Raw genomic sequence first — 60,948 nt, forward strand, 5'->3', positions numbered from 1 at the left:
TGGAATGATGGGATTTAGGTGGCTTTATTTTCTTCTTTATACAGTTCCTGTACTTTCTAACATTATTATATTGTTAATCATGAGCCTGAATTTGACAGAGCATCTTGTCTCCTGATGCCCTGTGGGACTTTATGACCCAGCTCACTCAGAGGGGTCGCCTGAGTCTGAGGACTGAGCTGGGGCCTGGTCCTTCAGCTTGGGTGGAGGCTCTGTGTCTCCCTGCCTGTTTTCTCCATCTGAGCCTAGTTCCCCACCTCACCCTGGCCCCTCACTCTGCCCCACACTCCCAGATCCTCCTTTTCTTACACAGCATCTGTATGTGGTGCTTGACTGTCCCTTCATACCATCACCACCCTTGCCTAGCATCTTCTCCAGAAAGCCAGTCTCAGGTGGCAGTGGTTTTGACCATGCCTAAGGCAACCATGGGACCTGTACCCTCACCCTTGTGAATATTCCCTGCTCTCCCATCCCTGCTGACCAGGACCAGCGTCGCCACTCAGATAGGCAGCTGAAGCTTCAGCACAGACTGGCCCTGGCTCCTCTTCTGCTCCCCTCAAACCTCTTCCCCTGCACCATAGCACCAACCAGACTGCCCTGCTTTCACTTCCTGAGACACACCATTCTCCCTCTCACCTCCAGCACTCCTTCGAGGCCCTCTATTTCCTGCCCAGGCTCCTCCTTTGCCTGGAAAGCCCTGTCCCTCTCTCCTACTTATTCATCCCTAAGGACAGTGTTTGCAGATGTAGCCTTCTTGGCCCCTCTTCTCTGGGATGACAGGTGCCTCTCCCCTGTGCTTACTCTTTCATTTCATCCTATGGCATTGCACATAGTGGGGTCTCAAGAACAAGCCGTCATCTGTGCTGGGAAACATCTTCATGGCAAACCTAGCAGAAGTGGAATGCTGTCTTTACAGCGTAACCATCCTCACCCCAGAATGGTATGGAACTATCGCAACACAAATTTTTTTTTGCTGTCTACAAAAATGGCAGTCTTCTGCCTTCCTCTCCATTCCTGGCAGGGCTACCTCACTGCTCCTGAAGACTGCTAAATGCTCCCAGCCACCAAATTTTCCCTACTGCCACTGCCACAGTTCCCACCCCACCCAAAACAACTGATGCCACAGAGCCTGTGAAATCTGTCCCCAAAGGCCCAGCTCATGGCTTGAGCTCAAATAATTTTTCCAGGGACCTCAAAAGAGTTCTTGAAACCCCAGGTCAAGGTGTATATCTCATGATTGTTAAGAACATGCTCTCCACAAGCTGACAGCTGATCTTTTCCTTGGCCTGGGCACTACGCAGCCTCAGCTCATGGGCATGTTATGGTCATACAGGGCAGGGGCGGGCAGGTGTTGGTCAGCACATGAGTACGCAGAGTTGGGTGGAGTGTCAAGGGTTGGGTGTCCCCTGCTATCTGTAAGATACATGTGAGACCCTGAGTAGGTCACCTTAGGTTTCTAAGCCTCTGTTTTCTCATCTATAACATGGAGATAATGCAAAGGTACATCCTACTGAACACGCACAGAGAGCTCACAAGTGCCACTGGGGTGGGAAGGAAGCAGAACTGTGCCGTGCCGTAACTCCTGCCAGACAGGCTGCAGCCGCACAGATCTGACGTCAGTTAAAGGAATGGATTCTGTGGCTCACTGAGTTTCTCTGTGACGGTAGAACAGTGGCCACAGAGCAGTGATACAGGAAGGAAGGCAACATGGGAGGTCAGGGATGCCTCCAGTTCCTTCTACACCCCCTCTCCAACTGTGAAACCACATCCATGAGATCTTCCCCAGAGCAGGACCAAGCAGGGTGTCTGACAAGAAGTTGCCATAGCTATAACTACCCACAGCTAAGTACTTTATCTCATTTAATCCCATCAACAACCTCACCGACTTGATGGATGAGGAAAACTGAGGCTCAGAGAGAGGTTAAGTACATTGTTCAATATCACCCTGCTCGGAGACAGTGTCTGGAAATAGGTTTGCCTGGCATAACTGCTCCAGAGGGGATTGATATGTTTTCCAAATTTGGTGGGTGTAGGACAAGAGCAGAGGTGAACTTCCAAATTAACTATCAGGATTGTAAAAAGAGGCACCACAGAGCACTGGCTATCCCCAGAAGCTCCAAGGACTGGGGTATCCAGGAAAGCTTCAAGGTAGAGAGGAGGGAATGGCTCCAGTTCCTTCTATACCCACCTCCAACTATGAAACCACAGCCATGAGACCCTCCCCACAGGGTCTGGAAGGATGCCTAGACTGTACTTACCAGGGAATTCCAAAGGGGCTTTCCAGGCAGAAGTCATAGCAATAGCAAAGGCTCAGAAGCAGAAGCAAGCTAAGCCAGGCTGGTCAAGAGGCCACGAGAAGCCTACACGGGCTGTGGAAAGGTTTCTGGGAAAAGTATCCAGTGCTCCGTGTAAAGATTCACCCATCTCAGGGAGGATGAGGGAGTTAGAAGACTGGGACTTGGTCTGTTACTCTTCGCCAAGCCATGCCACTCTCTGTGTGCCTCTTCCCCATGGCATCAGTGGAGAAAATTCCCTGCCAAAAGCCTTTCTTGTAGTGGCTTACTTACTCTACCTCTTTAGAGAAAAGAGAAGCTTGCCTCTTGGAATCTCAGGAGTGGTAAAACAGCTGTGACTGATGGTCCCTGCAAAACTACTACTTCTGAGGGAAAACTGAGAGTCAAAACACACTCAGCTCTGGTGACGGTTTCAACTGCCAGGCGTAAGCACTGCCCCTCATCTCCAAGATAGCGGAACCATCTCCTCATCTCCAAGATAGTGGACACTCCTCATCTCCAAGATAGCAGAACCAACTCAGGTCCCAGAACCATTCAGACAACTGACAAATCTCACCTTCCAGCAAAGGAGTGGATGCAGGGTTGCTGACAGCTGGATGTATGTGAGTGTTAAATTTGACAAAGGTGACAATACAGCTATTTTGACTGCTCTTTGTCTTTCTGTATCCTGGAATTTCCCACTCATTGTGATTAAAATAAAGTTTTGCTCAAAAATGGAGAAAGCCTCTGATTTGTCAGATGCTAAGACAAGGATGCAGATTTTATTTATTTACGTCAGAATACAGAGAGCCTTGCATCTTTTTTATTCAAGATACTGGCAGGATGGAGGGGCTAGTCAGTGTGTTTGGGGTGTGGAGGGCACAGCTTTGGCTGAAGCACACGTCGATTCAGTAGGGAAAAGGGAAGAGATGGGTGCGGGGATTTGGAGGCTGGGGGTTCTGTCATTTGTCCTGTTGATAGGGTGAGCAGCTGGAGGAAGGGTTTGAGCAGAAGGGATACAGCCTCTTCTTGAATGATACAAGCCACCTCAGTCTTCCCTTGTCTCTCCTTCTGCTTTTCTGATACATCCAAATGCCCTCAGCCACATCACCTTCCCCATGGTGTCTCCCTCTCAGCCCAGGAATGGATAGTGGGGAAGAGGGGAAGCAGCTGGGTCAACCCAGGTCAAGGATGGGACTAGAGTTGGCATTAATAGGAGCATCTCATCTATGCTCCCGGCAGGCCCCAGAAGCCAGGCTGTTGGACTGATGGCCATGGGTAAACCTCTGGGGAGAGGGTCTAGGTGTCAGGCAGCATCAGGAGCCAGGGTCAACAGCATCTCCCAGAGCAGCCAAGGTGACTCCAATTTCAGGAGTTTCCTCCAAAGCGTTGTTCACACTGCAGTTCTTTCCAAAGGGAACACTGGTCAGTGTCTGGAGACATTCTAAGTTGTCACAATCAGGAAGTGAATGTGATGGGCATCTAACAGGTAGAGGCCAGGGATGCTGCTAAACATCCCACCGTGCACAGGACAGTCCCACAAAAGCGAATTATCTGTTCCAAAATGTCAACAGTGCCAAGGATGAGAGACCCTGCTCCGATGCTATCTTCATACACGGCAGAGAAACAGGAGGTCTCCACACCATCTCCCCAGACCCCTGGCAGCACATTCCCAGGTCAGAGTATCCTTCTCCAGAGGCAGCTCTGGGAGGGAGCACCAGAGTTGGCAAGTTCCTAGGAGTGACATTTTCTAGCAGGAGAGCAAGGGTTGGGAGATGGGAATGCAAGTGTAAGGAAAGGGGCCTTCAGCTCCCACCACCACCAGCACTCAGACCCATCCAGCAACCAGAAGTGCTGCACATGGGCTTCTAGTTGGTTTCAGCACTTCAGACAACCTGACACTTGAAGGGGTTAGGCAACACTGACTGGCCCAGGGCAGTTGGAGGGGCTATGGGACCTGAAATCTGCCTCAGCAATCTCCAGCGCCCAAAGAGCTTTGCATAATTCATAGTTCTTACTTCCCCAGTCACATAGAGAACAGTGTTAGCCAGCCTCCCAGGTAGAAGTGTGTGTGTGTGTGCATGTGCATGTGTGTGCCTGCACACATGCAGACGGGACAAGACTCACTTTAGCAGAAAGAAACCTGCCTTGGGAGCCACCCATCTCCACTTGTCTGCCTATGGGCTCAGCTCTCTAGGGACTCCAGTTCAACATTGCTGGAAGCTAACAACCTCTCCTTTCATCAGATGCCCAGTGGGTGAGGGGGGAGTGACAAGGCAATCAGATGACAGCCTTTACATAGGACCAAATTCTGAGCCACTGTCATTGGGGGAGGACCTTCAGAATCTTAGGGTGTGGCTATGACATCTTTCCTGCTCCCCCACTCCATCAGTAACTCATCATTCCATCTGTCCCTTTCCTCACCCTTAAAATGAAGTAAGAATGACAGCTACCATTTGAAGACCACTTTGTATATACCAGGTGCCTTACATTCACGCCATTCTCACAGCAGCCATGTGATAAATTTTTATTAACCCGATGATAAGGGTGAGAAGGTGGCAGGATATGGCTGGTCAAAGTCCACACCGCCAGGACGTGGTGGAGTAGGTACTGGAATGCAGTCTGTGTGACACAGGCTGCTCCAAGGAGGATCTGGGAACTCTCAGGACCGTGCTACAAGGTGGGTGCCATACACTCCAATGCGGGGAGGGCTCCCAGAGCACAGGCTTCCACGTGTGGGGCATTTATTAACAGTAGAAACCAGAATTAAAGGAGCGCCCCCAGCAGGGTGAGCCTATAGTGCCCAGACGTACCAGGCAGAAGCCTCTGTAAACACTCCTGAGACCTGCAGCCAAACCCCTGCTGCTGTTGGCTGGGCAGGCCAGGCCAGGCTAAAAATAGAAGGCTTCTCAGGTCCAGCTCCCTCTGCCCCAGCCTTCTCCTCTCCTCCTCCCTCCTTCCCCACAGGGCAGGAGCCAGGCTTCTAGAAGGAATAGAGATTTTAAGTCTTTGTTTTCAGACCAAAGAGGATCGTTAGCTTGATACTCAGTGGGCATGTTCCAAGTTCTGGAGGGGCTGTAATTGGTGGGGAGCTCCTGACTCCAACACCCCACCCAACTGTCTCCTAGGGAGAGAGCTGTCAACCTCCAAAACCCACCCAGGGAATGAGTGAGGTCAAAGCCAAAACTTGGTCAATTTCTGCACATCTTGTAATTCAATCTGGACCCCTTTGTTGCCTTTCCTTTTCCTGAACCAACTCTCAGTGTTGACAGCACTGTACGATTTCTGTATTTGCCAGTGGCTTCTCTTGGGAGGTCGGCTCCGGGCCCTCTCAGGAACCCCCTGGAGACCGTGGGGATGAGGCAGCGCTCAGCCGGTGGGGAAGTCCTGGAGCTCAGGACCAGCGCTCCAAGAGCACCGGGCAGTAGGCAGGGGCGAGGGGAGGGAGGCCCTGGACTGGAGGGCCTCTGCCGACTGTGGCCCCGGTGCAGGTCAAGGCTCAGCACGGGGATTTCCTTTCAAAGGTGACTTAGAGCCGCTTCATTAGGGTAGCGCCCTCCCAGGCAGGCCCTAATGGCGTGTTTGGCAGAGTCAGCGAAACGCAGCGCCCGGAGGCTCCAGCGGCGGGGGAGCGCCCTCTCCCGCGCCCTCGCCCTCTCCCGAGTTGAGCAGCGGCGCACACGGGGCCATTTGCAGCGCAAGCAGCCTAGCGTGCGGCCGCGGCGCCCAGGTCGGAAGGGAGGCGGCACCATGGAGCTGAAGAAGGACATCAACACCGTGTCTATCGACATGCTGCTGATCGTGCACTCGGAAAAGCGGCGCGCCGCACAGGGCACGCACTCAGACCAGCAGGCGGACCCGAGCGCACTGCTGCAGTGCCGAGGAGGTAACGCGCGCCCGACCCACGTCCCCGCGTTCCCCGGCACCTCGGTCTCCTCGCCTCAGGGGCCCGCCCGCCGGGGGGCGCCCATTGCTCCCCCGAACGAGGTCAGCAAGCCCGATCCTCTCCCCCAAGGCTGCCATCGCTTCCCCACGGTGTCACCAGCGTTCCGTGGCAACGCGCAGCCCCGTGGCAACGCGCAGCCCCGTGACTGCCCCAGTTTGACTCCCTGTGCAGGCCTGTGGGTGCTTCCGTCACCCCAGGGAGTCTTTTTCCTCCGAGCCACTCTCTGACGGGTATAGAGCAGAATTGGAAGATACCCTGGAGGAAGGGGCCAGAGCCTCAGGCCTGACTCATGAGTAGCAAAGGCCTGCTCCCCCCACAGCACACTGCAGGGCACACCCGACGCAGGGAAGCCTTTGTGCTGAGTCAGACTTTGAGATGGGGAACGCCCTGTGTGGCCTTGCACGATTTACAGCCTCGGTTTCTCCTTTCTTGAGACTTTCTCCCAGCCTCCTATAGATGAAAGGCATGAAAGGGGTAAAAGGAATGCAGGTTTGGATAGGGTAAGATTTGAAACCTGCTGTCTCCACTTGAACTTATCCATCAAGTTTACTTGTCCTACATACTTTCTGGGTAAATTTGCAAATTGTAGATTGATAAAGTGACTGTTTATAGAGTGATTGTGGAAAGCAGGATCCAGGCCTCTCTGTTCTCCCGACGACAGAACACAATGTGAATAGAGTGCAGCAGGGGTTAAATAAACCCCTGAGAAACCAGAGAACCTCAGGGTCCTGGATCACAAGCTGTCTGGGAGGCTGGTGTGAGGATGCACCAGGAGGACTGTGAGCCAGTTCTTTAGGAGTTAGGCCTGGAAGCCATGCAGGAGAATGATTTCTGCCTCCCTCTTCTCCTCCAGCTCTGGAGCTCCTTGGAATACCTGCTGCTGCTCTGCCCCTGGTTCTTCTGTCCCCAGAGCCTCTGTGCGCACTGAGGATCCACCTTCCACCTGCCTTGCTAAAGCAGTGGTGCTATGATGGCCTTGCCACTACCAGACACATAGGCTGGAGCTGCCCCCAGAGCCCTGGGGACCTCTTGGGGAGGCAGGAAGGGGAAAGAAACAGATTCTGAAGGGCTGAGTATACTGACCAGCACTCTAGTCTCAGGACTGATTCCTGACTGAAGCAGGAGTTGTTTGGATTGGTTGACTTTTTAGTTCTCAGACTTGCTGTTGGGAGAAGGGGAAATGGCCACCCAGGGTAGTTGTAGTTAGAAAATCAGCAGAAGTCATCAACTTTTTGATAGAAATGAGACTGCTCTGAACACACATATCACTGTCCAAAAGGCCTTCTCCAGTGTGTGATGAGGCCTAGTTCCAGGTCGGCCCAGGAGTCCCCTACTCCCAGTCCTCTCTGATCACATCACTTGAAAGGCTCTGACACTAGAGAAGACAAAGAATGCAGAGAAGCCCCAGAAATACCAGGCATCAGGACTGCCCTGAGAGGTGCCCAACACCTAGCACAAATTCCCCATGACTCCAGACTAATGTATTCACGCTCACGACTATGGTAGAGAAAAAAAGATCCGTAATTGCTGGGCCCTTTCTGCTGATCTTTTTCTCCAAACATTTTTCTGATGGCGGTTTCTCACAGATGCTTTGAAGGATAGTGTAGAGAGCTGTGTCACTTATTCACAACCAGAGCAGAGAAGAGGGAAAGTGCATGGCTTTCGATGCCTGGTGGGCAGCAGTGATATTCAGGAGACCCCAGGCTAAGCCAACTTGCAGACTCATTCCTTGAAACACAGCCTAAGGGAGGAAAATGCCCAAAAAGACCAGCTTGTTCCAAGGCCTCCCTTGGGTGCAAAGAGTGGCAGCCCCTGAGTGGGGCTAGAGAATAAGACTCGAGGCTGAGCTTCTAGGAACAGTGCCATAAGCAGCACCACAGAGCTGGTCTGCTGAGGAAACCTCCTCAGCCACCAACGAGCACTGGATACTCCTTCTGCGCCAGGATCTCAATTTTATTGCAGCAGCTCCTGCTGCCAGAACGTATCCCCATGCTGTGCCAGAAACTCGACCTTGCGGCTACCACTTCCAGCCGCAGCCAGAGTGAGAGCTTTCCTTCCCTTCCCTGTTGCATCACCAGGTCCCAAGGCAGAGTGGAACACAGGTACTTCTGATTGGCTATGGCTAGACCATACGTGTCCACCCTCTAGCTGCAAGGGAGGCCAAGAGAACAGGCAACCGTCATTTTCAGTTCCCATTGGATTGACGGTCTTTGCCCACTCCCCCCACTTTATATCAAGACTCTAAAAGTGGGTGATTCAGCACATACAGAAATAGGCAGGCAACATGGATAACAAGTGACTTCTAAAATAATGCTTTCATATGTGTGCAGTGGAGAGGTGGGAGTGGAAATGGGCATCTGTACTACAGAAATTCTCCCCAAATGAACCTGATAACCAACCCCACTGCCCTTGAAAACTGTTTTGACTTTTAATGGTTTGAATTTTGAGAGTTGCATTCATTCCCTCAAGTGTATCTTATTCATAGGCGGCCTCTCTCAGATTCCAAGAGAGCCAAAATCTACCTGCTCTACCAGAATCAAGATAAGTCTGCAACTGGTACATTACTCTTGCCCTGGGTCTCCCGCCTCAGAGAAACTTGTTATTTTGCAGGATTCCAAGGCGTTGGAAATGGAGTCCGAAGATGGCAGAAATTAGAAGGAAATGAACTGCACGGTAAATTCTCTTTTTTCTGTCAACCTATAGGATTTAATACATTGAATAATAACTGGAAGGCTTGGGTTTCACTTGTTTGAAGACTAGCCCTAGACATCCAACCACTGAACAGATAGTGGCCGCTCCTGAGCCAGCCAGGCCTCTAGGGCCACTGGGACTGTGGGAAATATTCCCTGGTGTCAGGTCCCCTGCTGTCCTGGAGCCTGTAGCTGAAGAGCAGTGCCAGGAACTTGAGCACCCATCTGTTTGCTGGCTGAGCTGAAGGAAGACTTAACATCCCTTGGGATGGTGAGGTTTGAGTGCTCCCATGAGAGGCAAGACTGCTTATGTGGTGCACGCCATCCATCATTTGAAAATGCTTCCCAACAGAGAGGACAGTGGTCTGCCTTAGGTCAGTATGACTTGAAGCCTGAGAAGATGCCACTCAAGGGTTGTATATAGCTCCCTGCTGGCCTAGGACCCTAAATACAAAAAGAAGTCAGCTTCCAAAGCCTCTTTTTTCTGGTGCCAGGCATCTGCTGCCCTAGGCCCAGGATCTCTCTGGGAACACTAAGGGGCCAACTATAATGGCCTTTATTCTGTTCCCTTTAGAGTTTATTAGCCCAGCCTCCAGGGACAAACATCAGGGACATTGCACAGTGAGCATGTGAGGATTCCAATGGGGGTCAAAACTCTGCTCCCAGAGCCCCAGTAGAAAACTCCATCAGCCCCCAGCTATGTGGTCCTGGGAATCAAATGACTGGCTTATCAAATACAGTCTGAAGGAACCTCTCTCAATGATTCTAAGTATTGGAAATGAAACAATCAACAAGGCAACCAAGAACTCTGCCCTCAGGGGGCTACGTTAAAATGATCGGAATCAATGCACAGCGGGTGAGTCCTAACACCCTGGAGGTAAAGAGTCTTCCTGTGTCCCCTGCCTTTGGTAAAAGTCCTTGAGACACCCCCGCCTGCCATACCACTGTCAGGGAGGCACCCCTCTGTGTTCTAACTGATGGGCATGCATGGGTGCAATGGCTTCCCCAACCTTGCTAGATGGGCCATCAGCTGGTAGACGTGCCAGCTTTAGCTCTACTAAAGTAGACACCAAAGCTAAAGGAACTCTGCTGTGGGCTATTGAGAATTTTAACAAGAATCAGACCCTGTTAGCCACAGAAATGGCCATCCAGGGCATGCAAAGCAAGCTTGCTAGGCCATGTGTGAGTGGGTAAGCAAGCCACAGGTGGAACCAAAGAAGCACAGCGTCCTTGTTGGTTGCAGCTGTCTTATACTTTGCCTGAGTTGTCTGACACTCATCTTAGGGCTTCTCAGGCATATTATTACATCAGGAGAGGACTGAAATATACTGAATTCATTCTATTTTTACCATCTTCTGGGTTTCCGATTTGGGAGAAGGTTAGTGGAAAAATATCACAAAACACAAAGTGACACATTGACTATTACAAGACCATTACAAGACTCTGGTAAAAGACATGAAGTGGATCTTAGCACCGTGTGTCAGCTGATAGAGGATGATTAAAATAGTTCTTGCAAAACCACCATGAGAACTAGGAGTTTCAGATAAATGCAGGGCTGGAGAGAAGCTCCATAGAGGGGCTGAGCCCAGAAAAAAATGATGCTTCCACCACTCCACCAACATATGAAAACGAAATTTCATTTATTTTTCAAATGGTATGCTTGCATGCATGCAGAAATTAAAATTAGTTTCTTTCTGTGTTTTCTGATGTTGAGATGCTGGGTGCAGGTATTGAAACTGACCTTTTCTTATACCTGCCTTACTCGTGCCCAAGGCACCCAGCCCTGGGAACCAGCAGGCCGCCCAGCCCTGGTCACTGGATGGCTTCCCCCTGAGAAGGAAGCAGTTGATGGCATGTGCTGGTGAAGTGCACACAGATACTGCTGAGTGCAGGGTTGATCCAGAAGGGCACATTTTCCCCCTCTGCGCTACCCTGCGCACTGCTTGGGCTGGGGCATTGGCAGGGTGCTGGGGAGACTAGAGAGCTCCAAACTTTTCCAAGCAGCAGGTGTTTGGGCCCAGCCACCTCCTCACCCCTGCCACCCCATCCCAATAGCTTGCCCAGCAACGGGCTTCCCTGCTGTGATTGGCTGCTTTCCTTGGTCCTGGCTGAAGTCTGCCTAGCAGCACAGGGACTGACGCCCCACAGCTAAAGGGAAACCAATTGTGCAGCCCTGACTATAAATACCCCACAGCAGCTATGCCAGCCAATCACCCTCCTTGAGGATTCCCTTCTCAGATCTTGTTTCCTCCCTCAGCCAGCCGTGGCGCTGCCAGCTGTGCCTACAGGAGGTGGCCCTGGCCTCCCTGTCCTCGCCTGAGTCTGGTCTGGGGCTCCAGTCCCGCATGCCACCTCACTCTCACCCCACCCAGTCAGTGGACCTGGCCCTCAGCTGACAGTGTGGGGCTCAGGGACCTAGCTGGGCCTGTTCATAGGAGAAGGCTGAAGTAGGCAGCCTTTCCAGGGCAAGACCCTGCCAGGTGGATCACAAATCTAGCCTGGCTCAGTACCTCACCCCCTACCTTGATTGGCTTCTGTATAAGCCCAGGCATGGGAAGCACTGAGTGGCTGATCTGCACAAGAAGAATCATCTAAATGGACCTGTTCAGGTGAAGGCCCCAGAGGCATACTTATTTCCAGACAGAGGCACTGGTCCCAGTGGTCACTTCCAGTGACAAGCCCACTGCAGGCCAGCAGGAAGCTATGGAGAAAAGATGGCAGGCCAGGCTGGTAGTGGTGGGGGAAGCCCCAGTTGCCACAATCCTCCTCTTGCCCACAGCCTCTCCTCCTGCCCTTCTGAAGCAGAGGCTCAAGGGCAGCCTCAGTCAGAGCAGGCCACAGCAGCAGCTGTAAAGAAGGGAGGAAAGGTCATGCTTCCCGTAGGAGGGCAAGTAAGCCTGTCAGCTACCCCTTCCTGGCCTATGGCAGGAACCAGGCATCACTCCACAGCAGCCTGACCCCACTAGGCTCTGAGGACAACTCTGTGTCCCAGGGACAGAAATATCCCAGCGATTGGAGAGAATGTGCATAGAGTTCATACCCTGCAAATGTTTGTAAAACAGAAACAAACTACACATCATCCCAACTGCTAGGCCAGAGTAGGCGGCAGGCTGGCCTCCCTGTTCTTCTCATCAAGAAGCAGGAGGTGGGGCACGGTGGCTCACGCCTGTGATCTCAGCACTTTGGGAGGCTGAGGTGGGTGGATCACCTGAGGTCAGGAGTTCGAGGCCAGCCTGGCCAACATGGTAAAACCCAGTCTCTACTAAAAATACAAACATTAGCCAAGCATGGTGGCATGTACCTGTAATCACAGCTACTTGGGAGGCTGAGGCAGGAGAATCGCTTGAACCCTAAAGGTGGAGGTTGCAGTGAGCAGAGATCATGCCATTGCACTCCGGCCTGGCGGGTGGGGGTGGGACTTAAATTTTTAAAAAAAAAAAAAAAAAAAAAAAGGAGGAGGAGGCTCAACTGGGAATCAGAAGACCTGTGGACCAAGTCCCAGGTCAGAACCTCCAAGCCTGCTCCATAGAAAGGTGTGAAGATCAACGAGCCATCTGTGTATGGGACAGGACTTTGAAACTGTGCCTGGTGACACCAGAGTTGGGAGCTATGGCTACAAAGACCATGGAAGACTGGTAGCCTGTTCCAGAAGAAACCAGTCTGTGCTAGCACCAGCTAAGAAGCACAAGGGATGTGTGCACATGGGCTTCCAGGCATTTGCCTCCATGCACAGTGTCATTGTGCTGGTTTGCGCGTGTGCGAGGGTGTGCACACATTTAGGCCTGGGGACGTGCTTGGTACCCACCAGCCCACCTGTCTTGCAAACACATACAGCACTCTGCTCTGCCTGAGGAAAATTCCCCAGTGGTCACTGCAGGCCTCTCTGTCTTCCTTAAATAGAAAACTTGGTGGAGAAGCAGCACCCTCAGCAGCCCCAGGTCATCACTTCCTACGACAGCCAAGGTAAGTGATTTGCCACTAGCCATGAGCTCCCCTGCAGATGGGTGCCCAGACCTGATGCTCCAGCCAGCAACAGCCCAGGATGTGGAGCTCAGACTATGGGCAGCAGGGTCCTCTCTGCTCCCATGGATGTTGGAAAACCCTTTCCCTCTACCTGAGTCTCATAGGAATCGGCAAGAGGCCCCACAGACTGAGGCTTCCCCTCACCCTGAGATCAAGAAATAAAGCCTGTGGGCCTCAGAGCCCACTGCTGTCATCGTCATCACTATTACTGTCGTCAGTATCCAACATTCAACATTTGTTGAATGCTAACCATGTGCCAGACACCCTGCCAAGCTACTTACACACTTATTCTCATGAAAATTAAGCTTCACAGCAATCCTTACCATCCTCATATTACAGATGAGTAAACTGAGACTTGGAAAGGTGTCCAAGCCCACATGGCCAGCAAGAGTACCAGCCGGGCAGTCTGACCCCCAACAAGACCTCAGCTGTTAACCTTCACACGTCTCTCCTTCCTCATCTCCCCTAGAAACCAGCCTCCCCCTGCTGGCTCATGGCATACAAGCCCTACCTTGTCCCGAGCCATAGCAGTTCTTTGGCCTCTCCTGCTGAGACTGAGCCTTCCCAGGGCCTCCCACACAGTGAGTTTGCCACAGCAAGGCAGAGCGAGAGGCCCCTTCCTGGGGAGTCCTCATTTTTAGGGGACAGGCTCTGGAGACTCGGGGAAGGCAGGCAAGGCCATCACTGACTCTACAGTTGACGGATCTGAACACATGGCAAGATAGAGAAAGGAGGGCCCCACAGCCGTGGTGATGGAAGGCCATTTAGAGACTCTCGCACCATCTTGGTGAACTGCTCTGCATTAAATACTGGGCCCTGGTGTCTGAGTGCTCTCACAGGCTCAGCCTTAAGAGTTCACCATGCTTACTCTGAGAGCTGATGTCCTAACCTGTAAGGAAATTATCTGATCCAATTCAGAGGCAGTGACCTCCTCCATGCACCACATGAAACAGGAGGACTCTGGAGGCCCTGGAGGTTTGGAACCTCTCAGGCAATTGCTCTCTGAAATACAGGTGGACCAGCTCCTCTACAGAAAGGCGCTGGCAGGTAGTGATGAAAGGCCAGCCAACTGGGGTTACCAGCATGGGGGAGCTGGCTCTCCTCACAGTACAGGCCAGTGTCCTGTTAGGCCAGAATTCCTGGGAATGCAGCTCAGGACAGGCCTTAGAAACCTCTGGGGGCCCAGCAGGACCTGCCAACAGCCCTGAGCACCACAAGGACAAGCCCACACCCTGTGGCTTCTCTAAAATGAGCTCCACTGTACACAGCTCAACACTAAAAAGACTCGGAGATATCTGGCTATAACGAGAGTGGATTAGCACCACTTGGTGAAGAAGACAGATGAAGGCTCCTGTCATTGTGGAGCTGGCATCCTAGTGAGGGGACACAGACAAGCCTAACAAGTCAAGTGCCCTGAGCCAAGTAAGGCTGGAGGGGGAAGTAAAGTAGGAAGGATGATACGGGGTGTGTGAGGGTATGGGGGGCTGGGGGTGCGCAGGGTTGTGTATTCATTTCCTATAGCAGCTATAGGTAATTTCCACAAATGAGGTGGCTTAAAATGCCGCAGATTTATTCTCTTACACTTCTGGAGACTCAAAGTCCAAAATCAGTTTCACAGGGCTAAAGTCAATGTGTCAGTCGGGCCTGCTTTTTTTGGAGGCTCTAGGGATGCATTCATTCCTTACCTCTTCCTGCTGCTAGAGGCTGCAGGCCCACCTTGGCTTGTGGCTGCCTCACTCCAATCTCTGCTTCCATTGTCACATGGCCTTCTCTGCTTATAGATAGTTGAATTTCCCTGTGACTCCCTTGTATAAGGATATGTCTGATTGCACTCAGGGCCAGCCAGATAATCACGACGGTCTCTCTATCTCGAAATCCTGAATTTAATCACATCGCATAGTCCTCTTTACCGCGTAAGACAACATTCACAGGTTCCAGGGATTCTGGCATGGATATCTTTAAAGGCCATTCTTCAGCCTATCCCAGGGGACAATTTAAAGTAGAGTTGATGAGAAAGGCCTCACTGATAAAGTGACACCTAAGCCAGGAAAGGGGTGAAGGTGTAAAAGACATGGGTATGTGGGGAAGAGCTTCCAGCAGAGGGAGCAGTGAGCATGACGGACCCCAGGCAGGAGCGTGCTGGGTGTTCAGGGAGCAGGCAACTGTGCTGCAGGGGTGGGGGGACAAGGGCAAGGTTGTGGGAGCAGGAGATGAGCCAGAGAGGACACAGGGCAGAGTTGGCAGGGCCTGGGAGGCTTCTAATCTGAGTGCGGTTGAAAACCATTAGATGATTGTAGATGTGACAGCCTCCAATGGATAGAGAATAAACAGGGGGCAAGGCTGAAGCAAAACAACCCCTTGAGAGGCATCATGATAATCCAGTGAGAGGTTTCCCCAAGGTGTGTATTTGGTGTATAAAAGAAAGAGAGGAGTCAAGGCTTGGGACCTGAGCAATGGGGCGGATGAAGGTAAGGGAGATGCAGGAAGAGAAGAAAGAAACATGAATTCAAATTTGATCTTGCTGAGGTTGGTGTCAGCACCTGCCGTTTTGGAAAGCAGTGGCCAGGGAATCATTACTCCATGTGCCACTTTCCTATTCATCTCATGAGTTTTGACAACCTTTGGGCTCTGTTCTGCGAACCACACCAGTCTTCAGAGAAGCCTTCTTGGAACTTCTATCACAGTAATAGCAGTGACCAGAGGTGGGACACTTGGTGTGTGCCAGACATCCACCTAAGCCCCTCTTACAGCTCACCTCATTTAATCTCCACAACCACCTTCTGTGGAAGGTTATCATCCTCATTTTACAGATAGGGAAACTGAAGCTCAGAGAGATTTAGGTAACTTGCCTAAAGTCTCACAGTTAGCATGTAACAGACCCAGAAGTTGAATCATGTCTGTGTGCTCTCGAAACCAGTGGGCTTAACTACTCCACCATACTGTCTCCTCTATATGGGACAGGGACCAATCTGGTGGTGTAGATTTGGCTGCAGCAGCCTGCCCAATCCCCACCCTCAACGTGCAGTCTAAGATTTCAGTCCGAACTTGTTGCTAGGAATGGTTCAACTTTTTCCCTCCTTCTCAGCCTCTTTAAGTGCGTAGACTTTATGCAACAGGTGGCAAAGGAACATTGGAATCTTGGGTCATGGGAAGGGGCTTTGGAGATGATTTATAGTGGGTGTGTAGGTTGAATGGATGGAGAGTAATCACAAGGAACCCCTGCAAAGACATTCTCTTTTGTTGTTGTTGTTGTTTTAGACAAGGTCTCACTCTGTGGCCCAGGCTGGAGTCCAGAGGTGTGATCACAGCTCACTCCAGCCTCAAACTCCTGGGCTCAAGCAATCCTCCTTCCTCAGCCTCCTGAGGAGCTGGGACCCCAAGCGAGTGCCACTACACATGGCTAATTTTTTTATTTTTTGTAGAAACGGAGTCTCACTATGTTGTCCAGAATGGTCTTAAACCCCTGGGCTCAAGTAATCCTCCTGTCTCAGCTTCCCAAAATGCTGGGATTACAGGCATAAGCCACCATGCTTGGCCCCAAAGGACATTCTTGAGGAGTCAATTTTCTGTTGGGGCTTCTGTCCTTCAAAGTCATCAGCCCTTATCCTCATGCAAACACTCTGTGGAGTAGCCTTCTTTGATCATGTGTGCACTGGGGTCAAAGTGTCATGTTTCCAGACCTCAGACCTCCCTTTGGAGCTCCAGCCCATAGAAGGAATCATGAACGGTCCTGTGTTTTCAGATCCCAATGGCAGCCAGGGGCAGTCAGGGCCGCCATCGATGCCCTGCATCATGCACATCAGCCAATGCCCAAACAGTCTCAGCCCTGAGCTCTGGAACACTAGGTTGTCATCTCATAATGAGAGCTGTTGAGTGGGGTTTTCATGCTGTGTCTGGCAGTATCCCCCAAGGGTGGTGCTCCATCATGTTCTACAAAGCTAGACAGCCCCTGTCACCATCTAGCATGCTCATTCCTGGGATGTCACTGCTCTCCACTTCCTGATTACCACATCCTGGGTGGAACCACAGCATGTTTCTACTGAATACCTAACCAGGCACTATTTAAAACTACCAGTGCTTCAGCTAAGGTTTTCCTGACTCTAAGCTACTGCAGGGAAAAAAAAAACCTCCAAGGTAGAAAAAAAAAGCTGTAAATGTGCCAACCTGTTATAGAAAACGTTAACAAATACCTTAAACCAATGATAGCAAATATTTCACATGAATCCCACGTGCATGTGCACAGACATGCACGCACACACACACTTGACAGTCTTTGTTAATTGATCACTTCAGGCAGCCACTTCCAATCAGTCAGAGTTAATGAAAACATGAAACCTGTTTGCCATCCTGTGTTAGGTGTTCTGAGCCAATTGGGCCTTTAGGTAAATCCTGATTGAAACCTGAAGAGATCTGGAGAGCAGCTGTCAGGTAGGAGAAACCTGCCTGGGTGAAATGCAGGCCCAGGGCAGTAAGCATGTGGACATGCTTGTGCTTGCCTGTGTGCTGTTTCTGAGAGGGCGGGGCAGAGCAAGGAGAGTCGGCAGGGTCTAGGAAAGGGGCCAGGGAGCCACTTCTTAGGATTAACTGAAAATAATCACTAACATGCTCTTAACTCAGATGGCCAAAGCTGCAGCTTCAGAAATGTGATTTTGTTGACCACTGGTGGAGCTGGGGAGGGGTGCATGAGAGAAGCCAGCCAACCAGCCTGGAACCCCAGGGAGGGCCTCCTGTAGGTTTGGTTGTGATAGTTAATAGTCAAGATTAGAATATGTACTGTACTGTGCTGTACTTAGGTCTAGATCTGATTGTGAATTTTGCCCCAAATGATTCTACTCTCTGTTAGCGATTCGCCAAATTAATATTTTTTCTTAAATTAAGAGTTTTGTTTGATACAGGAGTGTCATAGCCAGCAAACTCTCTCCACCCCATGCCTCAAGGAAGCATAAAGCTCTACTGTGAATGCTCTTCCCCTTGAGACAGCCTGTCCAGCCCAGGCCCAGTCCCTGGAGCCAGCAAAGCCTCCCAATGGTGCCTTCACACACCTGTAAGTGAGAACAGGAATCACACTCCCACACAGACCAGGGAGGCTGAGAAAGTTGCTGTTTTCCTTGAGGGAGTGCTAAGCAGCAGCACAGCTTTGGGGAAGAACCAGAAAGTGGGATTCAGGAGAATGTTGGACATCGACCCCTGTCCAAGAGGGAAGAGGAACTGCAGAAAGGAGAGACCGGATTAGGAATAGCGATGGCTGGAGCTTCCGGGCCAGGGCCGTGCTGCGAAAGTGAGCCCACCTCAACACCCTGCCCTGGAGGGGCTTTAATAAGCAATTTGTTTTTCATTTTGATCACTCTTTCATAAAGAGACATAGCTGAACTGGGAGTACTTAGAAGTACCTGGGCATTATGAGAAGTTTGGGGAAGAGATTTGTTGTTGAACCCTAGGCCAACAAGCTGTTCACTTTTGCAGTTTCTCTAAGCTTATGGAAATTGTTCCAGTCCAGCATTTTCTAAATTGTGTTTGACAAAATAGTACTGGGTCAAATAGAGTTCTTTACTATAGAACTACTCAATTTGTTGTGTATTGTGACCTGCGAGGGGGGAGAGAGTGAGCATGTTTCTCAATTCATTTTTTACAAGGCATCTTGAAGTCAAGTACCACTTAGCACTCACTTTAAAAGACATCTCCGAGGGTTTGAGGTGGAGAAAGTGAAAAGGTGAAGGAGAACAGGCCGGTGCCTCACACATCATGGGAAGACACACAGGAAGTACTTGCTGCTGATGGTGACAGCACCTAATCCTACAACCAGAACAGAATTATGCTGTGAACGCTGAAATGCTTAATATTTTCGTTATAAACTCACAAGGCTGATTTTCTCTCAACATTGAATATGCTAGAAACTACACTTCAAAATGAATGTGAACCCCTTCAAAGGTATGCTTTGCGGAGGCCACGTTGCATCTTTTCAAATTGTTTGAGAATGACCCTCTTTGCCATGCAGAGCAAGTTTATGAGCTACACAAAAAAGACAGTATTGTTATTCTATGAAAAAATAATTGCAACGCATTTAGCAAGCAAAAGGTTAGTAAAAGGAGGTTTTACAAAACCAATAAAGAAAAAATAATACAGCAATAGGAAAATAGCCAAGTCACAAAATAAGAATTTAAAATGGCAAATAAATATGTGCCAAGAATACCACAGTAAAGCTAAAGAAATACACAAAGCAACCAGGTATTATTATTCATTTATAAAAATTTAAAGGGTTGATAAAACCAAACATCAGTGAGTGTATATGTAATCTATTTTTGCATTACAAACCACCACAAAACTTAGCAGCTTTAAACAATAAGCATTTACTAGCTCACAAATCTGTAGGTTGGCTGGAAATTCTCATTGGAGCCATACCCAGCTGACCTTGGATCTTGGCTAGACTTGCTCATGTGTTTGTGGTCAGCTGGTGGGTTGGCTGGAGACCAGCTGGTCTAGGATAGCCTCACCTGAGAGGCTCTGCTCTGCTCCATGTAGTCTGTCATCTACAGCCTGGCTCATTCACATGGCAGCTATGGCTGGGATCCCAAGAATGAGAATGGAAGACTTCAAAGTCTCTAGAAGCGTAGGATCAGAATTTGTACAACATCACTTCTGCCATGTGCTAATCGGCCAAACCAAGTCAAAAGGCCAGTCCAAATTCAAGGGGTGGAACACAAGACCTCTAACTGGGAGGAAGTGCAAAGTATTGCACTTTTTGACCAATTTTGCAATCAATCACAGCAAGAATGTGCAAAATGGGTATTCTCTTGCATTGCTGATGAGATCATAAACCAATAAAATCATTCATAGGAAACTTTTGCCAATATCTAACAAAAACCTTTAAAATCTCCATATTATTTGATTCATACTTAAGAATTTATCCAAAGGAACTGATTTGCAAAGTGTGCAAATCACTTTACATACATACAAAGATGTATGTATCAGAGTGTTCATCGCATCATTTCTAATAGCAAAACATTTGTGAAAAGCTAAATATGCAACAAAAAACGATTGCTTATATGGATTATAAACCATCTACAAAATAGAATAGTTTACATACAGCCATTTGAAATGATAACATATGGCTATGCTCACTGATATGTAAAGACTTAAATGAAGAAAGCAGGTTATGAAAAATATGTTTACTATAATTCTGCTTTGGATTTTTAAATGTAGAAATGAAGTCTCAAAGGATTTTCACTTTATATCTTTCTGTACCATCCAAGTTTTTGTTTTAATTCTGCTTGGGTTTTTTTGTGTGGTTTATATTTTTGCTCTAATTTTTATTTTAAATTAACATACTTTTGTATAGTACTGATTGTTAACACATGCATAGATTCATGTAACCACCACCATGATCAGGATATACAACAGTTATTATCCTCTTAAAATTATCTTGTGTGGACTCTAATCCTCCCATCATTCTTAAGAGTTCCTTTATATTGTTGAGAAGTTTTTTTTGTTTGTTTGTTTGTTTTCTTTTGAGTCAGAGTCTCTCTCTACTGTCCAGGCTGAAGTGCAGTGGCACAATCTCAGCTCACTGCAACCTCCACCTCCCAGGTTCAAGCAATTCTCCTGCCTCGGCCTCCTGAGTAGCTGGGGTTACAGGTGCTTGCCACCACGCCCAGCTAATCTTTGTGTTTTTAGTAGAGATGGGGTTTCACCATGTTGGCCAGGTTGGTCTCAAACTCCTGACCTCAAGTGACCCACCTACCTTGGCCTCCCAAAGTGCTGGGATTATAGGCATGAGCCGTAACACCCAGCCGAGAACTATTTCGTGATATGGATGTACCACAGGTGGTTTATTCATTCACTTGTTGAAGGAGATTTAAGTTGTTTCCAGTTTGGGGTGATTATGAATAGAGCTGCTATATAAACATTTGTGTACAGGTTTTTGTGTGAACATAAGTTTTCATTTCTCTGGGATAAATGCCCAACAGGGCAATTTTTAGGTTGTATAGTAAGTACATGTTTTGTTTTATAAGAAACTGCCAAACTATTTTCCAGAGTGACTGTTCTATTTTACAATCCCACTAGCAATATATGAGATCCAGTTTCTCTGCATCTTTGTCAGCATATGATATTATCACTATTTTTAAATTACAGTCACCCCTCAGTATACATGGGGGATTGGTTCCAGGACCACCCACGTATAACCAAATGTGGACATAATCAAGTCCCACAGTTGTCCCTGCAGAAACCCCATATAGGAAAAGTTGTCCCTCTCTATGCAAGTTTTGCATCCTGCAAACAGTACTTTCCATCTGCATTTAGTAGGGAAAAATGCAGCATATGAGTGGACTCATGCAGTTCAAACCCATGTTGTTCAAAGGTCAGTTGTATATTATTTCTCTTCTAATAGATGTGATGTCTCATTTTGGTTTTAACTTGCATTTTCCTAATGGGTGATAATGCTGAACATATTTTCATGTGTTTATTTTCCATCCATAATCTCTTTTATGGTAGAATATTTGTTCTTTTGTCCTTTTTCCAACCGAATTGCCTTTGCACTTTTGTAAAAATTCATTTTGCCATGTTGGTGTGAATCTATTTTTTATTGTCTTGTTTTATTGATCTGTTTATCTATGTTTTAGCCAATATCACACTGTTGTAATTACAGTAGCTTCATTAATACATCTTAAAATCAGAGTGGGAGTCCTCCAACCACTAATTAACCTTCAAAATTAGTTAATCCAGTTCCTGTGCCTTGACATCTAAATTTTATAATTATGTATCTGCACAATTTCCCCAAAGTGTTTGGTTGAACTTGCATTAAATCTATAGATCAACTTTGAGAGAATGGCCCACTTGACAATTTTAAGTCTTCTAATCCATAAATATGGTATGTTTCCACATCTATTTAAGTCCTCTTGTTTAATTTGTTCAATCATATTTTGGAGTTTTTAGTCTGCAATTATTGCACATGTTTGGGATTTTTGTTTCTTTTAGATTTATACCTAATATTTTAATTTTGGAACTATGGAAAATTGTTATTTTAAAATTCCACCTCCAACTGCATATGGCCAATATAGAGAAATACAACTGATGTCTGTGTGTTAACTTTGTATACTTTGACAATGCCAAACTAACTTATTAGTTCTAGGAGCTTTTTCTTGTAGATTACTTGGGACTTTCTATGTAGACAGACATATCAAGTGTGAATAAGGACAGTTTTATTTCTTCCTTGCCAATCTGTATGCCTTTTATTTCTCTTTTTTGTAGGTTTTCTTCTAGGGTTTTTATGGTGTTAGGTCTTATGTTTAAGTCTTTAATCCATCTGGAGTTAATTTTTGTATAAGGTGTAAGAAAGGGGTCCAGTTTCTGCTTTCTGCACATGGCTAGCCAGTTTTCCTAACAACATTAATTAAACAGTGAATCCTTTCCCCATTGCTTGTTTTTGTCAGGTTTATCAAAGATCAGATGGTTGTAGATGTGTGGCATTGCCTTCAAGGCATCTGTTCTGTTCCATTGGTCTGTACCTCTGTTTTGGTACCAATGCCATGCTGTTTTGATTACTGTCGCCTTGTAGTATAGTTTGAAGTCAGGTATCATGATGCTTCCAGCTTTGTTCTTTTTGCTTAGAATTGACTTGGCTATGTGGGCTCTCTTTTGGCCCCATATAAAGTTTAAGGTGGTTTTTTCCAGTTCTCTGAAGAGGGTCATAGGTAGCTTGATGGGGATAGCACTGAATCTATAAATTACTTTGGGCAGTATGGCCATTTTCACAATATTGATTCTTCCTAACCATGAGCATAGAATGTTTTTCCATCTGTTTGTGTCCTCTCTTATTTCTTGAGCAGTGGTTTGTAGTTCACCTTGAAGAGGTCCTCTACATCCTTTGTCAGTTATATTCCTAGGTATTTTATTCTCTTTGTAACAATTGTGAATGACAGTTTGTTCTTGATTTGGCTCTCTTTGGGTCTGCTATTGGTGTATAAGAATGCTTGTGATTTCTGCATATTGATTTTGTATCCTGAGACTTTGCTGAAGTTGCTTATCAGTTTAAGGAGACTTTGGGAGATTTTGGGCTGAGATGATGGGGTCTTCTAAATATACAATCATGTCATCTTCAAATAGAGACAATTTGACTTCCTCCTTTCCTAATCGAATACCCTTTATTTCTTTTTCTTGCCTGATTGCTCTGGCTACAACTTCCAATTCTATATTGAATAGGAGTGGTGAGAGAGGGCATCCTTGTCTAGTGCCAGATTTCAAAGGGAATGCTTGCAGTTTTTGCCCATTTAGTATGATACTGGCTGTGGGTTTGTCGTAAACAGCTTTTATTATTTTGAGATACGTTCCGCTGATACCTAGTTTATTGAGAGTTTTTAACATAAAGCGCTGTTGAATTTTGTCAAAGGCCTTCTCTGCATCTATTGAAATAATCATGTGGTTTTTGTCTTTGGTTCTGTTTATGTGGTGAATTACGTTTATAGACTTGCATATGTTGAACCAGCCTTGCATCCCAGGATGAAGCCTACTTGATCTTGATGGATAAGCTTTTTGATGTGCTGTTGCAATTGGTTTGCCAGTATTTTATTTAAGATTTTTGCATCTATGTTCATCGTGGTTATTGGCCTGAAGTTTTCTTTTCTTGTTGAATCTCCGACAGGTTTTGGTATCAGGATGATGTTGGTCTCATAAAATGATTTGGGTAGGATTCCCTCTTTCTGGATTGCTTGGAATAGTTTCAGAAGGAGTGGTACCAGCTCCTCTTTGTATGTCTGGTAGAATTCAGCTGTGAACCCATCTGGACCTGGGCTTTTTTTGGTTGGTAGGCTATTAATTGCTGCCTCAACTTCAGCCCTTGTTATTGGTCTATTCAGGGTTTCAGCTTCTTCCAGGTTTAGGCTTGGGAGGGTGCAAGTGTCCAGGAATTTATCCATTTCTTCCAGGTTTATTGGTTTATGTACATAGAGTTGTTTCTAGTAATCTCTGATGGTAGTTTGTATTTCTGTGGAATCGGTGGTGATAACCCCTTGATTGTTTTTTATTGCATCTATTTGATTCTTCTCTCTCTTTTTTTTAAATTAATCTGGCGAGTGGTCTGTATTGTTGATCTTTTAAAAAAAACAGCTCCTGGATTTATTAATTTTTTGAAGGGTTTTTCTATCTCTATCACCTTCAGTTCTGCTGTGATCTTAGTTATTTCTTGTCTTCTGATAGCTTTTGCATTTTTTAATCTTGCTCCTCTAGCTCTTTCAATTTTGATGATAAGGTGTCAATTTTAGATCTTTCCTTGCTTCTCATGTGGGCATTTATTGCTGTAAATTTTCCTCTAGACACTGCTTTAAATGTGTCCCAGAGATTCTGGTACATTGTGTCTTGGTTCTCGTTGGTTTTGAAGAACATCTTTATTTCTGCCTTCATTTCATTGTTTATCTAGTCAACATTCAAGCGCCAGTTGTTCAGTTTCCATGAAGGTATGCAGTTCTGAGTTAGTTTCTTAATCCTGAGTTCTAATTTGATTGCACTGTGGTCTGAGAGACTGTTTGTGGTGATTTCCATTCTTTTGCATTTGCTGAGGAGTGATTTACTTCCAATTATGTGGTCAATTTTAGAGTAGGTGTGACGTGGTGCTGAGAAGAATGTATATTCTGTGGATTTGGGGTGGAGAGTTCTGTAGATGTCTATTAGGTTTGCTTGGTCCAGATCCTTGTTCAAGTCCTGGATATCCTTGTTAATTTTCTGTCTCATTAATCTAATATTGACAGTAGAGTGTTAAAGTCTCCCACTATTATTGTGTGGGAATCTAAGTCTCTTTGTAGGTCATTAAGAACTTGCTTTATGTATCTGGGTGCTCCTGTATTGGGTGCGTACATATTTAGGATCATCAGGTCTTCTTGTTGCATTGATCCTTTTACCATTATGTAATGCCCTTCTTAGTCTCTTTTGATCTTTGTTGGTTTAAAGTCTATTTTATTGGAGACTAGGATTGCAACTCCTGCTATTTTGCTCTCCATTTGCTTTGTAAATCTTCCTCCATCCCTTTATTTTGAGCCTATGTGTATCCTTGCACATGTGTTTCCCGGATACAACACACCAAAGGGTTTTGACCTTTTATCCAATTTGCCAGTCTGTGTTTAGCCCATTTACATTTAAGGTTAATATTGTTATGTGTGATTTTGATCCTATCATTTTGATGCTAGCTGGTTGTTTTGCCCATTAATTGACACAGTTTCTTCATTGTGTCAATGCTCTTTACCGTTTGGTACATTTTTGGAGTGACTGGTACTGGTTGGTCCTTTCTATATTTAGTGCTTCTTTCAGGAGCTCTTGTAAAGCAGGCCTGATGGTGATGAAATCTCTGAGCAATTGCTTGTTCGTAAAGGAGTTTATTTCTTCTTCGCTTATGAAGCTTAGTTTGGCTGGATGTGAAATTCTAGTTTGAAAGTTCTTTTCTTTAAGGATGTTGAATATCAGCCCCCACTCTCTTCTGATTTGTAGGGTTTCTGCCAAGAGATCTACTGTGAATCTGATGGGCTTCCCTTTGTGGGTAACCTGACCTTTCTCTCTGGTTGCCCTTAGCATTTTTTCCTTCATTTCAACCCTGGTGAATCTGATAATTATGTGCCTTGGGGTTGCTCTTCTTTAGGAATATCTTTGTGGTGTTCTCTGTATTTCCTGGACTTGAATATTGGCTGCCTTGCTAGATTGGGGAAGTTCTCCTGGATAATATCCTGAAGAGTTTTCCAGCTTGGATTCATTCTCTCCATCACATTCAGGTACACCTATCAAACGTAGATTAGGTCTTTTCACATAATCCCATATTTCTTGTAGGCTTTGTTCATTTCTTTTCACTCTTTCTTCTCTAATCTTGCCTTCTCATTTTATTTCATTGAGTTGATCTTTAATCTCCAATATCCTTTCTTCTGCTTGGTCAATTAGGCTATTGAAACTTGTGTATGCTTTATGAAGTTCTCATGTTGTGTTTTTCAGCTCCATCAATTCATTTATATTCTTCCTAAGTCTGTTTCTGTCCGTTCATCAGACTCATTCTCCATCCAGCCTTATTCCCCTGCTGGTGAGAAACTATGATCCCTTGGAGGAGGAGAGGCATTCTGGTTTTGGGAGTTTTCATCCTTTTTCCACTGGTTTAGTCCCATCTTTGTGGATTTACCTACCTGTGGTCTTTGAAGTTGGTGACTTTTGGATGGGGTCTCTGAGTGGACATCCTTTTTGTTAATGATGAAGTTATTTCTTTCTGTTTTTAGTTTTCCTTCTAACAATCAGGCCCCTCTGCTATAGGACTGCTGGAGGCCCACTCCAGACCCTGCTTGCCTGGGGATCACTTGCAGCAACTGCAGAACAGTAAGGGTTGCTGCCAATTTCTTCTTCTGCTATCTTTATCCCATAAGTATACCTGCCACATGTCAGCCTGAGCTCTCCCTTATCAGGTGTCTCTTTAGATATATGGGGGTCAGGGAGCTGCTTGAGGAGACAGTCTGTCCCTTATAGGAGCTCAAGTGCTGAGCTGTAAGCCCCACTGTTCCGTTCAGAGCTGCTGGGCAGGTATGTTTAAGTCTGCTGCAGCAGAACACATAACCACCTGTTTTTCCCAGGTGCTCTGTCCTGGGAAGGTGGGGCTTTATTTATAAGTTCCTGATGTGCTGCTGCCTTTTTTCACAGATGCCTTGCTGGGCAGGTATGTTTAAGTCTGCTTCAGCAGAACACATTACCGCCTTTTTTTCCCAGGTGCTCTGTCCTGGGAAGGTAGGGCTTTATTTATAAGTTCCTGACATGCTGCTGCCTTTTTTCAGAGATGCTCTGCCCAGTGAGGAGGTAGCCTAGTCACAGTCTTCCAGCAGAGGCACTGCTGAGCTGCTGTGGGCTCTGCCCAGCTGCTGTGTGAACTTCCTTGCAGTTTTGTTTACAGAGGTATAGTCAGAACTGCCTCGGTAATGGCGGTGTGCCTCAGTAATGGTGGACTGTCTCTGTAATGGCAGACTACCTCGGTAATGGCAGGCTGCCTCAAGAGTGGTGAACTGCCTCCCTAGTGATGGATGCCCTTCCCCCCACAGAGCTGGACCATCCTGGGTCCAGCTGTGCTTGCTGTGAAACTCTCAATCCAGAGCATTTCAGATTGCTGGTCTTTGTGGGGGTGGGACCTGCCAAGCCAGATCACCTGGCTCCCTGTTTCAGCCCCCTTTTCTTCAGTTGAATGGGCGAGTCTGTCTCCCAGGCATTCCGGGCACCAGTTGAAATGGCCGCCCAGATTTGTATGAGTTTTTGTGTGGAAACTGGCTGCACCAACTGAAACAGCCACACTGGTGACTTGTGGCACTTTTCCTTCTGGGAATCTCCTGGTCTTTGGGCAGTAAAAATTCATTTGGAGATGTGATGATCACTCACCCTCTGCATTCTCACTGGGAACTGCACTCCAGAGCTGTTCCTATTTGGCCCTCTTGGATCCAACCATATTTTTATTTTCAATGAGTTCAAAATATTTTCTAATTTTCCTTGAGACTTCTTTGATCCATGTGTGATTTGAAAGTATGTTACTTAATTTTTAATATTTGGAAATTTTCCAGCTACTTTGTTTTTACTTCTAGTTTAATTCATTATGGTCAGAGAAGAGTTTTGTATAATTTCAGTTATCTTCAAGTTTTTAAAGTTTGTTTTGTGACCAAGGATGTAGTCCATCTTGGTGAATATTCAATGGGCATTTGAAATGATTGTGCATTGTGCTGTTATTAGATGGAATATTTTATAAACATCAAATAAATCTTATAGTGTAGTTCAGTTCTATATATTTGCTGATTTTCTTTCAATTAATTATCTCAATTACTGAAAGAGTAGTGCTAAAATCTTCAACTATAATTGTTGCTTTGTCTATTCCTTTCAGTTTTATCAGTTCTTGTTTCATGTATTTTAAAACTTTGCTGTTTGACATGTGTATATTGAAGGTTGTTATGTCTTCTTGCTAATATTCCTCTATCCCTGATATTTTCCTTTCTCTGAAATCTGCTTTTTCCAATATTAATAGCAACTCCAGATTTCTTTTACCTTTTCATTTAACCAACCTAATTCACAGTAGTTAAAGTTGGATCCTTGGAAACCAAATATAGTTTAATTTTATATATTTACCCTTTCTGACAACCTCTATTTTTTAATTTGTCTGTTTAGACCATTTATACTTAATGATACATTTGGATTTAGGTTTTCTACTTTATTATGTGTTGTGTTTGTGCCTCTGTTTCCCCTTTCCTGCTTTCCTTGCCTTTCAGAATTACATTTAAATTTGCCTATTAAGTTTTTTAGTATTTCTCCACATACCTATTTTTGTATGTATTATATGTACTTTTTTATGATCTAATCATAATTAACATTTCAAGTAGAATGAGGAAATCTTACCTCCATATAGGTACATTCACTCTCCTACTCTGTGCTGTAGTTGTCATATATTTTACATTTAATATATCAAAAACCTATCAGGTGTTATAATTATTGATTTCAATTATTATTTATATTGTGAAGAACTTGAGAGGGGAACAGACTATTATCTTTATCTAGATATTTACCATTTCTATCCCTCTTCCAAGTTTTCTTCTGGTATGATTTCTCTTCCATTTGAAGAACTTCCATTAGCATTTCTTTTCGAGCAAATCTGTTGGTACCAAATTCTCTTGGCTTTACTTTATTTAAGAATGTCTATATTTAACCTTCACTCTTGAATAATACTTTCATTGAAACAGAATTCTGTGTTGAAAGTTTATTTCCTTTAGTACTACGAAAATGTTGTTCCACATCCTTCAAAAATTGATGCATTACATATAAAATTCTTGCAGATTTCTCAGAAAATCTGCCTCTCAGATTTTCTGAGAAATCTGCAAGAATTTTATATGTAATGCATCACTTTTCACTAGCTACTGTCCATTTTTTGGTCTTTAATAGTTTGGTTATGTGTCTGGACTTGGATTTTCTTATATTTACCCTGCTGAGAATTCACTGAGTTTCTTGAATCAGTGTGGTTTTATGTCTTATAACAGATTTCAGAAGTTTTCATTATTTCCTCAAATATTTTTTCTGCATATTAATTCTCTTTGCCTTTTGAGACTTCAATGACATGAATGTTAGACTTTTAGGTATTGACCCACAGATCCCTGAGACACTATTCACATTTTCTGTTGTTCACACTGGACAACATCTGTTGATCTAGCTTCAAGTTCTCTGACTTTCTTCTCTGTCATCTTCATTCTGCTATTGAGTATATCCAGAGAATTTTTAACTATATTTTTTAGTCTAAAATCTTCATTTACTTTTCCTTTATATCTTCTTTTTCATCACTGATCCTTTATATCTTTCCATTTATTTCAAAACTGTTTGCCGTTTCTTGTTAGAGCATGTTATTGTGGTTGTTTTCTCATGTGGAGTTGGCATCTGTTTATTATCTTTTCCTTTTCAAATTAAGATTGTCCTGAGTCTTCCTAGCTAAGTAATTTTCAATTGTAGCTTTTGTAATGCTATACAGAAATGCCCTGCATGTGCACCACCCAGTGGCCAATCTGGAACCTGGGCATTAGTCTACCCCATAGTTTACTTCCTGAAGACTGTGGCATGATGTGTAGAATAAGATCTATGCATGCACATTTCAGAGGTAACCACAGGAATCCATTTACAACTTTATGGAATTGCCTTCTTGAGCTCCTCATCATGACCCATTTCTCATTTCTCTACCCCAAAAGCTGGAGCTTCAGTTTCCTCACTCTGACATATAGGTTCCACAACTGTGTCTGCATCTGGGGCAAATCAACAGAAAACAGAGAGGAAAAAAAAAAAAACAAGGAATATTTGCCCCCACATTCTTGGGATTATAACTTCTCTGATAGAAGAAAATAGCTATCTTTGCCCCAAAGTTGTAGGTGCCTGCCTGGCCACCAACATCACTGCAGCCATTCTACCAACAGAATTGCCTGGGGACTGAGTTGGGAAAGAACATAATAAAGTGGGGGGAAAACAATAACAAAAGATTTCTTTCACTCTCTCTGACTCTTAGGGGTTCCCTTTCTCACTTTGCAAGCTAGAAAGAGGATTTCTCTTGAGTACTTTTTTTCTATATCCACTGTTCCCTTCTGGGTTTAGGAATGCCTTTAAGTCCAGTCTAGATGATAGCAGAGGGGAAAAAGAATGGTAAATTCACTGCCAATTTGCTAATACTTTAAAAATTCTTCTCAGTCTTTCCCCGTTATTCTATTATTTATTTTGCAGGATTCTCTAACAGTTGCCCTTTGCATTCTGTACAGTGTTTAAGGTTGCATTCAGTGGGAGAGACAGGGCTGAGTGTGCTTTACTCCATCTTGCCTGATTCTGGGAACTATCCGCTTGGTTTCTTGTTGTTTTGATGTAAAGAAAAAAACAAAGGGCTGGGCGCAGTGGTTCACACCTGTAATCCCAGCACTTTGAGAGGCCAAGGTAGGTGGCTCATGAGTCAGGAGTTTGAGACCAATCTGGCCAACATTGTGAAACCCTGTCTCTATTAAAAATACCAAAATAAATAAATAAATAAATTAGCCAGGTATGGTAGTGTGTGCCTGTAATCACAGCTGCTCAGGAGGCTGAGGCAGGAGAATTGCATGAACCCAGGAGGCAGAGGTTGCAGTGAGCCGAGATTGCACCATTGCACTCCAGCCAGGAAGCCCAGGCAACAGTGCAAGAGTCCAAATCAAAAAAAGAAAAAAAAAAAAAACAAGGATGATTTGTATGCACGAAAGAAAGTTCTAAAACGGTTTTGTTATTCAATCATCAGTCATGATTGCACCCCTTCCTGGCAGCATCTGGCTGAGAATGTCATCTCGTTTTCCTTTGTAGGAACACAACTGACTGTGGAAGTCCACCCTCGAGATGCCATGCCCCAGCTGCTCAAGAAGTTCTCCTTGGCTAAACGTATGTATGACACACGTACTCATGGTAGAGGGCTGGCAGAGAGGATTGAAGGTAACTGGTTGGGCCAGATCCCAGCCCAAGCATCTTCTGAGGGAAGAAGAAGAGTGACATGAGCCTGCAAACTGGGAAAAGGCAGAAGCATGACAGCTTCATCCTGGGAGGCTCTTTTCTCCACACCCAGCTCCCACTGATTTTGCATCTCTGGAATTAGTCATAGGTAACACAAGACATTTAGCTGGAGATACACTGCATCACAAGATTGTTGTTGCTGTTGTTTTTAGATACCATTGGTTGACTGCCCAAAAAGTGGCATGCAAAATGCTAAGTACTTTAACATTTATTAACTTTTTAACCTTCTGATGCATACGAATATCATCCCCACTTTTTAGATCAGCAAAGTGAGGCTCAGAGAGGTGAAGTAACTACCCAAGTCACCCAGCTGGCAAGTGGGTGAGAACCTGTGGTTTTAACCACCATACTTCTCAGCCCTCAGTGCAGTGCACATAGGCTCAGGCCCAGGACCAGGATGTCTCCTCCACTCCCTTCTCAGTCCTCTCCCTGCATCTGTCTGCCTTATGGCTAAATAGGGGCCTCAGAAGGAATGCAGGTTAAGGAACAGAACCTGCAGAACAACTGAGGCTCAAGCCCTCTTCATGTCTATGCAGTGAGCCAAAGTCCTCCAAAACTATCTGGTCCTGTAGTCATCAGCAGTCAGGATCTCAAGAGAGCAGTCTAGCATAAAGAGGGCAAACTCTAGGGTCAACTGACTGGGTCATGTTTCAGCTGTGTGACCTTGGGCCATTGGCCTAACCCCTCTTTTGAACTCAATTTTCTCATGCATAAAAGGAGGAAAATAAGCACATCTCCCTCATAAGATTATTATGAGATTAAATGAGAGAGTAAATATAAAGCCCAAGCCAGGCATAGTAAGTATGTAATAAATGCTAGCTACCATTTTGAACACCTATCATTCTATCAAAAATGCAGGTGGAAAAAAATGTAGCTGTGATATACAAAATGTAGGTGTGAGAAATAAAAGAAGCACCATTTCTCAGAAAGACCCGTGTGTGGTTACAACCTTCCTGTGTTATATTTCATAGCCTAAAGTGGCCTTCAGGGTCATAAAACCACCTGCCTTGGCATCCCCACCCTCAATTCCCCCTGATCCCATCAGGGACCCAAATCTTCCTGACCTCACTCCAGATCAGCAGGAAAAGTTCCTTTCCTCTGGCTCAGGGAGTCTAATAACTATTGGCTACCATTCTGCCTTTACAGTCCACAATGTATAAAATTCAGTTGGCCTTGAATCCTCTCAAGGAATCATTTAATTATGATCTGACCTTTCTAGGTTTTGACCTCCTCACAAACTGCTTTCCCCTCCCTGCATCTTTGTTTCCATCCATGGTCTGTTCTCATCCTGGGGTTATCTGGCAGTGGATTCATGAAAGCAGGAAAATCCAAAAGAGGGCAGGAACACCAGGTTCCAGAGCAAATGCTAACTCCAGTTGCATAATGCAGCTCCCTTTCTTGTCATCCACTTCCTGGTTCTTAGTTTTCCCTCTGCCACACTAGGAAGTTCCTGGCAATTCCAGCAGCAATTCAGTGGTCAATGGGGTGAGAACAAGGAAGCTACAAAAAGGAGAGTAAAGAGGAGGGGTCAAAAGCAAGTACCACCACATGGTGAGTCATCAGTGCTTGCATTTCTGTTTCTTCTGAAGTAATTATACTTCTGATCTTTGGAATATTGTAGGTTTACAAGGTGATAAAAATGGAAACACAAGACCCCGGCAACCTGGAGGGAAAGACGCCCATGGTAAGTTCCAGAGTCTTCCAGGGAAATTCTTAAGAAAGCACATAGGTTTAGCCTTATAGCCTAATCTCCAATCAATTGGCAGTCACTTCCTGGGTCTCTGTCTGAGAGGCTGGGGCCACCTTTGGGTTCGGGAGGGGAAGTGTCATGATTGATTAGCAGTGTCTGCCATGGACAAAGATGGAGAAGGAAAAAGCTCACGCACCAGATGTCATCCCAAAGCTAAAGAATAAACCCCACCAATAACAAGGCAGACCATTACAGGAAACATTAAAACCATAATTCAGGATTATATTAACTTTAAATTGAATGCCAAATGTCTGTAAGGTAGGAGGCATGTGAGTAAGCAGAGTGAGGCAGAGGAAGAAACACGGAGAGGGATGATAGACAGCCTGCATTGGAATCCTGGTTTTGCCCCTCATTCGCCTTCCCTGTGCCTCGGTTTCCCCCTCAGTAGGCCAGATGTTATCCAAGGCTGGGTGCAGCTCCATACTTCTTCCTATTGTTTTGCTTTAAAATCATAATAATTTGGTTAATGACTGATATTTTAAATGTATTTATGTAGAATCATATTTAGATCTTATATAATCTGCTTAGAGATAGAATTAATGAGGCATAAATCATGAGCATTTTTAATGTTCAGATATTGGAAAATGAAACCAAGAAAGGGGAAAACTAGTAATAGAGTTTTCAATACCATTTTAGAAATGCCATTTTTATTCTAAATAGGTGTGCAGGGAGACCTCATTTGCAGAGTTATACTGAGTGGAAATTTGTTCAATGTGTGAGTCCATTTTGAATGCACTTAAGTCACCTTGATGGCTCTTGTGAGAGAATGGTAGGAACAGATTCTGCAGAAGAGGGAAGGCTCAGCAGGGGCCTGCCTGAGTATCCCCCGTCTTCTCCGGTTGCGCTTGGACCACGCAGGACAGGGGCTGATGACATAAGTCACGGTGGCCAGGCAAGAAACCCCTGGGCCCAGATATTGGTCAGCTCCCCAATAAGTGGGCATTGCCTCTCAAACTGTGCTGGCCAGAAGAAGGTCATGAAGGAGTTGGGTCCAGGTCTAGAGGTGACACACACCCCTTCCTACATTCTCCCTACATCTCTTGGGTCTAATAACACCAGAGTAAGGGACTCTCACCAATAATGGCAGCCCTGAGGATGTACGGGCAAATGCACCTGCAGTGCCCCCACCAGGCAGGGAGGCCACATGTCCCTCCCTACATGTACCTGTAGAGAAACCCCAAACCCTAAACCCTCCCAGACAACAGTGTGACACTAACATCACAACATGATTCACCATCTCATTCATGCTCCCAGGAATCCCACAAATCTGTGCCTAAGGCCAGGTGGCTGGGTCCAGTCCCTCCCAGCAAGGTAGAGGTCAGGACCAGACTAGAACCAAGGGAGAAATGCAGCCCCATCAGGTGCTTCCTAACATGGCCCTGCTCTTCCCAGTCTTCCTACTGTACCCTGGGGCCTCTCCAGCACACCTCACCTGCACAGCACCCAGAGGCTCCCAACATGGAGGCCGAGAGGTGGATGTTGGGTTCACCCGGGTCAGGGGCTCAGTTCCTCTTTGACCCCAACTTCTTCCCACTCCTACCCTGTCTTTATACCCGGCTTCCTTGATTTTGATCTGCCTGACTCAGGGACCCTTGGATAAGAAGGGCTCTGCCAGAGCCAAGACTCTCTTCTGGGCTGGGACAGGGGTCTGCTGTCCATGTATCTGCTGATCTGACCATTGGCCAGGCAGCCCTCCCAGCAGCAGCTGATTATGGCTGTCCTCTGTCCAGTGGGAAGCCTGCGTAATTGCTGGCCCTGTATTAACGTTTGTCTTGAGTTTTCTCTCCTTCCTGTAGCTTTGTCTTAGTGACCTAACTCATGGCTTGGTCTCTGGGAAAAAGGCTCCCTGTGAGTAAGGCTAGGTATAGATGAGTGATTCAGAGGCCCAGCCTTTCTCAAGGCCCTGTTACCAGAACACATGGTTGAGATGCTCAAGTCTCCAGTTGACCATGGGCAAAAAAGGAAATCTGTCTGGGTGCCAAACACACCTCACCCTGCAGGACCCAGATGGCCTGGCCTTTCCATGCCCTCCTCCACCCCAGTGCTATGGCTGTGGCACAGACCTCCCTCCTTGAACTTGTCAATTCGAGCAGCAATGCCTGGACACTCCAAAAAAGCATTCATTCCTGAGAAAAATAACAGGAATCCACAGAAAACCAAATGATGGGGAAAGGAGATTCCATCATTAATATGTCTGGGAACTGCTGGGTTAACTGAGGTCAAGTTCATTTCCTACTTCTGACTTCTCAGAGTCTGCAATAGGCATATGCTTCCTGTAGACCTCTAAGAGGACAATGGGAGTTTCCACAGTTCCCAAACTAACTTGATCAGGAGACCCTTCTAGGAGAGTTCCCATATAGCTCTTAGGCTCAATGTTTCAGGCTTTGAAAACTGTGTTCAGGGCTGGACAGTGACAGCTCCTCAAAGAGACAGAAGGCCTAGGCCAGGCAGCCCTCCTCGGTGGGTCTCAGCTGCTGACCAAGCTGCCCTGTGTTTCCAGCCTACCCCTGGGATCGATCCAGCCTGAAATCCATGTCCCTGGACCTGCAGCAGTTTGAGAAACTGGATATCTATGCCTCACAGGTAGGAGAGTTGACCCCTCTGACTATGAACCCCGTCAAGGTGGCTTAGAGTTCTAGGGCAGCAAAGCCTCCCTCCAGACACCTCCTGAACATATCCTGAGTCACTTGATTGGATAGCCCTAGAATGCCTTTTCATAGCATATGGATGGGGACAGAAGGCGAAAAGCAGCAGCCCCTGCCCAGGGCCAGAGGCCATTCCATCCCCCACCCCACCCACGATCTGGTTGTTCCCACTCCACACTGCACACCCTGGAGCTCTTCATTGGCAGGCTCCTCCTGCCAGCCCTGACCTGCCTTCCCCATGTCCCTTTCGGCATTGCTGCTCCTAAGCTATGCCCCCCTCCAGTTAATGGAGGAAGGGAGGGAGAGGATGGGAGGACCATGGATGAGATGGCCAGGACCACTGTGACCACAGCTGTGCTCACCTCTGAAGGGCATGAGTTGCCAAGCTCTCATGCCTCTGGGACTGGGCATGTCTCAGGTGTAGGTGGGAGGGGCAGATGAACAGCTGAACCACTAGGGACATATGGAAGTCACTGGAGCCAGGCAGGAGCTTCAGCAGAGTCTGATAGGAGGAACAAGGTGCTGAACCCTTTTGTGAAGTCAGGACATTAAGTGGTCTTAGAAAGACCACCTTGTAGGTACTCAGGAACCTTGTTTGTTGAAATGATGAGTGGATGGCTGGGTGCACGGGTCAAGAAAGTCAGATGAGAAGCAAGGACATGAGTTGAGGACATCCACCTGTCCTGGCAGAAGACATGACCTGGATTAAGTGGAGACACTTAGGAAAGAGAGGAGTGGAAAGGCCAATTCTGAGCTAGGGGCAGAGGGGAAGAACTCCATTACCCGTTGGTGTGGAATGGGTGGGAGGTGGGGGAGAGGGGCTCCCAGATGACTGGATTGACTCCTGGAGGGTGGGTCAGTGCCTCACCATGAGGAGCAAAGGAAAAGGAGCAGGTTTTAGGGAATGAGTGTGTTTGGGATATGAGGGGCTCTGGTGTCTGCGGCACATCCAGGGGAAATGCCCCCAGGGCAGCTGAATATACAGGCCTGGAAAGGTCTGGGCTGAAGATTCTGATTGGGAGTCATCAGATTTAGTCAAGAGCTGAAGCCATAGGATGGGCATCCTATTGCAGGGGTGGGGAAGCCCATAGGGCCTGGAGCCATCAAAAAGGCTAGGGCAAGGCCAGGAAGGGTCAGAGTTCTGGAAGGTTCAGGGATGTGCTCCCTGGGGCAGGTGTGGTTAACAGTGTGAGCTGTGCTGTCTGCTTAAGTGAGATCAGGACAGCTGCATCAAAGTGCACCTTACCTCCAGAGGGGCAGTGCAGAGTGGCTAGAGGCCTCGGGTCTCAGGTGGGTGGAAGAGCAAGCAGGAGGTAAGGAGTGTGGAGTGGAGAGAAGACCCCACAGGAGCCTGCAGAGAAGGGGAGGCTAGAAGGGCAGAACTGAGGAGACTGGGAGGGCATCCAAAGGTAGGGGAATAAGGTGATATGGGGCAGCCAGGAAAGGAAGGGAGGAGGTGAGGACGTAGAAGGAGGGCATTCATTGAAGAGGGGAAGTCCCTGCAAAGGCAGAAGACCTGAGACATAGAGATGGCTGAAGCAAGAGGAGAGGATGAGGCTCTTAGTGAGGCAGTCCCACCTGGCCTGTTGAGAAGTAGAAGCCAGGCCATTTCCTGCCATTTCCTGCGGCGGGGTCAGGAGTCTGCAAAGGGCAGGGAATTTTGTAATGGCCATCAAAAGGGATGGGACAGGCTGCCGGCCAGACTCAGAGAACAGTGCCAGGAAGCCAGTGGAGGCCAGAGACCCAGCCACAGGGCATGGAGGCACCAGAGCAAACCAGGCTCAGGTGGGACCAGGAGGTGGGAACCAAAGGTCCAGAAGCCATGGCACTGAAGTACAAGGTTAAGTCAGGACTCCAGGCTGCAGTGCAGACCTGCAATGCTGAGCACCATTCGGGGCCCTAGGAGGGGGACAAGGACAAAGTCTGCAGAGTTGAAGCTAAACACAGAAGGAAATGAAACAGAAAGCAGTTGAGAGAGTAGGACAGGGGCTGAGAGGCCTCCAGAGGTCAGAGTGCCAGTGTGCTGAGCCAGTGGTCAGCAGGTAGGTCCTGGAGTCCCTTGTGAACAGTGAGATGGTTCCAGCTGAAAACAAGGTCCTGGAGTACCCTCAAGCTGGGGTCTGAGTGGAGCGCGGGCATCTTTGCAGGACCCAGTGTCCCAGCTTCTCTACAGAGATTAAACATGGTCAGGGCCACCTTTTTAACAACCTCAGCCCTATTTCCCTGAGGGCCCCTGTGAAGAAAGCTAATTTGTCCTTTTTTTAACTATGATAAAATAACATAAAATTTGCCATTTTAATAATTTGTATGCATACAATTCACTAGCATTAATTATATTCCCAATGTTGTACACTCATCACCCACAACAGAAACTCGGTACCCATTAAGCAATGAAATTCCCATTTCTCCTTCCCCAGCCCTTGGTAATCTCTACTTACTGCATATTAACTTTCCTATGCTAGATTACTTCATGTAAGTGGAATCATACAATATTTGTCATTTTGGGTCTGGCTTATGCCACTTAGCATCATATTTTCAAGGTTCATCCATGTTGTAGCACGTATAGAACTTGATTCCTTCTTTTTATAGTTGAATAATATTCCCTTATATATGTTGTACATACTCTATTTTACTTATCCTTTCATTCATGGACGGATGTTTTTTAACATTTTGGCTATTTTGAATAGTGCTGCAGTGAACATTGGGAAACAAGTGTCTGTTTGAGTCCCTGCCTTCAGTTCTTTGGGGTGTATACCTTGGAGTGAAATTGCTAGATCATAAGATAATTCTACATTTAACTTTTTGAGAAACTGTAAAAATGTTGTCCACAGCAGCTGCACCATTTTACATTCCCACCAGCAACGTACGAGGGTTCCAATTCCTCCATAGTCTTGCCAACACGTTATTTTCTGGTTTCATTTTTCAATAGCCCATTCTAGTAGGTCTGAAGTGGTATCTCATTGTGGTTTTGATTTACGTTTCTCTTGTGACTAAGGATGTTGAGCATTTTTTCATGTGCTTATTGGCCATTTGTGTATCTTCTCTAGAGAAATGTCTGTTCAAGTCCTTTGCCTCTTTTTGAATTGGCTTGCTTTTGTTTTTGTGGAATTGTAAGAGTTCTTTTTATGTTCTGGATATTTAACCCTTATTGGATATATGATTTGCAATGTTTTCTCTCATTTTGTAAGTTATCTTTTTGCTTTCTCAATAATATCCTTTAATGCACAGAATATTTTTATTTTCATGAATGCCTTTTTATCTATTTTTTCCTTTGTTGCTTGTGCCTTTGGTGCCATATCCAAGAATCCATTGCCAAATCCAAGGTCAGGAAGATTAACCCCAGTGCTTTGTTCTAAGAGTTTTATGGTTTAAGCTCTTATATTTGAATCATTGATCCATTTTGAGTTGATTTTTGTATATGGCATGAGGTAGAGATCCAATTTTATTCTTTTGCATGTGGAAACCCAATTGTCCCATCACCATTTGTAAATGGGACTATTCTTTCGCCGCTAAATGGACTTGACACCCTTGACAAAGATCAACTAACCATGGATATGTGGGTCTATTTCTGGTCTCTCAGTTATATTCCATTGGTCTATATAATCTTTATGGCAGTACTAAACTGTTTTGATTACTGTAGTTCTACAGTAAGTTTTGGAAATGGTGAGTTTGTGTCCTTCAAATGTGTTCCTTTTTTAAAATTGTTTTAGCTATTTGGAGCCCCTTGGCACCATAGGAATTTGAGAACTGACTTTTCCATTTCAGCAAAAAAGGCTATTAGAATTTTGATAAGGATTATGTTAAATCTTTAGTACTGACCATGACCAGGCGATGCTACAGCTATCCAGATGCCTGCCTGGCTGGCCCCCAGATCTTCAGATAAAAGCCATGGTGGATCTAGGGCCTCTGATTGAGGTGGTCGGCACCACCTGTCCTGTCCAACTTCTCCCACCTCCTCCCAATTTGTCCTCAGCTAGCCTTTGCCCCTGAGAGCCTCTCCTGTAGCTTCTCTGCCTGGAGAAAGAGCAGCACTGGCTATAGGTGCTGGGCCCCCACTAGCCCCTCCTCGAGTTCCTAATACAGCATGCCCTTCCTGCTCCCCAGGTGACAGCCAAGAGTGGCCTGGATGAACTGGTGAGTGACCTGCTCCAAGAGGCCCACACTGACCTGGAAATAGTCCGTGCCATCTGGATCTGGATTTGCCATCACATAGGTAGGTCCACCTGTGGCACCGCAGGCTCTAGAACCCCTTACTACAATTCCCTGCAGGCCCCTGCTCCTATCAGCTTATTCATATGTACAGAGTGACATGAAAGGTGGGAGAGAAGGACCCAGAGACTGGACGGATAAACCAGAGAGTAACCAAGGAGGATAAAATTCACCATGTGCTATCAGTCTCCATGAAAGTCAGAGGAGAATCCCTTGCAGCCTTCTGCCCACAGCCAGTGCCTAGAGCTGGGACCTTCATCCAGCAGCAGCTTTCCCTCTGTCCCAGCCTTCCCTCTGTCTCATCACCACAGAGATGAGAGCCCAGGACAGCAGGTCATCTCCAAAAAGGATGATCACTGGTGAAGAAAAATTGCAGCTGTTTGATAAATGATCACAATACCAGAGGGTTTATTAAATACCTTTGCCAGGAAAAGCAGGTTCTCCACTTCCTGCTCCCACCACACTAGCAACATTGGCCACTGGTCCCAGCCCAGTCTCCAGGGTTCCTGCAGCTACCTGAGATACCTCGGCCTATGCAGCTGCTGTCCACAGCTCTCCACAGGATGGCCTTGGGAAGCTCGCGGGTCAAGCAGAGCTGCAGAGGTGGTGGCTAAGGGATGCTGCCCCTTGCTGCCTTGCAAACACAAATGAGAGCGGGCAGGGCCAGATCTTGAGGCAGACTCCTAGTCCTTTGACATAAAGACCAGCCAGGCCTTTCTCAACCTGCTGCCACTGGGCTTTTCTTTTCTTCTTCTGGAACAACAGTTGGGAATGTAGCTTACAGAATGAGCTCACCTGGCACAGGTAGGAGGTCCAAACCGAGGACCTGAGAGACCCCCAGCTCCCATCGCAACTCCACCAGCTGTGCCTGTGCCTCGAAGGCGTAGGTCAGAAATGGGACCTTTATAGGACTTTGTTACTACTCCTGTCCCCATGCCAACACACACAGACACAGTCCCTTTGGGTTCTCAGTGGGTACAGAGACTTCTGTCTTAGGGCCTCACCACAGACCTCAGGCTTCTTCACAATGCCTGCATCCCCTCCTTAGTGAGGTGACAGGCTATGGGAGAGCAGCCTTCTCCATTTGGGGATGAGCTCAGAGTGCCCCATGGGTCAAGTGTGAGGCCTTCGGGCTGCAGGACAGGATGGATGATTTCACTGGAACTGTGTACAGAGCTGTATGGTGGGGATTAGTGGAGAGAGCCCCTGCCCCTGCACCGTCCTGGTCCCTTCTCCTGCTAGCCCCTCCTCAGAAGCTTGGGGAGCCAGGTGGCCCCCTCTGCCAAGGCCTTCTCCTCCTCTTACCACTTGCACAAAGAGGTGACAGTTCCCAGATCCCATTTGGGCTGGGGCTGTAGCTCCACTAAGCCCACTGTGGTTTCCCAGGGCTGGTGCTGGCCAGCGCACAGCTGGGGGTGGGGGTGGAACCTTTCACCTCCCAGGCTCAGGTTCCTCATACCCTCCCCTGCACTGCAGAGTACGACATTGTGGCTGCCCAGGAGAAGGACCGCCAAGTCTTCAAACCCACTGACATCCTGCGGACCCAGAAAACCAACTGTGATGGCTACGCTGGCCTCTTTGAGAGAATGTGCAGGTACAAGAGATAGAAGTCCCCATGCTGACCACTGGACTTGGTCCCTCTCCCTCTTCCAAAGTGCCGTGTGCCTTTGCCCGCATGCCAGGCCTGAAACCTGAGTTTGCAAACTCTGCTCTGGAACCCAAGTGAGTCCTGAAAAGGTCAATTTCTCCCTTTTTAACACCAGCATAATTGACTTTGTACCATCTGCCGGGCTTCGTGATGCATTAACATAATGGCAGATGAATGCACAGAGATAATTTGGTTATAAAAAGCCCTTTTTCCGCCTTCTCCCATCTCTATGCAGCTGAAGGTTAAAAGAATGGCAGGCCTGGGAGCGGGAGGACAGTGGCTGCAGATGCCAAGGGGACTGTGAAAGGCTGTCCTCAGGGCTGACACAGGGGGCCTCTTTTTGGGGGAAACAAAAGATCACCCACCTGAAAAGATCTGTCAGTTGGACAGCTGAAGCACTAGGGAGCAGCTTCTCTTGGGGTCACTGGGCTCCATTTTCAGCACTCTGGCAGTGGGCGTATGGCCAGGTTGCTGGGGTGGGTGACAGCTCTGGCCTGAGCAGGAGAATGGCCCACTGCTGGTTCCCAGAGACTCAAAACAAGCTCAAGATGGGGGTTGGGGGGAGGGGACTGCCACTGACCCACACAGCTTCCTGAGCTCACTCTGTGAGGTCTGCTGGGTTCCTCCAGAAAAACAGTCAGCTAGCCCTACAGCCATAAAAGAACCCCTCTCCGGGGGCAGATAAACAGCTGCCCACTGTCTCTGTAGGCCTCTGGGAGTGAGTCTTCACAGGCACCCAGATGTCAGCCCACCAGAACTGCAGGTGGCAATTCATTAAGCCAAGCGTAACACTTAGTCCACAGGCAGGCAGTTGTGATGGCCTCAGTGTTGCACGGGCGACAGCTGCTGGCCACTGGGTGCATGCAACCTATTCCTGGCCCAACCCCTGTTGTCCTGCCTCCTGTCCCCCATCACCACTGCCAAGCACAGGCACATACCCGGCTGCTCAGTTGCTCCAACCCTCCTGCTCTGCTCCCTGTTCTTCCCTTTTCTCACTTCCAAGGCCAGTCCCTGAGACCACAGCCCCAGAGGCAGCCACGGCCGGTCAGGGTACAGAAGATGCCACCCTGGCTGCTTCCCATCCACTCTTCCTGCCACCCCCTACCCCAGACACAAGCATACCCCCTACTGCCTGTGGGCTTCTCCAGGAGCCTGGATCCTTGCTGGCCTCTCTGCCTAGGCCCCCCTGGCCCTGGGTTCCTGAACACCAACCACTAAAGGATCACACTGTCCATCAAAGTCCTCCAAAATCTGACCTCAGCCAACTTTCCAGCCCTGCACTGTGTGACACCAGCTGCCTGCCCACCTCTGTGTGTACCCCTGCTCCCTCTCCCAGTGCTCCTTCCAGGGCCCTCTCCAGGATGGCCCATCACCTTCCCCTTCCTTGAGCCCAGCTATACACCAACTCGTGTGTTGCCTTAGGCTTTCAATTAATAACATTTTTAAATTTAAAAATATCATTCATTGTAGATGGTTTATAAAATGCACTAAAGCAAAAAGAAGAAATTGTTACTCTGAACCTCACCACTTAGAGCTAACCCTGCTAACATTTGGTCATATTCCTTTCCAGACTGTTATATATCCTACCGGTTGTATACATCTATATTTGTCTTTATCTCCTCTCTCCTTTTGCCTCCCGTGAATCCTACACCCAGTAGGCCTTCAAAAGACACATATAGGAATGACAGGAAATGAAAGGATATTCCTAGCAGACTTGTGTGGAGTGGGGATTATTCTCTTTTAAATGATGAAACAGCCACGAGCCTTTTAGCTCCATTTGTGCCTAGCATCTTTCAGAACATGATTATTTTCATCTGATTCTGCAAATCTGAAAATGTTTAGTATTTTTTCCAAGTTCCAGGATATATCCCTCTTTATCCAGTATAAGCTTTCTAGCATACTATAGAAGGAAAGCCAGATTCGAAGCTAGAAAGACCAAAGTCCACTGCTTAGAATGGTGTCACCTCCTTTATCCCGTATAAGCATCCTCGCATCCTTTAGAAGGAGTGCCAAAGTTAAAGCCAGAAAGACCTGGCTCCCAGTTTTTGATTCATAACCTATAGTTTTGTTCCTTTTGTAAGGCACTTAACCTCTTGCAGCCTCAGTGTTCTCATCAATGTACTGGAGACTAGATTGCCTGCCTGGCAGGGCTATAGGACTCAATGACACTTCAGTTTGGGGTTTGCCAAGCTGATTTGGGGGTGCTTGTTTTTTAACCTATCTTGTCTTTCTTGGGTATTAAAGTGCTTTTCCTCTGTGGAACTTTCCTACAGACTCTGCCAGCCTATAGATTCAGAAAATTGACACTTACCTTGAGTGAAACTGTCAGCGTTTTGGCCTGGTCCAGATACTTAACAATGGCCCTATTCTGGCCTGCAGCTGATCATTAAAACTCTCCCTAACATTTTGCATCATTTAAAGTTAGTTCCAACATGGTGATTACTGTGTGCAAAATTTCTCACACCGCCTGAGACGTGTAACAATAGCTCACAGTCCCCTGAATTCCTTTAACTTTTGCTTTAAAGATCGCTAACCTACCCATGAATCCCTCTACTCACTCTCTTTACCTTTAAAATAACTGCCGAAAATTTGGTAAATTAATTAGCTAATTCCTTAATAACTGAGGACATGTAATCCACACTTGCTGATTTATCCCTGCTTGGTTGTCAGGGTGGCTTCTTAGAAAGAGTTGTGCCCACAACCATCATTACTTATTGCCAGTCCATTCCAGCTCCCTGAAATTGCCTCACTAAGGACTGATTTAATAAAGTAATTTGGTGAGGAATTCAGGCATTTTCATGACATCATTCATTTCCTTCTGTCTTTCCCAAGTCACTGATGTGGAGTTTTTTGGTTAGTGCTATAGCTTGTAACTGCTGGTCCAGTTTCCTTCTGACTTTCTATCATCCAGCATTAATGTCTCTCTTTTTGCCTCAATTGCCCACATTCTTAATTGATTCTGCCTAATCGCAGGAGCCAAGCTTAATTCCCCAGATTCCTGCCACTGAGTCAACCTCTAATAAATTCCCTTCCCATCAGCATGGTTTTAGCATCACCAGCTAGCAGGTTTTTCGGAGACTTTGGATGAAGCCAGGAGCTTATTAACAGTTTGACACTGAAGGAGCTGGTTGTCACCAATGAGATGTCAGCTAGCTTTGCACTCATCCTCTAGCTGTCACAGAGAGCAGGGGGAGGAGTGTGTATAGTCAGATGGCTGCTTCTGGTTAGCAGTATGATGTTCCCTACAGTCCTAAAACATCACTTGGTTCCAAAGGCCCCAAAAGATATGGAGTGGCCGTCTAAGCCTTCTGGGAGATGCAGGTTCATTGGATAACACTAAATTATCACCAAATCTGACACTGGTGTATAAGGCCTCTAAAAGGGACATCCTAACTCCCTCACCCATATAGCCTTTTAGCTCCATTTGTGCCTAGCATCTTTCAGAACATGATTATTTTCACCTGATTTTGCATATTTGAAAATGCTTAGCATTTACACCAAAGGATGACACTCACAAAGATGAGTTATGTCACTGGAGCAAACCATCTTGTCATTTCACTCTCTATACCGCCTATAAGCGTATAGACCAAAGCAAAGTCTCGATTTACAAAAGAGCTGGTGCAACACAAAGGTTCCTGAACTATGCATCAGGACAACTGCATCTACTGCTGCTTCTGCCACTTCCAGACCAGGCAGCCTCTCTCTCTAAACAGCTTACGCCTTTCTTACCTGTTGGAGAGGAGGCCTCTGAGGTCACGTCTTGTGAGGTTTTGCACGGAGCCCTGGAGACAGAATTATTATCAAGATTACTACTTATTGACTTAGCCACCAGGGTGGTGTGTAAGAAAAGGGAAATGAGAGCACACGGGAGAAATATAAAGACACTGTCAGATTGTAAGAAATCAACGCCGGGTGTGGTAGCTCACGCCTATAATCCCAGCACTTTAGGAGGCCGAGGTGGGTGGATCACCTGAGGTCAGGAGTTCAAAACCAGCCTGACCAACTTGGTGAAACCCCATCTCTACTAAAAATTATCTGGGTGTGGTGGTGGGCCCCTATAATCCCAGCTACTTGGGAGGCTGAGGCAAGAGAATCACTTGAACCTGGGAGGCGGAGGTTGCAGTGAGCGGAGGTCCTGCTATTGCACTCCAGCCTGGGCAACAAGAGCAAAACTCTGCCTCAAAAAAAAAAAAAAAGAAAAGAAAAGAAATCAAGTACATAAATTGTGAAAAATAAGTCATGGTTTGTTTGTCTTGCTGCAGTATAGAAACCACAGTATTTTCAACAAAATACCAAAAGAAAAGCATGCTTCATTGTCTCTCCCGCAGCCACGGTCCCTCCCTTTTTCCCCCACTTGGCTCAGACATCCTGGGAGGGGCGATCAGATTTGGGAAAGTCTACTGTGGCCAAAGCCCATTGGTGTAGGGTGTACCTGCCCACCCAGACATTTCAGCCACACTGCTGCTGGGGCCTGGCATTGGTGCTGGCTGTAGCAGCATCACATAGTTCCTATGGCAGGGCCTGGACCATCTCAGTACAAAATAATACCAAATTAATACCCTAGGATACACTGCACCAAGTCAGAACACAGAGATCTTTTTAAATAATAAGGATAATGCATTCATAGAAGACTCAGCAGCTTCAGGGATCAAGGGTAACCCAGGTAATGACACTGCCTTCTGCTTGGCTGCTCAGTCTCTTCCCATCAGGCCACATTTGGTAGCCATGTGGTCCTTTGCGGCCCTCAGGGCTTCTCTGATGGAGCCCCTGAGCCCTGACATTTGCTGGAGAGGGGGATGCAGCTTTCTCCAAATCCTCCAGGGCGCTCCATGTAAGCTTGTTCAGGGCATCTTGCATCTACGTTTTCATTGTGGCTTTGGATACATATCAGTCATGAGCTGTGGAGGTGGCATTGAGGTTGTCAATTGCGTAAAGCAGAAGCGAAGATTCTGCAGTCTGAGGTTGTTAAATAAATCTCCTTGGGTGATATTTTAGGCTCTGGGATGGCTGGTCAGAGCTCTTCAGGAAGTGGAAATGTTTCTAGTGCTCTGCCTCTCCTTCAATGCTCTCTCAGCTCCTGCCTGCAAAGTTAATTCCTCCACCTTTGGGCTCTCCAGGGCTTTGCATATAGACTGGCATTATATAAGCAAAGTTCTGGAGACAGTTCCAGTGATAGTTCCCATATCCACCCTCCTTCCAACTATCAGCATGTCTAGGGCGGCCACTGAGCCTTATCTTTGGGATACTATATTTTATTATGTTGTTACACTGTGCTGCGTTGCATGGTGCCGTGACATGTTATATTATTCCCTGGTGCCTGCTACTGTGCTTTACACACAGTGTGTGTGGTCAATGTTCGATGACATGAAAGAGTTATGGTTCATCCTGGCTAGCAACAGTGGCTGGAGACAAAACTCCTATGAGTTCCACAATTATCCTGTATTACAGATTATTTTGCACAAGAATTGTGGAGTATTAACAATAATGCTTTACATTATGACTTTCTTTGTCCCATTCATCTTGCACATTGCTGCCAGGTAATAAAATGTCCTCATATTAGAGTCAAGCATGGCATTAGCTTAGAGCTGAGTTTATGTTTTCATCTTTTTTCTGCCCCAGGCATTTCCCACAGCCTTCCCAGCTTCTCCTCAGCCTGTCAGAGAAGAATCAACCCCTGGAGATCATTTAATGCCAACCTTTCTCTCTGCCCATGATGAGCCTGGCAAGATCACCCTTGAGGTGACCATAAGGGCTGGGAGGTGACCTGATATCCTGGCTCAGGGGCCACCACCCCTACTCAGAGCAGTACAGGTGGACATCCCTGCCCCTCACTTCTTCCTCCTCGTTTCCTTTCCAGGGCTGGGGCAGGCTCTCACTGCTGCTTCCCACTTGGTTCTTCAGATCTTGCCTCCACTTCATCCCCTGGAGCGCAAGATGTCCCCCTGAGCACACAGCTTAGGACATGGCTTCTCCCAGGAAGACATTCCATGCCCACTCTGATTTACTCTACCACCTGGAGGCTGCACAGATGGTAGATTCCTCTCTTTCCTTCCTTGACTCCAGGTGGCCCTGAGCAGATGACAAGCATCAGTGGGCAGCATGTCCAGAGGTCCACAGCACCCCTAAATCAGTTCACCTTAATGCAAAACAAGCCATTCTCCAAGCCCCATTGTTCCCAGGACTACCCTTATCCCTCCATATCATCCTAGAAAGTGATATGCACAGACGTTCTAGGCTGGAATGAAAGTAATTTCCTGAAGAATATAATTTAAGTCATATTTATGGCTTTTTTTCCCCCAATTCTCAAAGTAACACATAATCATTATTAAAAATTTAGAAAATATAGAGAAGTTTCAAGAAAAAAATTAAAATCACCTATAATCCCATTCCCAAGAGATCAGGTGCTTTTTGTGCTGTCTCTCCCCTCTCCCTCCCTGCCCCTCCTTCTCTGTGCATGCAGGACCACACACACACACACACACACACACACACACAGCATCGGCATGACATCGTACTGACTGGAGAGATTGACATGCTCTTGTCAGTTCACATCGTGTCAGGGCACTGCTTGGCTCACTAAATATTTTTCACATTTCTGCTCCTCACCCAGTCTCTGAGTAGATGCGGCCCCGCCTTCTATTGAAGGCCTATCCCACCCCTATACCTCCACCCACCCCTCTGGCCTTACTTTCCACTGGTCCCTCTCTGCTAGCTGTTTCCTCTCAGACTATAAACACATTCAAACTTCCTCACCCTGAGAACAACACCTCAGCCCTGCATCCCCCCAGCACTGCCCACCACCCCCGCTCTCTGCACTGCAGAGAAATGAGGTACAGGCCCCTCCGGGTATGCAGGAAGCACCTTCTCCCCTTCCTTCCACGGTCTCCTCAACTACTGCCTTCTGCCCTGGAATGGCTTATGGCCTTTGCCAGCAGAAAATCACGACACCGGGATCTAGTTTCTCTTGCAGTCTGTCCCCATGCCCCCAAGTGCTCCCAGAAGCCTTCCCACAGAGCCCAGCTGGCATGTTCCCATGGGATTCCTTAGAGGGCTTAGGAGGCCTGAACCTCCTTTTGTGAAGCAGCAGGCAAAAGGGTGGGGGCTGGAAAACTTCCAAGCCCCTAAGGAACCACAGCACTAGAGGCCCAGACTTTCCGAAGGTAAGCAGAGGTTAAGGCGGACATGGTAACATGTCATCACTGCATGCATGTGAAGGAACACTGATGGCAGGGAAAGTAGAATCTGTTAACCCTCAGGACATCACATTTGATCCCAATGACTCTCAGCAAGTGACATGTAAGCAGAGATCAGTAATATTTAATCCAGCATTTTGCTAATTTTAAATTATATGTTCATTTTTATAGGGAAAATTCCCCCCATTCCTATAGTAGATGTGTAGCCATTTCACCCCATTACTCTGGGAGGCTCCATGGCCCTCTTGTTTAGAGCAACTGAGCTGCAGCCCTGGTCTGTGGAAGGGCCCAGCCCCCACGGGCCCATCTCACTGAAACAGGCCCCACAGACTCAGCTCAGCTGAGCAGAGCACAGGGTCAGCACCAAGCTGGGGACTGGGCAGCTTGTGTGGTGCTCAAAGGAGCGGCATCAATGGGCATCAGGCACATCCTACAGAGTTCACAGGCTGTGTGTCCGTGACACCAGTTTTCCATGAGTGCAAGGAATAAATGTCTTGAAGAAGGGGAACCTTTTCTAATTTACACAAAGGCCCTAGAAGGTCAGACTAGCAGTGAAATTGCCTGCACAGTCCATCCCCTTGGCTGTCCTCGGGGGAGCAGGGCTGCTGAGGAGCAAGACCAGCAGGCCATGAAAGGACAACCGGGGGTCTTGCTTTGGCCTTGAGCTGGTCCCCACAGCCTGGGCCTGAGCCTTGGGATTTTAGCTCCAAATGTCTAGTTTTATGTGGTCCCCAAAGGTGACCCATGCCCATCTTCCCATCCAGGTTCCCAGAAAGCAGTACCAGCTCTACTGTGAGCAGTGGGGGAGCACAATGTCAAAAAGACCCCAAAGTGCAGGTTGACTGGTCAGCATTTCCATTCCCTGAGGACAGTACCGTGGCCAGGGCAGCCAGTCAGCAAATGACGGCCTTAATGCACCGTGATGGCTCTTGCACCATGTTCACAAAGGACAGACCCGCCAGTCAGACCTGAGCAATCTGGCAGGCTGGAGACACCTGCTTGCCTGCCCCTGGGTTCCCACACAGGCATCCTTGGGAGGAAGTAGCAGGGGAGTAGAGCCTGGTTTGTGCACCCTGACGACCAGCAACCCTCGCCCCCGACATCTCACCCATGTCACAGGACCCATCTCTTCAGTCACCTGCCTAGAAGTGCCCTGGTTCTCCCGGCAGCTGTGCTCACCCCTTATATGCAGGTTTTGTTCCAGGAATATTGTCATTTCCCTGGCTCCCATTTTCTTGAGGCCAGCCTCATGCTTGCCCCCATTTTTTCCTCCTGAAGGGCTGCTTGAGCAGCGTGTCAAGCAGGCTCTAGGGATGAACATTTCAGAAGTGAACTGAATGGTCATGGTCTCAGGGGAGGAGCAGACAGCAGAGACTGCAGCCAACCTGTACCAGCAGGACCAGCCAGCTCTGCATCTCCCTGTCCCCCACGCCCAGAGATAAAAGCCCTCAAGCTGTTTATATGTGAGTGCAAGAAGCAGGAAAAAGGAAAAACAGGGAGGACTGACGGGCAGCAGCCATGCCTGATCCTGAGACCATGGACAGACTGGGGGGTGAGCTGCAGCGGGATCCCCCTCTCAGGCCCCCGTCCCGCCCCCAGGATCGCTGGAGTGCAGTGTATGACTGTACCTGGGTACTCCAAGGGCTTCGGCTACCGGACAGGGCAGAGCTTCTCCGGGGAGTTTGACCACGCCTGGAATGCTGTGTACCTCGAGGGAAGATGGCACCTGGTGGACAGCACCTGGGGCAGCGGCCTGGTGGACACCACCACCTCCAAATTCACCTTCCTGTAAGTACTTGTCTCCGTGCTGCTGGGCGTCTGGCAGGTGGAAGTGGAGGAGGCGCCGGGTTGCATGAAGCAGCAAGTAGAGAAGACCAAGTGGGAGGGGAAGGAGAGCCAGGAGGCCCCGTATGCCCACCCCTCCTGGCCTCTGAAGTGGGCTGGCTCCAGGCCAATTGTGAGGGCCCAGACCTTTTTGTCACCTCACCCTCCACTGACAAACTCCCCTCTCCTACTCCCTATAGCTCCCTCCACCAAAGCACTGAAAGCCTACAGCGTTTGCCCCAGGCCACAGGTGAGGAAAGGCAGGGCTAACAGCCTTCCTTAATTGTTGGTAGGTTCCCTTCCAGACTTTGGCCATTAACCTCATTACTAGGTACAAATGCCAGAATGTTCTCTTACTGCTTTGCCCAGACACCAGGCTCTTTCTCCTCTCTGGTCTGAGTGAGGCTGTATCATATTTCTGAGGAAAGGGCTTCGGTTTTCTGGGAAGGGTTGCTATTGGCGGTGCAGGTGCGCTGTGAGGCACAGCGGGGCAGGGTGGCTGGGATGCAGGGGACTGCAGCATTTCTGTCCTCTGGGGCTCTGGCCAACCCTGGCCTTAACCTAAGACTACATACAATATTCTTCATGGATCATGATGTCTATCAGCAGCTCAGTTCCATTTTTATCTTTTTATTCAGAAAAATGAGTGTGCTGTCTCTGATTTTTGCAGCTTAAATCTTGACACTCCCACACGAGACAAATACAAGCCATGTGCACACACATCCCACGTGCAGGGCTCGCGTACTCACAGATACCCTCTTTACCTCCGTTATTCTCAACACTGCTCCTCTCAGGCAGAGCAAAGCCTCATCCATCTCAGGAAGAGCCTCCCTGTTCTTCTCTCCATCCCTATTATTGACCTCCAGAGAGCCAGCACTCCAGTCAGCCCTGGAGAGCCACGGAAGGTCCCACCAGCACAGCTGCACAGCAGAGCAACAAGCTGGGGTAGATGGAGGCAGTGAGTTCAAGCACTCTGTCTCCCTCCCTTCCCCCGCCCCCACTGCCTGCTGTCCAGGCTATGCCTTTGCCCTCTTCAAACTTCTGATTGTCTTTGAGCACAAGGGAGTAAATTTCCCCCATGACAAGCCAGGGCCCTGAGAGCAGGCCACAGTTGCAGGCTGTGACCTTTCCTTAGAAGGGAAGACCCTGCCTTGGCTCCAATTTCTGGAAGCATCCACTGAGGAGGAGTCTCCAGTGCCCATGTCAGGGTTGGAGACGGCGCATCTTCCCACCCAGGGTGTTAACAGGACTGCTCCGGTGGCTGTGTTGGGCCCCCCGCCTCCCCTGCACAGAGCTGGCTGCTAACCAGCTTGTCCTCTGCTCCAGCTACAATGAGTTCTACTTCCTCACCCACCCTGCACTATTCATTGAGGACCACTTCCCAGACAACAAGAACTGGCAGCTGCTAAAACCTCCACAATCTCTGAGGCAGTTTGAGAACAACATGTACCACAAGAGTGAATTCTACAACAAAGGGATGCTGAGTGCCCACCCGGAGACCCCCATGATCAGAACAGGTGAGCCTGGAGTAGGTGCTGTTGTGCTAGCAGCAGGGATGGAGCATTTTGCACTGTCCACCAGGACCCCACCTGAGACTGCGCTTTTGGGGTGTGCCTTCCACGAGCATGGCCTGTGAGCTCAACACAAAGCCCATGTGTGTGCATGTGGATGTGCGGGGGCTGCTGAAGCAGCTCAAGCCATCAGGCCAGGGAAGGGACATAGGCCAGATCAACAGGGACAGAAACAAGCTGGGGTAGATGGAGGCAGTGAGTTCAAGCACTCTGTCTCCCTGCCTTCCCCAACTCCTCTGCCTGGAGGGGAGGAGGACACAGTAGGCCCCCAACCTCCACACTCAGGCTCCACACTCAACCTCCACACTCCTGGCCCGCAGGCTGTGTCTTTGCCCTCTTCAAACTTGGTTTATTCTCACACTACCATAAACCAAGAAGCGGATGTGTCGGAAGGCTGAAGGTTTCCTAGCATCTGAGGGCTGGACACACAGCCTGGCCTGTCACAGGAGCCAGGGCTAGATGGTTCCTAGCTGGGTGAGTCTCTCTCAGTTCATATAGCAGGGGAAAGGACTGCCTCGCCCCGGCTACACACCGCCTCAGGAGCTCAGGTGCCCAAAGCTACTGGCCTGCTGTGTTCTCCTCCCCAACTCCTGCTGGAGAGAATGCATGGCCTCAACAGAGTTGGCATCTGGGTGTTGGTGGTCCAACCAGAAAGGTCAGGGAGCAGCAGGGGTCTCCCAGGACAGGTAGGGGCAGTCCCACCCAAGACAGGCGGTTGGGGCAGGCTTCCTTAAGGAGGTGGGCACTGGGCTGGGTCTTGGGAGAGGGGAACAGACATAGTAGCTAGACAGAGGTGGACATGTTCTAGGCAGCAGAGGAGTGGAGGGGACACAGTAGGCCCCCAACCTCCACACTCAGGCACCACTAGATGAGGGCAAGGCTCCAGCAGCTCTGCATGGCCGGCTCAGTATCCCTCCCTTCTGGAGGCAGGACCCAGCCATTTCCAGTCCACTCCCCTGGGGCTGGGCAGTGTAAGATATGCAGCTTAGCCATCTCCCATGGCTGGCCTGGGCTGACATTTGCTCCCCGAACCCTCACCATGGAGCCATAGCAGCTGAGTATGTTTGCACCCTCTGAGGCATACAGGGGCTAACTTGGGGGCCAGAACTGGTCACAAAAGAGCAGGGCCTTCTCTGGAAGATTATCTTATGCCTCTCCAAGGCCTTGGCACCTGGTCCAGTGCTGGGCATACAGCCTGGGCACACTGCAGAGACCCATAAGTCTGGTCAACCCAGCCTCCCACACCTCAGCAAAGGACTGCCTGGCAGCACCGTCTCTGCCACTGGGGCCTCCATTCGCCCAGGACAGGAGGCCTGAGCTCACACTGACTATTAGCACAAGGTGCTTGTGGGTGGGCCCAGAGCCCCTGGGGAACTCCAAGCCACACTGCAGGGCAAGGGGGCAGGCGGGAGCACAGGTGTCCCCAAGTTAGTTTCAACTGCCTTGTCCCTTCCACCACACAGTGGCTTCCTTTGCCAGGTTGCTGAGCTCTTGCATACTCTCCCAACTCCAAATACCTGGCAGCTCCTGCAGCCAAAATAACAGCAGGAAGTTGCTCACTTTGAGAATCTGTTTCCTGACTTACAACAGATGGAGGGCTTGTTCAACGTATCATAGGCCATTGAACCACGGGAAAGAACTGACCAGGCCAAAGCAACACCAAACTAATGTCACTGAGTGGAGTTTGCCTTTTTAAGAGACATAAAAATATAAACACCAGATTCTTTAACTTACAGAAATCTAAATCTAAATATGATTCCATACATCTGATACGTATTTACAGAGTATTTCTTTGTGGTAGGTAGTTATGTTAAGAGTGGGAATGAGAAGGAAGCAAAATAGGGAAACTGAGGTGGGCAGAAAGGAAGGGAAGGAAGAAGGCACCTTCATGGATGGGGGGATGGAAAGCTGCCGGGCTCCAGGAGAGCACCACAACAGGAAAGGGGAGGAGGAGGAGACAGGGAGGACTGGAAGAGCCATGTGCTTCCACAGGGGTGTGCAGGGGTGGCCAGTCCTTTATTTCAAGTCTTCCCCGTCATTAAACATACTTTTGGCAAGATCCCTCTGGGTGAGGCAATGCTACCAGCTACTAAGGCCTGGCAGGAAATGAAACAGGCTAGCCCCTTTGCCACAGAGCCTACAGCCCAGCAAGGAGTTCAGACACTACACAAAGATGCTCATGGATGAACTGCAGCAGTGGAATGTTCTCCGAAGGAGAGCCAGGGCTAGGAGAGAGGCTGCCAAGGAACTCAGCCTCAGCTGAGGGGTCCGGGTGGGCTTCTTTGCCTTCAGGGCATTTCCACCTTATCCAGGTTTGGGGGAAGTGGTGGGGAGGGAGGAGCAGGTTGGAGGACCCCAAGGCATGAAGGGATGTGGCCTTGGAGGACCTGAGACAGTGCTTGATGCTGGGAGGCAGGAAGAGACAGGCCTCTCCATGGGTCTCCAGCTTGAGGGCTCTGACGTGAGCCCAGGAGAGCCAGGTAGATGTTTTCAAGGGAGCCCTGGGGCTGCTGCATGGGGTGCTGGGTGGTGTTCCACAATAGAAGGTGAATTGCAGGGAGATCTGGGCCTCACTGTGCAGAAAAGACTCAGTTATGAGATGGAACAGGACAGGGGCCATGAGAAGTGAGGAGCTGAGGTAGCTTCTGCCCACAGATCTGGTTCACAAGTGAGGGGAGAGGAAGGTTTTCACCAAGAGGGGATAACAAGTCTGTTGATGTTGGTCACTTTCCTTTGGAGGTTACTGCGGGACAGATGTGGCATGCAGTGGCTGAAAGCAGTAGAGAAAACATGTAGACAAAGAAAATAGCACTAAAGCACAAAGCGTCACACAATTTCAGTGTAACAGAAAGGGAAGCGATGGCATTGGAGTTAAGCAGTGCTCAGAGCATGAGATGTGGACCAGGCCTCAAAGAGTGGGGGTCGCAGAGGGAGGAGAGAACTTGCAGGAAGGCGTGGACCCAGCAGCCTGGGTCCTCCAAGGTCTGAGAGGCCTCATTATAGGAAGTCACTGGGGGGTGGGGGCAGAGGGAAGTCACTGGAGTGCCAGAGAGCTGACAGGCAGAGGGGAAACAGAGGCAGTGGGGGACGTGTGGGAGTGAGAGGCAGGTGAGGAGTGGGCAGCATCTGAGAGGGCTGGGACAGCTTTCGAGGTGGAGCAGCCATGAAGAAGGTAGAGGGGCTATCTTAGCTGCCAACCCGACATGCTGGCCCATGTGGGCTTCTCCCATTCCTGAGGTGGGAGTTGGCATGGAATGCAGATTCAGTCTATTCAGGCCTCTGTCCTAGAGCCCAGGCACAGTGTTCTGCCTCCCCACCAAGATCCCAGACTAGCGGAAAGTTGCTCATGACATGGATCAGACAGCCTCTGTCCTTCCTTTGCACTCATCTGTGAACAAGGCTGTGGAGGTTACTGGAGCTAGGGGCGGATGATCAACTTCTGATAGAAGCAAGGCCAGGCTCTAAGAGAAGCCACTGTCCCTCCCTATAGCCCTGGGAAGGACCAGGCAGGTGAGTTCTCATGGGCTGCAAAGACTGGAGAACTGAACACCTGTTCCTGAAAATCAATGACCAGAACAGATGAAGATGAAACCACAGGGCAAGGGGAGAGATGGCAGGTGGGCATGGGGGGGTTTGCAAAAGACCCTCCTGTACACACACTGACTCTTCAGGACCCATTCCTGAAACATGGCTAAGACACACCTATGTGAGAAGCATGGGGGTGAGGTGGATCAGAGAACTGCCCTGCCCCAACCTCCTGTGCACAGTCTCAGAGAGAAAAGCCATTCTCTCTAGGTTTAAGGACAATGTGTTGACATGACAGCGTTGACACTTACAGAGATGCTGGAGGGAGCAAGGTGAAAGCTAGACCTGAGATTTGGAGGAGATAGTGCCCCTCCTCCCCCATGACCCTCTCTGGACACAGGCAACCTTTATCTAATGTGAATCAGATGGGCAGGATGCACATGTACAGCTGGGGGCTAATTTTTCTAGAGGCCCCTCAGCTTTCATTTCTCTCAAAGAAAACCACCTGAAGGGAGCGGGGACCCTTCCAGAGGTGTGCTGCTGCTGGCTGATGCCATGCTCAGTGATGTCATATTGGTTCCTTAAAATGGATTGTGGTGAAAGTATTTACACCATGGAAATGGGCAAGCACTGTAAGTCAGGACGTTTTTCTCCCAGGGAGACAGCTGTGAAACATTTACCAGTATATCAGCACATGCTAGACCCATCTCTCCTGACCCCGACTTTCTCTCCACAGTGAACGGGAAGGCCACGGTCACCATTGAGAGCTGTGCCCCAACTCTGTTCATGTTCATGCTCAATGGCAAGCAGGAGCACGGGCTGCTGAGCCTCAGGAAGAACGGAATGAAGCTGGAGGTGTACCCTCCAACCATGGGCACTCACAAGCTGCAGATCTTCGCCAAGGGCAACTCCGACATCTACAGCTCAGTGCTGGAGTACACGCTCAAGTGCAACTATGTGGACATGGGTGTCCGGCTGCCCACTGAGCTTCACCAGCCCATGGGCCCCAGCTGGTTCTCGGAGCAGATGGGCATCATGAAACCCTCTCACCCTGACCCTATCATCCACACCAGCGATGGGCGCTGCTCCATCAGCTTCAGCGTGGAGGAGGGCATCAGCGTCCTGGCTTCCCTCCATGGGGATGATGGCCCCATCACTGAGGAGACACAGCGGCGCTACATCTTCCAGCTGCACCGGGAGAAGCAGACCGAGCTGAAAGTCCAGCTGCCCCATGCCGGCAAGTTTGCCCTCAAGATCTTTGTCAAGAAGAGGCAGGAACCAGGAAACTACATCTTCGTCTTCAATTACCTCCTATGCTGTGCCAACACCAAGGTGAACTGGCCCATGTTCCCTGAGAGCTTTGGCAACTGGGGGCAGGGCAATGAGCTGCTGGAGCCTCTGTCGGGTGTGCTTCCTGCCAACCGGCACATCCCATTCAAATTGAAGCTGCACGGTATGGCCAAAGTCCTGGTAAAGGGGCAGGACACATGGCCCCTGACCCTGAACCACGAGGGCTACTGGGAGGGCAGCTGCAGCACAGCTGGCTGCCAGGAAGTCTATGTCATGGTGCTAGAGAATGCCAACCACAGCTTCTACTCCTACATCCTGAAATACAAAGTGAATGCCCAGTGAGGTCTGTGCCCCTGTCTTCCCATCCCAAAGGGCCAAGGCCAAACCTCCCCAGGGAGGGCTCAAGGGAAGTGCAGGGAGCCCTGGATACCACTGAGTCTGCATGAAATGCCTTCTAGGCCTCTGCCTCAGTCTCCCTCCTCTGCCACAGGAGCTGTGATCTTTGTGTTCTGAAGCCTTCACTCAGTTGTGGCTGTGACCGAGGGGACAGAAGCAGTGGCTCTTTAGAAGAAAAAGGTGCTATGTAAATCCAAGGTATTGTAAACTGTACACCTGCATCCAGATGCCCCTTCTCATAGAGTGCTGCTGCTGCTGCTATTGTAGGGCTGATGTGGGAAAGCAGGGATATTGCCCAGGCTGACAGCTTTTCCCACGATGCTTCGAGAATTTCCTTCATGTCCCAGGGGACATGATTTGCAAGACTGAGTTCTCCTTGAAACACAGAGTCCCTTTCCAGCAACATCACAGTGCCTCTCCACAGCTCTGGCCCCCAGGGGATATTTGACTATCTTCTCCTCCCAGACCTGATCAACTTCTGCATCCCACTGCCTCTTCATTAGCTACTTCTTGTTCTTCAAGAGCCCTAGAAAAAGGGTGTGGTGAGGAAGGTAGCCAACCCACAACTGGCTGGAGGCTGATGGCCTCCGCAGTCCCTAAGTATAGTCAGGAATATGACAACCAGAAAATTGTGAGGAGGCTCCAAAGTAAAGAGCAGGCCATGCCCACTGTGGGTGTCCGGGTGGGAGGGATAGCCTGGGTCTCAGGGTGGAAGACCTCTGGCTCTGCTCTGAAAAGAGGGTGCAGGGCAGTCAGTTCAGTCTAAGGCCTGGAGTGCCCTCAAGGCTCTCCCAGAGCCTGGGCCTCAGGCCCCTGCCCACCCTCCACAGGGAGCCTCCAGAGGCTGCCAGGCCCTTCAGGAGCCTTGCAGATAGCCCTGAATAAGGACCTGGGCACAGATCAGGTGGGTAGCGCAGTGCGGCAGTGCCGAGGAGACTCACACCTTAGCAGGGCTCTGCATGCCCCCAGCGTCTCTACCAGCAAAGCCAGGCTGGGAAGACCTCCAGCTGCATAGGAGCAGCTTTTGTGCCTGTCTCAGAGAAAACGTCCTATCCCATCTCCTTTCCGCCCTTGTCTGAGAAGACACCCCATTCCAGTCTCACCTTGCATGGGGACAGCTCAAGTCCCCTTGCTTGCTCAGACCCGGCCTGAGAAGCCTCGGCTGCCCAGCTGGCCCTCAGCAGCGCCTGGGGCTGGTGTTGCCATGGCAACGGAGGAAAGGCTGGCTTCATTGAGGGCAGCTGAGAGGGAAAGGCAAGCGGGGCCCCGCCTGACCACTACAGCACCATCCTGGCACACAGGCATGCTCCCTGCCGAACTCCCAGCTTCTCCAGCTCCATGGCCCCCACCTGTCTCGGTGCCCCCCAACCCCTGAGAGCTGGCACTGCCTGGCACCTCTCCCCACTGACCCTCCACAGGCCTCCAGGCTCAACTACAGCCAGGGCCAGCTGGGACTCTCAAGGCTTCCTCTGTTGCATTCAGCCTCACATCCGTATATCCAACAAACGCTTACAGAGTGCTGTGGTAAGTGCCAAATCTTGGGCTACAGAGGTGAACCAAGGGGGCCTGGCCCCTGCCATCCGGAACACAGCGACAGAAAACTGCCAGGGAGCAGCAGCTTCCCCTGCCCAGTCCTGACTGAAGATGCAGGCTCCAGACACTTCTGTTCATCATCCCCTGGGATTCCCTCCCCAAAAGTCCCCACTGCCACCCAGCAGGGACCTAGCCCAGGACCAGCTCACAAGGGTGCCCATCATCTAACAGGCCGGGGGCCTCGAGCATGAAGGGTGCCTCCCCTGGAGAGGCTGAACTGCCCTGGCCTGGTCCTGCGCCCTCCACAGTTTCTGCCACTGAGGCCACCCAGCCAGCCTCGTGTCACTCACCTGAAAAATGCACAAAGGCCCCAGAGGCATAACAGCTATGCGCCACCACAGGGAAACAAGGGGAGTCTTACCCCCTGAAAACAGCCTTTTTGCACACCTTTGATTTTATGGGCTGAAAGAAATGTGTTTGTTTCGATGGCGCATGTCATTCACTGGACCCCGCACTGGCTGCCTCGCCTAGTCCTGCTCTGCTGGAGACCTTTTAATAAAAGACATACCTTTTTGATATGCAGTATAATTAATCAGTACATCCTGGAGCATGCAGAGAATGCCACCCAGCAAAACAGGAGCTGTCCCCAGCACCAGAGAGGGAAGGCCCCGCCTCTCAAAGCACCGCAGGGCATCGGCAAGCCCCTCCCTCCCATTTAACCAGGCACCCCGTTTGTAAAGACAGCTGTAGGCGCAGTCAGAAAATCACCTGTATTTCTTTCCACTGAAGTAAAAATACATGAAAAGAAATCTAATCTTCATGAATTTTTACACGCATGCTGCTCAGGGTAGACATTCGGAGTTGCATTTTGAAGGCTTTTCTTCAAATCCCCATCTTTGTTTCCCGGGCGACGAGTCCCAGTCACCAGCCGAATGGCATGGGCGCCCCCAGGTGTCCGAAGTGCAGAGCTGCCGGCGCTGCACACCGCGAGGCTGATCTATCACCAGGCTTTTGACGCAGAACTTGGAAATGCTGTGGAGGTGTTTATGTTAAAATCACTAGGTGCTTGCTCGTGGCTTCTCAGCACTTCCTCATGTGTACACAGAGGACATCTCTGTCACGCACAAGCTGTGATGGCATCCTGGGGGACAACCTGGTGTGTTGAAAAGACAAAGGATGTGATGGGACTGTTTTGCCTGGAAATCACTTCTTGAAACAGAAGCACTGGATGGGACAGCTTTGACTACACTCATTACTATACCAATGAAGGACTGGAACCTGTCAAACTCAGAGAGCATCTCCTTGCAAGTCCCAGGATGGCAGCCCCCAGGCCACACAGGGCAGAAGGGAACCGAGGCTGGAGGAGTGTGAGCAGAGGCACTGCAACCACAACTGCAGTTCACTTCTTTTCAGCTTGTTCAGAAGTGCCACCAGCTCAGCTGGACTCCATTTTCAATCTGATTATGATCATTGTGAGTTTCCCATATGTTACATTGTCCTATCAGGACAGCCTCCTCACTTCCTGCTGATATTAAAAGGAAATAAATAGACTAACTGAAGCATGAAGGATTTCAGCTAGACATAAAGAACTATTTCCTGTTGTTAAGCAGGAGGGACAAGCTGCCAAGAAAGTTTGCGAAATCCTCTTCTCAAAGGACTTGAAAAGGAGAAAAGTTTTCCCAGTGGTCTGAGGTTTTAGATGCCATGTTCACTAGAAGGAGTGGGTTCTCTCCTCTCCAAACCAATTAATTCCTGAGTTAGTCTAGTCTGCCTACAGCAAACAGAGGGTTAACGGCATCACTACGTCATTTGCTATTGGCAAAATTTTCAAAGATGGTGTGCGTCTCTAGCCCACCTCGGTTTATCCTAGGTCTATAATTTCTTTTCATTTGGAGTAAGTGGTAGGCAATCGAAAGAGGTGATTACTTCTCATAATGTGTGCATTGAGTTGTGTGGGCTGGTGGCTGCTGAGTGTGCTTTCCCCACGTTGTTGCTGGTGTTGTTTTTCAATAAAATTTATATTCATTTTTATCCAACAATGTAATTATCGATTCATTCTTATGGATCTCACAAGGTGGGGAGTGGGGAGAAACAGGAAAAACACTTTCATGTTCAAAGAAAGCCCTAAAAAAAAATCAATGTCCCAGCCAGTTGAATGTGACGGTGAGATGCAAATGGAACGTCAGGCAAATAGCTATCTTACATTAAAGAAAACATAATTAGGTTAGCTCCAGCCACTCTGCCTCACATGCCTTTGAAGAATATGAAGGCACTGTTTCTTTCACTGAATCTTGTGTAACTTGAACATTTTAAAGTCAATCCTAATTTCTTTTTATAGGGGGAGAAAAAAAGTGTACCAAAAACACCTATCAGCCTACTTTTCTTTTATTTTGAATGTA

General features: G+C 48.2%; 1 protein-coding gene across 2 annotated transcripts; it reads left to right on the forward strand.

Annotated features, from left to right (window-relative positions):
• The first annotated feature begins 5,109 nt into the window (after positions 1 to 5,109).
• On the forward strand, positions 5,110 to 60,585 carry KY (kyphoscoliosis peptidase). 2 transcript variants are annotated; one of them, XM_032265862.1, is made up of 11 exons: positions 5,110 to 6,156; positions 8,827 to 8,889; positions 12,807 to 12,869; positions 30,762 to 30,836; positions 32,587 to 32,649; positions 35,216 to 35,298; positions 39,465 to 39,573; positions 41,046 to 41,163; positions 50,010 to 50,198; positions 51,561 to 51,751; positions 56,067 to 60,585. In XM_032265862.1, the coding sequence occupies exons 1-11, from the start codon at positions 5,844 to 5,846 to the stop codon at positions 56,960 to 56,962; spliced, it is 2,163 nt and encodes a 720-aa protein (XP_032121753.1). In that variant the 5' UTR covers positions 5,110 to 5,843; the 3' UTR covers positions 56,963 to 60,585. The 2 variants fall into 2 exon arrangements, with proteins under 2 accessions (XP_032121753.1, XP_032121764.1); XM_032265873.1 differs by lacking the exon at positions 12,807 to 12,869.
• The last annotated feature ends 363 nt before the right edge of the window (positions 60,586 to 60,948 follow it).

The sequence above is a fragment of the Sapajus apella genome, unplaced genomic scaffold (genome assembly GCF_009761245.1).
Source record: "Sapajus apella isolate SASKATOON/1434 unplaced genomic scaffold, GSC_monkey_1.0 scaffold4, whole genome shotgun sequence".
NCBI lineage: Eukaryota > Metazoa > Chordata > Mammalia > Primates > Cebidae > Sapajus > Sapajus apella.

Bases quoted from the DNA above. Each gene is read 5' to 3' on its own strand.
- KY (XM_032265862.1), top strand. From the start codon at position 5,844: ATGGCGTGTTTGGCAGAGTCAGCGAAACGCAGCGCCCGGAGGCTCCAG. The intron at 30,837-32,586 runs GTATGTATGACA...GGAATATTGTAG, and splicing joins GAAGTTCTCCTTGGCTAAAC to GTTTACAAGGTGATAAAAAT. The intron at 32,650-35,215 runs GTAAGTTCCAGA...CTGTGTTTCCAG, and splicing joins TGGAGGGAAAGACGCCCATG to CCTACCCCTGGGATCGATCC.